At 49.6% G+C, this 71866-nt stretch overlaps 1 protein-coding gene and 1 long non-coding RNA gene across 2 annotated transcripts; one reads left to right on the top strand and one right to left on the bottom strand.

Moving 5' to 3' along the window:
- Positions 1–31587: 31587 nt before the first annotated feature.
- LOC112892552 lies at positions 31588–31959 on the bottom strand. Its single transcript, XM_025959692.1, has one exon. The coding sequence runs from the start codon at positions 31957–31959 to the stop codon at positions 31588–31590; it is 372 nt and encodes a 123-aa protein (XP_025815477.1).
- Positions 31960–70068: 38109 nt separating this feature from the next.
- LOC112895340 lies at positions 70069–71747 on the top strand. Its single transcript, XR_003229179.1, has 4 exons — positions 70069–70403; positions 70572–70598; positions 70681–70752; positions 71493–71747. It is a non-coding gene; the product is annotated as an uncharacterized LOC112895340 (long non-coding RNA).
- Positions 71748–71866: the final 119 nt, after the last annotated feature.

Genomic DNA, 71866 nt, shown 5'->3' with positions numbered 1-71866 from the left:
TCAGTCATTCCTTTCCTTTCTCAGTCATTCTTTTCCTTTCTCAGTCGTTCCCTTCCTTTCTCAGTCATTCCCTCAGCCTGACCCCACGGGTCAGACCCCTCCCCTTCCTCGCGCCCTCCCCTGTTTCTCCCCGCCGGTTCTGCCGCCGTCTCTGGGCGTGGTCCCGCTCCGCTGTTTCCCCCTGGGCCCACTCCCCCGCTCTACACCCCGCCTAGAACCCTGTGGAAGTCACCCGAGCTCGGATGAGGCTCGAGCGGCAACTGCCCGCGGGATGCGCGGCACCCGTTGGATCGGTGTACGCACGCCGAGGTTGCCGGCCCTCTCCTTCTTATCTGTAGCCGCGCTCCCGAGCTGCCCTAAGCCGCCGCCAAGATCCCCAGTACAACCGAGCCCGCACCACCCTCCATCGCCTCTGCGTACCAGCCGCCCGAGCCCCCTTGCGCTGCCCCGTTCCGCCGCTCAATTTCCGGACCTCCACGCAACGATCCCCGGTGACCAGTACTCCGGAGAACCTCGGCAACACCTCTCCCCGCGGGAGCCCGAGCCCTTCCGCCGCCGGTCGTCGTCGTCGTCCTTCCTCCGTCGTATTCCCGGCCTCCACAGCCCCTCGGTGAGCTTCGCTCCCTCTCCCTGGACCTCTTGCACCGGTTGCCGTAGCTCTTAGCCACCCGTAGCGCCGGAACCCGCGCGCCGTCGTCACGCCAGCGTGGTTTGTCGTGCCGAGCCGCTCTCGCCGTCGTTCCACCCTAACCGAGCTCGAATCCACCTCCACAAGTGCCCAGCTAGGTTCCCCGCTGTTATCGCCATATTCTAGACGGGCCAGAAGTGGGCCGTGGAGCAAGATGGGCTTGAGAGACGGTTATGATAAGCTTGCAGATCGGGTCCCGTACGGGCGTTTGGGGGCAGCAAGGCCATGGAAACTTAGGTTTAGGAAGTTAGGATTTGTGTCGTGTTTGATTAGGGTTAGTTAAGGAGAGCAAGTCTACAGACTATAAATATGTACCATGAATAAACAAGAGACGAGATTCAATTCTTCAACAACTCACGGCGCATCGCCTCCCCTGTTCCAGGGTCTTTTTCATCGGGTAAGTGCCATGTAGCCCCCTGATCACGCTTCGCGTGATCGGGGGCGCATTGCTCTTGCTTGTTTACTTCATGTGTTGCTCGTTCTGAAGCCTTGTAGATGGCGAGTAGCACTAGTTATCATAGCGTGCGTAGAGCAATGTTATTTTCGTATTATGATCTTGCCCTGTCCATTGTTCTCGCGTGCTCCGCGATTATTATGCCTAACCATGGATGTGATGATCGCGCCTTGCTTTGTCTATGTAGGTAGATCCAATCTGTTATGGCTAGTTTCTAGTAATTAGGGATCTAGCTCAATATATGCATGATTAGGCCCTGCAAACGAGTTGAAAGTTCCGGCAGTATGTTAGTATCGGATCTTAGCCTGCGTAGAGGGTTCCTTAGGAATCGGCACTTTAGCTGTTTTTAGGGTCTCTGTTCGGGTTGTTCGTTCTGATGCTTTGCGTATTCGTTAGGCTCAGTCACGTGTAGGACGTTCCGATCGTGCAGTGAGGGCTTAGCTGTCGTGGTTTGGATTAGATTTATATCTTTAAAGCAAGTTTTATTTCATCATTATATGCATGTATTATCTGATCTGAAGATCCGATCCGGTATTGCTGCAATCGGCTCTCTACAGCCGATGCCGGGGAGGAGTGATGAGCCGATCACGGCTCGGACTAATCTTTACGAGTGTCTGTGCTTGCAGGAATTTCACAAATCACACCTTCCTGATCAGGTACAGGATCAGGTGGCACGCCTAGCAATTCCAAGCCAGGGTGTGCGCCAGATCGCTGGGCCGTTGACCGAGGGACCGGGGCCCACCAGCCGTCCCGGAAGCCTCCCGGCTCCTCGTGTTGCCTGTCGCTGCTCGCCGGTGGGTTTCGATCGACAACACATTCTGGCACGCCCAGTGGGACCTTCTTCATCGACTTCGTCATCGGCGTTTGCATCTTCTTCATCGACTTCGTCATCGGCGTTGGGACCTTCTTTATCGACTTCGTCATCGGCGTTTGCATCTTCTGCATCGACTTCGTCATCACCGTCGACTCTGTCAGTAGTGGTCGGCAAGATGTCAAGGGACGATCCAATCACTTACGAGGAGCTCTCTGCCGAGCACAAGCAGAGGTACGATGAAATCAAGGCCCAATTCGAAGCCGATCTAATCGGCTCTTTTGAGAGGACTCGCAGCCATGGTATCAGATGGAAAGGATTTTCACCTAAAGGAGCTCTTGATGGAGTTGATTTATCTGTTTCATCTGAAGACCGTACTAGAGCGCTGCGTCAGGAAGTGAATTATGCAGTGGCTCATTCTTTGCACCGACATTCTGAAAGTTTGGTCAATGCTTTTGAGCGTGTGGCTCTGCGAGTGGTCCAGGAAATTATGAAACATCAACATTCTCCAACCGGGCCCACCTTGGGGAGTCATAAAGGAGAACTTCCGTTCCAAACTAGACCTCCATTACCTTACACACTTGCATCTGCAGAATCTCATGGCGCTCCAGCTTATGTAGTTTACAAAGAAGGTGGTGATCCCATCGACCACCAGTTTTTCAGCGAGCCACCCAAGGAGATTCCACATGGTTATGTATGTGCGTATATACCGGACAGTAGTAATCCGGTACATCCCGTACAGAAGACGATTGGAGGGGTTTCTGGAGTTGATGCAGACAAACAGGCGTGGCTAGCAACTTATGCTACCGGGCCGAGTCACGACAGTATGCACTCGACCCCTGGGTCACAGACGGCAGAACAAATCAGCGCTATCCTGCGAGATCAGTTCGGCATAATACCAAGGAGGAAAGCGATCGGCTATACTAAGCCGTATCCAGGAGATTATGATTTGATTCCATTGCCACCCAAATATCGGCTCCCCGAGTTCACCAAATTCAGTGGGGCAGAAGGATCCAGCTCCATCGAGCATGTGAGCCGATATTTAGCTCAGCTGGGTATGATTTCTGTATCAGATCCGTTGCGAGTAAGGTTTTTCTCGCAGTCGCTCACAGGACCGGCCTTTGGATGGTATACGTCATTGGGTCCTGACTCCATCCGCACCTGGAAGCAACTGGAAGAACAATTTCATATTCAATATCATTCAGAAGCCGCGGAAGCAGGAATTGCCGACCTGGCGCAGCTCCGACAGAAGCGTGGAGAGACTGTAGCGGAGTTCATTCGACGCTTCAGAGAGATGAAGAACAGGTGCTATTCAACGCGGATCTCGGAAAAAGAAGCTGTCGAATTAGCATCGGTGGGATTATTAAAGCCGATCAGGGACCTGGCTTTTCAACTGGAATTTACTTCTTTGGCGCATCTGGTCCAGAAGCTATCGACGTATGAGCAGCGTCATCCTGAGTTATACCAAGATAAATTTAAGCGTCAGGTGGTGGTAGCTGACACGGAGGAAGCCGATGACTCTGAAGAAGAGATGGAGGTATCGGTTGCTGAGTGGGCTCGTGGTGCAAATCCTGTGCCTTGTAAGTGGTTGAAGCAAACTGGTCCGGCAAAAGGGTTTGATTTTGATGTGAGTAAGGTCGAACAGATTTTCGACTTATTACTGAAAGAGAAACAGTTGAAATTTCCAGAGGGACACAAACTTCCCACGGCACAGGAGTTAAAGGGGAGATCGTACTGTAAATGGCATGACTCCTTTACCCACGGCACGAATGACTGCAAGGAACTTCGTCGGCAAATACAATCGGCTATCGAACAGGGCCGATTGATCTTGGGGAAGACCGCCATGAAGGTAGATACCCAGCCTTTTCCTGGTGTGAACATGGTAGAGCAAAATGACCGGTCTGCAAGACGACAACTGGACTTCGCACTCGGCATCAACATGGCAGGGATGGCATCGCGACGCCGGGCCGACAAAAATGAGGCTGATTCCAGCAATCGGCCCCAAAAAGAGGAAAAAAGAATACGTTACTGAGGAGCGAGTAAGGTATGTAAGGAATCAACGTCCAACCTCTTTCTGACCTTCTCAGGAAATATGAGTACCAGTACCGGCAGCGCCTCCAACGGGAATCTGAAGATGAGGAATATGAGCATCGCACTGGGAAGCGTTTGAAGAAGCATGAGGATGCTCGTAATCATTGGCACTGTCCGTTCTTCAGGTACTGTTGGGATTCCGGTATGAGCCGATTACCTACTATTAGGGATTGCCCAGAATGTGCACCTATGAAGATGGAGGCAAGGGAATCGGTTTTCGGGCGATTGGGATATAGGCCAGCTCATCAAGAGCAGGTCCGGTCACCACGAAGGGAAGAAGAAGAGGAGGATAGGTGTCATCGCCCACGTTGGTGCCCAGATGGATTGAACCGTTCACCAAAAACGTCGGGTTTCAGAGGCTACGAAGTCTGGAGGAGGCCGAGGCCAGGTACATTGAGACATGAGAAAAGCACGACCGGATCTGGCAGAGCAAGTTCATCGCGAGCAAGAAAAGAAGCCGCGCACCTCAAGGAAGGAGTGGCGGCCTAAGTCGACAAGAGCCGATAAGCAGGTATCGGCTGATACACACATGGTTTTTGTGCTTCCTACAGAATTCCATGCTCGGACCTACGAGGAGCCAGCCGTAGCCCAGCTTGATTTGGGACCGCGACCGGTAATATTCGAGAAGCCACAAGCCAAGAATTACAAGCACTTGAAGGCGTTATATCTCAAAGGGTATATCAATGGTCAGCCCATTAATAAAATGCTGGTGGATACGGGAGCGGCAGTCAACATTATGCCATATTCAGTTCTGCGCCGATTGGGGCGATCCACTGGAGATTTGATCAAGACTAATGTCACGTTAAGTGATTTCAACGGGCAAACTTCAGAAGCGCAGGGTGTCCTCAGTGTGGATCTCACCATCGGGAGTAAGACCGTCCCGACTTCCTTCTTCGTCGTTAATAGCAAAAGCACCTACAATATCTTACTCGGTAGGGATTGGATCCACACCAACTGTTGTATCCCTTCAACAATGCATCAATGCTTGATCCAGTGGGATGGAGACGAAGTGGAAGTAGTCCAGGCAGATGACTCAATCGAGATTTCGCACGCTGCCATGAGCATCTGGGATGCGGAAGACCAAGAGCCAATTTTAGGGATAAGCTTAGAAGGGTGCGACCGCATCGAGGCTACAAAAAACGGAGTAAGGCTGGTCTTATCCACTGGCCTTACAGAGTAAAAAGGTTGCATGAGGGAAGTCGCAGTGATGTACCCATTGAGGCCGATTCGCGCAATCGGCCCCCAAAAAATGAGCTTTTGGTGACAATTGTTTTACGTAGCTATTTTGAGATGGCCAGCTTGGACGGCCGGCCTGTTTCTTTTCTTAAAGACTTGGAAAGCAATAAACTATGTGTATCGGCCGATATTAATGATCGGCTGGAGATCGCTTTGTTATCTTCTTCTCCTGTCTGCAGCATCGATCTAACGGAGGACGGGAAGTTAGGATATGGCTTCACATCGGCTGATGAACTTGAAGAAATCGATATTGGCCCCGGGGATAAGCCGCGGCCAACGTTCATTAGTAAGAAACTGCATCCGTCATTGCGAGAGCCGATGATAACTCTGTTGAAGGAATATGCCGATTGCTTTGCCTGGGATTATACAGAGATGCCTGGGCTCGATAGGAGCATAGTGGAACATCGGCTCCCTCTCAAAAGTGGATTTCGGCCGTTCCAACAGCGGATACGCCAGATGAAAGCCGATGTCTTGGTTGAAGTCAAAAAGGAAATAGAGAAAATGTTAGAAGCCGGATTTATCAGGGCTTGCAGGTATGCGGAGTGGATTTCAAGTGTCGTACCCGTGCAGAAGAAAGATGGCCGGTGGCGGGTTTGCGTGGATTTCAGAGATCTTAATAGGGCCACTCCGAAGGATGAATATCCGATGCCTGTGGCGGAAATATTAATCAATGCGGCTGCCGGCCACAAGATTTTGAGCTTTATGGATGGTAATGCTGGGTACAATCAGATTTTCGTGGCTCCCGAAGATATACACAAAACGGCGTTCAGGGTACCCGGAGCGGTGGGACTGTTCGAGTACGTGGTTATGACCTTCGGATTGAAAAATGCTGGTGCAACGTATCAGCGTGCCATGAACCACATCTTCCATGACCTAATCGGCAATCTGGTAGAAATCTACATCGATGATGTCGTGGTCAAGTCAGCATCGGTCGAAGGGCACCTAGATGATCTGCGGCAAGTTTTGGAACGAACCAGAAGATTCGGGCTCAGGATGAATCCAAAAAAATGTACTTTTGGCGTCACAGCTGGACAGTTTTTTGGGTTTCCTGGTTCATGAAAGAGGGATAGAGATCGGCCTGAAAAGTCAGGAGGCCGTGCGTACTATGGTACCACCCACTAACAAGAAGGAACTCCAGCAGCTGATCGGCAAGATTAACTTCGTCAGGAGGTTTATTTCTAATTTATCCGGGCGAATCGAACCCTTTATGGAATTGGTAAAAATCAAAACCAATGAAGAATTCCGCTGGGGGGCAGAACAACAGCGGGCATTCGAAGAGATCAAAGAATATTTGTCAAGACCACCCGTGTTGATGCCGCCACAGCAAGACAGGCCATTTTACATATATTTATCAGTCGGCGACACCTCAATTGCTTCGGTGGTAGTGCAATTATACGAGGGCAAAGAGAGGGTGGTGTTTTATCTCAGTAGAAGGATGCTGGACGCCGAAACAAGGTACTCCGATATGGAAAAACTTTGCCTTTGTTTATTTTTTACATGCGCCAAACTGCGTCACATCCTGTTATCGGCTGAGGTAATCATCATCTGCAAATCGGATGTTATAAAGCATATGCTATCGGCTCCTGTGTTGAAAGGCCGATTAGGAAAATGGATGTTTGCGTTATCCGAATTCGATATCCGATATCAACCTGCGAAGGCAGTTAAAGGGCAAGCATTGGCAGACCTCATTGCTGAGAGGGTTAATACCAACATAGCAGCACTTTCCGTACGAGCCTGGGCCATGTACTTCGATGGATCCGTTTGTGGAGATGGATGTGGAATCGGCATCTTGCTCGTATCGCCCCGGGGGGCAACATATTCTTTCTCAATTAGGTTACCGGCCACTTGTACTAACAACCTTGCAGAGTATGAGGCAGTGCGTAAAGGCATGGAATTGCTTCTGGAAGCCGGAGCCGAAGCTGTAGAGGTCTTCGGAGACTCCAAATTGGTAATTTCCCAACTCACCGAGGACTACAGGTGTGAAAGTGAGTTATTATTTCCATTGTGGGTGCAATGCCAGGAACTGATGGCCCAGTTCAGGTATATAAATTTTTATTGGATACCCAGAGCTCAGAATGCAGAGGCCAATGATCTCGCGCAGCTGGCTTCAGGATACAAAGCCGATGGGCCCAGACATCAGGTGTACTTCCTGGACCAGGGGGATTGGAGAGCCGATATCTTCAACTACTTGAAGGATTCGGCTCGGGGGGCACCCAGGAAGATACGGTATAAAGCCATGAGGTACGTCCTGATAGGAGATGATATGTTTTACAGGACCTTGGAGGGGCTGTTGCTTAAATGCCTAGGGCCGATCGAGTCTAATCGGCTCCTGCATGAAGTCCATGAAGGAACGTGCGGAACTCATCAGTCAGCCCATAAGATGAAGTGGCTAATCAGGCGATCAGGATACTACTGGCCCACCATGCTCGAAGATTGTTTTAAGTATTATAAAGGATGTCAAGCATGCCAGAGATTCGGAAAAATCCAGATGGTGCCAGCGTCCGTAATGAATCCCATTGTTAAACCGTGGCCGTTTAGAGGCTGGGGCATGGATATGATCGGCAAAATTAATCCCCCATCTAGTAAGGGTCATCAGTTCATTTTAGCTATCACAGATTATTTTACCAAATGGGTGGAAGCTGTCCCGATGAAGTCAGTAGCATCCAAAGATGTGATCCATTTCGTCAAGGAACATGTTATTCACAGATTTGGGATCCCACAGACTATAACAACAGACGGTGGCTCGGTTTTCATTTCAGAAGAATTCAAGAAGTTTGCTACCGATATGGGCATCAAGCTGATTAGGTCATCTCCTTATTACGCCCAGGCGAATGGGCAAGCTGAAGCATCCAATCAGAGCCTTATCAAATTGATTAAGAGGAAGATCGATGAATACCCCAGGCGCTGGCACGAAGTCTTATCAGAAGCATTATGGGCATATCGTATATCTTGTCATGGGGCAACAAAAACTTCCCCTTATCATTTGGTCTATGGACAGGAAGCCGTGTTACCGTGGGAAGTTACAGCCGGGTCCAGGCGCATAGAGTTCCAGAATGATTTATCCGCTGAAGAGTATGCTACTCTGATGAGTGATAATGTGGAGGACCTCACGGAACTCAGGTTATGGTCACTAGAAAAGATTAAGGAGAATAAGGCTAAAGTAGCCCGTGCATATAATAAAAAGGTCAAGCCAAAAGAATTCCAGGTAGGAGATTTGGTTTGGGAAGCAGTATTACCGTTGGGAACCAAGGACGCAACATATGGCAAGTGGTCCCCAAACTGGCACGGACCGTACAAAGTCGATCAGGTCCTACCCGGGAACGCGTACATGCTCGAAGAGTTGGACGGCGTCAAGTTTCCGGTGGCAGTCAATGGCCAACATTTAAAGAAATATTTCCCAAGTATGTGGGCTGACGAACAGTAAAGTGATGGCACCCATCAGGCAAGAAGCCGATGCAACCAGCAGGATAAGAAGGGAGGCGAAGGTTGAGTCGACGACCTTAGCATTAGTAGGATAGGAAATGGGAAAAGGGCCGATGAACGATGATCGGCCCGTACAATAATAGAAAGGATCAGAACAGCCGATGCGTTGCCATCGACTTTAGAAATTTTTGCTGATGGCAATCGAAACATCACAAATTATCAAACAGCTGATACACCACCATCGACTTTAGGTTCATTACATGGAAACACAGTGGGTCTACTACATACAGATACAAAGGTTATCCTAAACAGGGCTACTGAAGGAAGGCGTCTATAGCAGCGATAGCATCAAGACGGATGCGGTCGACCTCAGCGAGTACTGCCTCATCATCTTCGTCCGCCCCCGGCACCACTTGTTTGCTCAAGTTGCTCAGCTCGGTCAAGTCCGCCTTCAGCTCGGAAGTCAAAACTTCTGCTTCCTGCTTGGAACCTGCAATGAGATCTTTCTCCTCCTGGATGCGCTGCTTTGTGGCCCGGACCTTGGCTTCAAGATCTTCCAGTTCTTTCTCCAAGAGGCAGAGCCGATGGGCAGAGGCAGACGTGTCAACCTTCGCGTCAAGTGCAGCCTTCTTCTTGTTGATCGACTGACACATCTCAGCGATGATGGTCCTTAAGAGTGATTGGGAACGCCGAGTCTCGATTCTACGGCGAGCTTCCGCCACCTTCGCTTGGAAGGAAGAAAGGTGTCCGGCCGGCAGGAGCTTGGCCTGGAGACTCACCGGGAGCTGGGAACTGATCTCGTCAAGGATCTGTTTAACTGCACTGGAGTCTTGAATCAGCGCGGAGATTGGACCCAACAGAAGCTCCCTCACGCGGAGGAGCCGATCAACAGTGCTGGTCAGGCCCGAGGAAGAGTCAGCGGCTTCCAGTATGGTCGATCCAATCGTGGCAGGATCAAACGCAAGGAGTTCTGAAAGGTCTAGGTTCTGGAAGAAAAGATGGTAAGCAAGGCATTGCAGGAGAAGACCGAAGCAATTGCAAAGGAAAAGGGAGAGACATACCTGCCCTGAAAAGGAAGTGGCGATGGCCAACGAAGGGGCGATCGGCTCCCGGGGGTGCACCCATTCCGAAGGACGAACAGTAGCAGCAGAGGCCGCCTGAACCGCGCCCTCGGGAGGAAGGGCAACAGCCGACCGGGCAACAGTCGGCTCTGCGAAAGGGACGGCCGATGAGATAGCAATCGGCTTCGCGGGACGTACCTCTCGTGCAGGGGAATCGGCGGTGGCCGAAGCAGAAGAGGGCCCTTCCAAACAGGGGCCAGCAGGGGATGAAGACCCGATCGGCGCCTGCGGGCTCGGGGAGGTAACCGGGACAACGGCCGACGCAGAAGGATCCTCCAAGGTTGTTGCGCCTGGATCACGGAGAGTAATTAGGGCCATAATAGGCGCATTCACGTCCTCTGGCGCCCCTGAAGATGAACCTTTCTGGCATGGGAGCTCCTCCTCACTGGAGACTTCTACAACGGCAGGCTGCAAGAGAAGAGAGCGCCGTTAAAAGAAACATGAACAAAGACCCGATTGCAAAGCGAGGGGGGGAGCCAAACCTGGGCGACGACTGGAGATGGCGGAACAGGAGAAGACGGTGTAACTTCCTTCCGGACCTTTTTGACAAGAGTCTTCCTCGTCTTAGCGCAGGCTCGGGGGGCAACGGCCTCCGGGAGTCGTTTCCGCTTGGGAATCAGTTTAACAGCGCTCGGCTGAATCTGCATCACGCTTTTGGATGGAGGAGGCGCATTCTTGCCGAAAAGGACCACAGGAGCAATCGCCAGAAAGCAAAAAGGCGATCCGTCGTCGTTCATCGGCTCTGGGCCGTCTTCTCGCTGCAGAAACAGAAAAAGGATTCAAGAGGAGTCCAGTAAGAGTTAAGTTAAGAAATGTCAATTAAAGACAATACCTCTCCGGCAGGGATATCGTACTCAGGATGGATCTGCCGCAGCATTGGGCCCAGAGCTCTCCGGAAGACGTGAGTTTTCCACATCGACCACCATCCCTCGAAGCCAACGACCGAAGAAGTGAAGGAAAGATTGGCAGGAACAGACAAGGGGAGGTCGGTGAACAGGCTGTAGCACCTTTGGGTGGTCAAGGCGTCAGGAAGGTCCACCCTGCTTGATGTCAATGAATGGAGAAGGAAGTGGGGAGGCACCTGCGCAAGGCCAAACTGCCGGGCTGCTACGACCGGCTGATAAAACTCATAACCAGGCTTGAGAATCCGGTTAGAGGTACTCATGCCGACTGGGAGAAGACAGGGTCGGACCATGATGGAGTAAAGGCGCCTAGTGTCTGCATCATAGGCAATATCGGCTAACCGGAAGGTAGCCGGGTTCTCAAAAAGCTCAGAATCGGTATAGGGAAAGAAGTTTGGGTTGTCAAGGCCTTTATAAAAGATCTTGAACCAACGGGAAGCATCTAAAGGATCCAGTTTTCCACCAGGAAGACTGTACAAGGCTTGCCCAAAGCTAGTGCACCTAATCTGTCTCCCACTCAGATCAGGGAAGGAGTTGCCGACTAAGGAAGGAAAATGAGGGTCGGAACTCTGAAAGTAAAGACGGGCCCACAACTGGATGAACCACCATGGTCCACCGGTTCTGATTTTCTTCTGAGAAAGAAGGCTGGAGGTCATCAAATGGAGGTATCTGTAAAGTTCCCCGAGAAAGAGTTTACCAAGGCCAACAGAATGACCCCTGGCCAGCTCATAAGCCAAGGAGAGGTAGTTCCTGGTTGGGGCAAGAGAAGGGCCACAGAAGAGGAAATGTTCAAGCCACAAGTTTAGAAAAGCTGTGTGCTCCTTCTCCGATACAGGGCCCTTGTTCTTCTGGTGCTGACTTAGGTATGTGCTCCAGTTAGTGCACTCGGTTTTGGAAGACAGTTTATAAGGGACAACGGGAAGGCTGTAAGCAGAAGGGCAGGCTGATGATATGTCCAAACCGGTGATCATCATAACGTCCAGCAGCGTTGGTGCTAATGGGCTGTGCCCGAAGAGAAAGCAATTCAGGGCATCAGACCAGAAATAGCCGATGGTCTTCAAAAGGTTCTCATCTTTCTCAAGGGGAGAGAGGGACAGAGACAGGGCATCGGCTATCCCGATGGACTCCCATAAGGGCTGGTAAGCGCTCGCTACTCTGTTGTACCAAACCATCCAGTTTTCAGGGGGATTCGGCCAAGCACGAAGGCTGTCCGACCAAGATTCTAGGTCTATATCCTGACTTACAAAGGGGATTCGATTGGCTTCACAAGAAATCAAATCTATGGGTTTCTCGTAGGAACGAGGCCCAAGGCAGAAAGAATTGGGGGAAGAAGGGTGCGGCAAGAAAATATCGGAAGCCTCAAAAAATCCCAAGAAAAACGAGATTGCCGAAAGGGGAATTAATCAACCGCGCAGTAAAACTTACAGACGCTGGGTTAAAATTAATAAGGGGTCGGAGTTCACCTTCAGACCAAAGGCATCGGCGGCGGTGCGCGAGGACTCCGCCATCGGGAGTCTTGGATCGAGATCCTGGAGGGCGGATCTAGGTTTGGCGGCGCAAGATCGGATGTGTGTTTCAAGGACCGGGGAGGATCTTGCGGTTAGGGTTTGTGAGCAAAGGGGGATCGGAGTTGATCTGAAATCCAGAATCCGTGGAGATTTGTGTCAGGTGAAAGGCCAGCGGAAGGGCAAAGTAAATTGAAGGGTCATTTCAGATCCGGACCGGTATATTCTGAAGCCAATGCGTTGCCATCGGCTCTTGAAACAGATCATTGTGCGTAAGAAGAATTGCCAATAAAAAAAAGAAAGTTCCATTCACAACGAGACGGTGATTACAAAAGAGGAGCTAACCGCTCCTAAAGATGGCCTAATGGGGATACTGCAGTCTACCACCAGTACACGCCGGAGGTCTTGCGGCGCTTGGGCGACGGAACAATGCTTGGGCCACTGTCGCCGGTGTCACTGCTGCTGCTGTCATCGCTGTCCCCGCTGTCGTCGCTGGTGAAGCTATCGTCGCCTTTGGCTCCTGCACCGCTGTCGGAAGTGTCGTCCGATGACCTGCCAAGAAGGAAAGTACCTGCTATCGGGTCTTCTTCGGAGGAGAAGGAATCGGCTCTTTCCTCCGAGGAAGAAAGGTCCTCCCCCCAAGACGCGTCGTCTTCATCCTCCTCCAGCTCGGCCCCGAGGAGGGGTGCGAGATCCTCGCCATCAGTCAGGGGTTCATCATCCTCCGACTGGTAACGGAAGTCCCACTCTTCTTCGTCCCAATGCAGGGGAGCATGGGCTTCGTAGGCGGCAATCGGATCATACTCCGGAGTTGGTTCTCGGGAGGATTCGGATTCATAAGAAATAACGGAGGAGGCAGAAGAGGAAGAAGCCATGGTAAAAGAAGAGGAAGGGAGTAACTGGTGATGGCTGCGAAAGGAAGATGATTGGGGAAGTTGCCGTGGGAGAGTTTATAAAGATAAATCAAGAGGTGGAGTGAATCGGCATTGTGATGGTTCCCGAGGGGTATGGTACAGAGCGGTCATATCAGTTGGAAGTCGGAAAGGTACGGATCGGAAGCCGAAGGGTCAAGGTGATTTTAAATGATTTCGGAATTACCATTGCCGAAACCAGGGGGGCATGTGTTATCGCCATATTCTAGACGGGCCAGAAGTGGGCCGTGGAGCAAGATGGGCTTGAGAGACGGTTATGATAAGCTTGCAGATCGGGTCCCGTACGGGCGTTTGGGGGCAGCAAGGCCATGGAAACTTAGGTTTAGGAAGTTAGGATTTGTGTCGTGTTTGATTAGGGTTAGTTAAGGAGAGCAAGTCTACAGACTATAAATATATACCATGAATAAACAAGAGACGAGATTCAATTCTTCAACAACTCACGGCGCATCGCCTCCCCTGTTCCAGGGTCTTTTTCATCGGGTAAGTGCCATGTAGCCCCCTGATCACGCTTCGCGTGATCGGGGGCGCATTGCTCTTGCTTGTTTACTTCATGTGTTGCTCGTTCTGAAGCCTTGTAGATGGCGAGTAGCACTAGTTATCATAGCGTGCGTAGAGCAATGTTATTTTCGTATTATGATCTTGCCCTGTCCATTGTTCTCGCGTGCTCCGCGATTATTATGCCTAACCATGGATGTGATGATCGCGCCTTGCTTTGTCTATGTAGGTAGATCCAATCTGTTATGGCTAGTTTCTAGTAATTAGGGATCTAGCTCAATATATGCATGATTAGGCCCTGCAAACGAGTTGAAAGTTCCGGCAGTATGTTAGTATCGGATCTTAGCCTGCGTAGAGGGTTCCTTAGGAATCGGCTCTTTAGCTGTTTTTAGGGTCTCTGTTCGGGTTGTTCGTTCTGATGCTTTGCGTATTCGTTAGGCTCAGTCACGTGTAGGACGTTCCGATCGTGCGGTGAGGGCTTAGCTGTCGTGGTTTGGATTAGATTTATATCTTTAAAGCAAGTTTTATTTCATCATTATATGCATGTATTATCTGATCTGAAGATCCGATCCGGTATTGCTGCAATCGGCTCTCTACAGCCGATGCCGGGGAGGAGTGATGAGCCGATCACGGCTCGGACTAATCTTTACGAGTGTCTGTGCTTGCAGGAATTTCACAAATCACACCTTCCTGATCAGGTACAGGATCAGGTGGCACGCCTAGCAATTCCAAGCCAGGGTGTGCGCCAGATCGCTGGGCCGTTGACCGAGGGACCGGGGCCCACCAGCCGTCCCGGAAGCCTCCCGGCTCCTCGTGTTGCCTGTCGCTGCTCGCCGGTGGGTTTCGATCGACAACACCCGCGTTGTGCTCTACCTCCTGGGTTTGATCTCGTCGTGAAACGTCCCCGGGAACTCGTGATCGCATGTCTCCGGCGAGCTCCCGAGCCGCGCCGCCGCGGGCTGGATCGCCGGCGTCTCCTGCCGCCGCCTGTGCTCCCCGACCCCAACCCGAGCCGTCCGATCCGAAGTCAGCAGTCGGGATTAGATCCTGCGTACCTCTTCCATCCCAGCCCTCCGATCAGGATCCAGTGGACCGGACCCCCTCGGACAGATCGGACCGTCCGTAAACGGCAGTCAGATCGGACCGTCCGTAAACGGCAGTTAGATCGGACCGTCCGAACCGAATCGCGTGTAAACCGTTGGATCTAGATCCGGCGGCCACGATGCGCACATACCCCTTCGCGAAATAGATCTGATCTGGGCCGAAGAAGTTAGATCCAGTGGTCCAGATTAGCGCGTACCGCTTCAGCCTGGCCATTTTGTTAAAGAGCCCCTGCGCTTTTCAAGAATCAACCCGCAGTCCACTACAGTTCAATAACAATTGCAGTTTAGCCCTATTTCTTGCACCGAAGCCCTTGATCTTTATAGAATTTGAACCCGCAGTCCAAGCCCTGTATTTTCACGTGTTAGCCCCTGCGTTTAGCCTTTAATTACGTTTAGGTTCCTGGTTTTTGTCCAGAACCCCTTGGAAGTTCTGTTTTTCTTACAGTTTAGTCCCTGGACCTTGTTTTAACCCTAGATTTTGCGTTTTAGCTCTGTTTTAAGCGCTCTTTATGTCCATGCAATCGTTGTAACGCGTAGAATCGTTCTAGGCCGGTTTTATGTGCTGTTCCATTGTGTTGATGTACTGTTTCTTATGTTTTGCTATTGTTTGCATGTGTGTGCATGTGTGGCCCATGTATTGCTGTTACGATCGTGAGTAGACGTCGAGCCACCGGAGCAGTACCAGGAGCAGCCATCTTCCGAGCAGTTCGAGCAGCAGCCGGGAGAGTACGAGGAAGGCAAGTATAACATGAACCTCCTATCACTTTTAAATACAATTTCATACTGCATTTTAATTCTGTATGCCTATAAGGATTTCCTAGCCACCTTTATATCCTTTATATATATCCTTTGGGTTGCATTTTGGTTAGTTGTGCTAGGTTGCTGCGCTATAACATATCTGAGTCCTTTTTAATTAATTTGATTAATGGTCTTACGCAACTTAATTCTGGAGCCGACCCTCTGTGCTGTGTGCTTGAGTGGTTTGTGCGTCCTTAAAAATATGTTTTTGTAGAAACATGGTTTAGGGGGCCAGCACGGTGCTTAGTGCTTGGTTGGCCACTCTCCATAAGGACCGGTTCATAGAGCGACAACCTGGGACAACCGCGCAACCACAAGACTGGAATGGGACGGTCTTGACTTACTAATTAGGTCATTTTGGTTCGGGAGTAACTTACCTGCGTGGGCAAGAGGGGTGGTAAGCTTCAATGGTCCCTGCTCCTCCGGCTTGGTCTGTGCTGTGTGTCTTGTACCCCCGGAGGTGGGCCCCATCGTCGCTGATCCAGAATCCTTAGCGGTTACACCTTACCAACGTGGTCCTTTGTAACGGTCTCGTAGTGTGCTTGCTAGCCATCTCACCTAAGGAAGTGTGATGAACAACTAGCGTAGCTCACGACTTGTGGGTAAAGTTGTGCAACCTCTCGAGAGTGTAAAACTGATATATCAGCTGTGCTCACAGTCATGAGCGGCCCAGAACCTCCGTCTGATTAGTGGGGTTATCAACCTTTGACGAGGGAGATTCCCCGGGTGGTTTTGGTTTGGATGGTTCTCAGTAGTTCTTAATTAATATTGATTAATTTCTTATGCAATTGGGTTATGGTAATTCATCCACTTGTAGTAACTAGCTTTAATAAAATTTGCCAAGACTAAAAGCTAATGCAGTTGAGTCAGCTAACCTTAGAGCCTCATAGTCTGTGTTATACTTGTTGAGTACTAGTTTGTACTCACACTTGCCTCTCTACTCTTCTGTTCTATTTCGGATATCTTCGACTGCTGCTCAGTGCCCGGCAACGTGGAGGATTACGTCAGTGGCTTCGACGACTTCTAGGCGTTTGTCTCCCAGTCGACGTCCCTGTGGCGCCCAGCTCTTCATGTATTCACTTTACGCTTCCGCATTCCTTGAACTGATTCTTGATTCAGTTGTAATAAAGATATTCATTTATTAATTTATACGCTTTTATTCGTGACATGTGTTGTGATATCTTGATAATCTGTTGTATATATGCGTGACTTGATCCTGGCGCATATATGATTGCTCGATTTATGTTCTTATAAATCGGGTGTGACAGATGGCCGGGAAGCTGCACGAGGATGAGGTGTAGCTGAAGACGGGGTCAGCGCAGGCGGCGCTGCCGTGGGGAAGTGGGGCGACGGGGAGCTCGAGCTCGCCGGCGTTCGGGTGGAAGTGGTGGTGGCGTTCCGAGGCGTCGGAGTGGAGAAGGAAGGAAAGAATGCGAGCATTAGCTCTGCGGGTAGTTGTAGTGCTCAAGTGTGCGCAAACACGAGGACCGGGCGCTTGATTTGGGGCTTGCCACGACGACGGCTCGGTGGCGGCCGAGCGGCGGTGGCGCGCGCATGGCGAGCGCAGGAGATGCCAGGGAGGGAGGGGAGCAGAGGTGGGGGAGGCAGAGGGCGACGCGTGGGCACGTGCAGGAGCTGGAGGTGGAGCTCGGGTGCGGCACCGGCGGTGAGCGGCGGTGGCAGGAGCGAAGCAGAGGGGGAAGCAGAGCGCCAGAGGAAGAAGAAGCAGGGAGGTGTCAGAAGGACTCGTTTGCAAATTTAGAAAATTCCAGGGACTCCTCTATAAAGAAAGAACTCCTGTTGATACAAAATCCTAGTGAGAAAAATGTCTAAAGCAAAGTTGTAAAGCATTTCAAACCCTACAACAATGCTTTAGGGTTCAAGTTCAAAATCTCAAAGGATATAGTTTTATTTTAAATTTTTGAACCCAACTCAATTTATAAAGCTTTTTGTTATAATTCAAACAAAATGCTCTAATGTTTAGGGCCCTTTTGCAAGATTGCATGCAGTGTAATCATGACTAACCTTTTTACACTTCAGCCCTTAAGTAAATCTGAACTTTACTTTTATATTTCAATCATTTCACATGTAAACCCTTATATCTTTGTGTTAATCACCCATAGGTCCTTAGTTTCAAACAAAAGTCTATTTTTCTTAGGTTTTACTTAACTTTTGCACTTTTCTTCTCTATAGTCATTTAGGTTTGACACTTAATAATATATTCACCCAATTACACTCAAGGACTTATATAATTCATAATTTACTAATATACCCCTAGCTATCTTGTACAACTCACCTACATCATAACAAGCATAGATATAAGATATCCAAACTTAGTGTCTAGGTTTCTAACTACCTGGATGTTACAACCATGATTCATTGCCACACCCGGGGAACTTCCTTTTCAAGAGGGCAGACCCCTCCCCCCATTTGACAATGAAGATGAGGGCCAAGTGGTGCGGCATGCCAAACGCTCGCCCCCAATCGAGAAGTACTCATGATCCATGTTGATGAGGATTGTGAAGGCCTAGAGCGGGTCCAGCTAGACGACTACAACGACTACCTCCTTGATCCACTTGACGAAGACGTGGACGTAACAATGGATAGTGAACCCTCATCCAACATCAAGGTTGCAGACACAGATAATATCAAGGAGCGGTTACTTCCATGACTCCTCCATGGGCAACCTTCGTACCATCATCAATGCTGGCAGGGACGCCTGCAATGTCATCACTGTTAGGCGGCAGGAGTGCAAAGAAGTCCCTACCCGCTATCAACACCCTCTCGACTACTTGGAGACTAGTCGGAAGCGCAAGCCAGAAGCTGGGGAACAATCCACCCGCAGAAAAAAGACTCCCAGTTCAAAGAAATGACTCGAGGAAGCCTTCCACGGGCAATGCCTGTGCCACCCGAAGAGCAAGCATTCTACGTTTCAATGTCAAGCCATTCGGAGGGCCCTTGGAGCTCCACCAAGTCTATGAAGAAAGGTGTGGGACTACCCGACTAATGATTTACTCATAAATTTCATACCCGATTCAAGGAGGTTTTCGGAGGGTCTTTTTGGTGTTTTGTTTGTTTAAACCATTGTTTTGGGACCATATCTCGAAACAAGAGGTTCTGTACACCTAAAAGCACCCCTTTTTACCACTTCATCAGGGTTGCTATTTATGTTCATTTACTCGGGTTAATCACGACTCCCTCGCTAAACTCAGGGAACTCTGTCACAGCTGAACTATGCGACTGCCAAGAGTGGTTGCCTCGTTTGGCAATGACTAGTGGAACCCGTTAAATTAGTCAAATAAAGCACCTACGCGATTGTCTATCAAATACTTCCAGTAACCCCTAGAATACTAGTTCATGACTAGTTTCCTATGTTATTGAAGGGGCCTTACTCCCAAACTTCCAGTAACTCTATGTTTACTAGTTCCCGACTAGTATTACGCGTAGTTTACTGAAGGGGCCTTTCTCCTGTACTAGAAGCAGCTTGAAGCACTCGTACCACCCGCACGGAAATCAACTATGCAATCGACGACTCGATCGATGACTCGGAACCCCTCGAACTGAATCCCCTCGGTTGAAGGTCCTCTACCACAAGTCAGAGAAGGATTTGGATCATCTACAACAAGTCGAAGGAGCATTTGGATCGTCTACGACAAGTCGGAGGAGGATGTGGATTGTCTACTACAAGTCGGAGGAGGATTTGGATCGTCTATTTCAAGTCGGAGAAGGACCAGTCAGCATCTATCGAATGGCTCCCGTCCCCGCCAACTACTTGGACTTCATCAACAACGCCATACCTTTACCAAACGGCCACCATGGCCTGATGGCGCCTCAATCTTGGTAGGGGGGCCAGGGCATCGAAAGGGCATGAGTCCTCCAAGCTACCTTGATCAGCGCACCCTTTTTGCGCCTCCACCTTGGTAGGGCGGGCCAGGGCATTGGAAGGACACAAGTCCTCCAAGCTACCTAGTTCAGCCCACTCCTTTTGCGCCTCCATCTTGGTAGGGTGGGCTAGGGCATTGGAATGGCACGAGTCCTCCAAGCTACCCAGCTCAGTCCACCTTTCTGCGTTTTCAGCCTGGTCGGGCAGGCCCGGGTATCGGAAGGGCTCGGAGTCCTCCAAGCTACCCGGCTTAGCCAACCTTTTTGCGCCATCAACCTCGACAACATGTCAGGCCTAGTACCGTTCCACAAAGGCAGGACCATTGACTCCTTGACAACTACTTCGCCATTGCCAGGGCACTCGGCGACCCGCCGCCGACTACTTCGACTACACAACTAGCCGGGAGAAGGACTCACACCACCAATGACTAGTTGAAATTGATTCCAACTAGTTGGGATCATCAACAAACCGGAATAGCTTCATCAACAAGCAACATGACTTCATCGGCAATCACCAACGAATCAAGATCGCCAATCACTCATGAGAAGACTGAGACCCTATTCAAGGAGGTTTTACGGAGGTCTTTAGGGAATTTGTTTAACCAAGTTTTATCTCTACTCAAGGGGTCTTTTCCAAAGAATTCATTCAACCACTCGATCAGGGGATCAAGGAGTTTACCCAAAATAGAGCATCTTCGTTCCTTCCTACTTTAGCGTCGTACAAACTGTCTTGGTCTGCCCAAGGTACTCCTTCGGGCCAATCGAGACATCTTGGCATGGTAACATGCGACTTGTTTTGGCCCGCCCAAGGTATTCTTTTGGGCTAACCGAGAGATCTTCGTATGGCAACATGCGACTTGTTTTGGCCCGCCCAAGGTATTTCTTCAAGCTAACCGAGACATCTACGCACGGTAACATACGACTTGTCTTGGCCCGCCCAAGGAGTTCCTTTGGGCTAGCCGAGTCATCCTTGCTCAACGACTACTTCTGTAACAACGGTAACAACGCACATATAGGATTGCGTTGTCCCTTCCTTTGGGCCAACCGAGACATCTTTGCATGGCAACACAAGGTTTGTCTTGGCCCACCCAAGGAATTGATCAAAATCAAGTGCAGGGCCTCGTCATCAACCCCTTCGAGCCAATCGTGATGTTTTCACAGGTAACCATGTGAATTTTTATGGTCTACCCAAGGATACGACTAAAGCTACCAGCAAGATTCATCTCTCCCTTGCTAATTGACTTCCAATCACCTTTACATATTTCCAGTATAACTCCGTTTTACTAGTTCTCGACTAGTACTATGCGTAGTTTACTAAAGGGGCTTTGCTCCCGTACTTCCAGTATAACTCCGTTTTACTAGTTCTCGACTAGTACTATGCGTAGTTTACTGAAGGGGTCTTGCTCCCATACTTCCAGTATAACTCCATTTACTAGTTCTCGACTAGTATTACGCATAGTTTACTGATGGGGCCTCGCTCCCATACTTCTAGTAATACTCCGTTTTACTAGTTCTCGACTAGTACTACGCGTAGTCTACTGAAGGGGCTTTACTCCCATACCTCCAGTATAACTCCATTTTACTAGTTCTCGACTAGTACTACGTGTAGTTTACTAAAGGGGCCTCACTCCCATACTTCCGGTATAACTCCGTTTACTAGTTCTCGACTAGTTCTACGCGTAGTTTACTGAAGTGGCCTCGCTCTCATACTTCCAGTATAACTCCGTTTACTAGTTCTCAACTAGTACTACACGTAGTTTACTAAAGGGGCCTCACTCCCATACTTCCAGTAATACTCCGTTTTACTAGTTCTCGACTAGTACTACACGTAGTCTACTGAAGGGGCCTCGCTCGCATATTTCTAGTATAACTCCGTTTTACTAATTTTTTATTAGTACTACGCGTAGTTTACTGAAGGGGCCTTGCTCTCATATTTCCAATAACACTCCGTTTACTAGTTACGGACTAGTACTACGCATAGTGTACTGAATGGGCATCGCTCCCAGACTTCCACTAATACTCCATTTTACTAGTTCTCGGCTAGTACAACGCGTAGTCTACTGAAAGAGCCTCGCTCTCATATTTCCAGTATAACCTTGTTTTACTATAGTACTCCGTGTACTTTACTGAAGGGGCCTCGCTCCCATACCTCCAGTAATGCTCTGATTACTAGTTACCGACTAGTATTCTATGTTACTGAAGAGGTTTTTCCCATACTTCCAGTAACGTTCAAACTACTAATCTCTGACTAGTGCTCTATGTTACTGATAGGGCCTCGCTCCCATACTTTTAATATTTCTCCATTTACTAGCTTTCAACTAGATATACATGGAGTTTATTGCAAGGGCAATGCTCCCAAAAACAGTTTCATGTCTATCAATTACAACATACTTTTATGTTTACCTTGCAGGGGACCCGATCTGGACCGTGCTACTGGGTGAGTTGGATTCAACTCCGATCAGTTGGCTTCATCAACATTTGCCAACGACTACTCCAATTTCATGAGAACGCTCAACTACATGTTGGTGACTACAATGACTACTCGTCGGATTCGACTCCGACTAGTTGGGTTCATCAACAACCATCAGCGACTACTGGACTTCGTGAAGAATGCACGGTGACACGCTGGCGACTACTTCAACTACTTGTTTCGCCTACAAGACTAGTTGGAGATGACTATGCTTGGTGACACGTTGGCGACTAATTCGACTACTCGTCTCGCCTACAAAACTAATCGGAATCGACTCCGACTAGTCACCTTGATCGACAGTTCAAGTTTCAGTAGCGACTTGGTCAATACCTGGCTCTAGGGTTGATGCCACTGACTCCTAGGCATATCCTATGTGACTCATCTAGCTCCCAGGCTTGAGGGCTGGATACGACATGGCTCTCAGCAATGAAGATTGCATGCCACGATTCTTTGGACCCTTTATTCCAAAACTTGGGGTTTTGGATTCAAGGTTCGGGGGCTGCGGCACACATGTCATCATCGACTTATTTTTCAAATCTGCTGGAAGATAAGGATAGAAGAGTTAAGATTGAATTGACCCTCAGCATGATTTTACAAGTCAACCTAAGGCTCGGAGGCTACTCCATATGGAGTGCGAGTTTAATCACACCCCATACAAAAGAAGACAACTACTCGGGGCATGAGCACCTCACAGCCTCGATGCAGTCAAGGATGTAATCGGAGGACATCTTCAAGATGAAGTTCAGGAGAACTTGAAGACACCTTCAGAAGTACTCGGACGCCTGCAGTACTAGGCTACGAAGAGCTCGGGGGCTTTTCAGACCTGGGTACACGGGACTATACACGTGGCTTACTTTTCCTAGGATAAGAATTGGGACATGGCCCAAGCCCTACATCTGTTGTAACTACTCGTAGCCTAATAGAACTACTCCTACATTAGTAAAACTAGTCGGATACAGTAGGGAACTACCAGAAAAGTACTCGGGTAGGAATCTAGGGCATATATCCGACAAGGACTTCCATGTAAACCTGTCCTTCCAGACTATATAAGGATGGACAGGACCCCCTCTAAAGGGAATCATCCAGGAGATCACCCGATCAGCATCAAAGGCAATACAAACCACACAGGACATAGGGTATTATGCTCTTGGCGGCCCAAACCTGTCTAAACCTTGTGTTCCTTGCACTTTCGAGGATATCCCTCGGTGGGTGTGGCGGCAAAACACCGACACTGACCCTGGGCGCTCCACAGTCCAGGTCGGTCAGGAGCACCACCTCGAAAACATAGACCATGAAGAAAGGGGTGAAATCGATCACCTGACTGGGGGATGTCCTGAGGCTCCAGGGAACCGTGGGGAGCTCGGCAACCCACCACCCGACGAACTTCTTCAATCGATTGAACATTCTAGGCTTGAGAATCTGTAAGACCATGCCGTTCGGGCATTCAACCTGCCCTTCGTGTAGGGATACCCCCGAGGTAGTGAGTATGTAGGTAGGGTGTCGCCGAGATCAGGAACTCGAAGGTGCAAAGGAACGCAAGGTTTTAGACAGGTTTGGGCCGCTAAGAGCTTAATACCCTATGTCCTGTGTGGTTTGTATTGCCTTTAATGATGATTGTCCCTGAGGGGGTCCCTGTCCGCCCTTATATAGTCTGGGGGGATAGATTTACATGGAAGTCCTAGTCAGGTACAAGCCCAGGAGTCCTACCCGAGTACCTATCGGATAGTTTCCTACCGTGTCCGACTAGTTTCACTACTGTACGAGCAATCCTACTGCATTACGAGTAGTTAAAATAACGTATCCTAAGAGAAGTGTGCCACGTGGACAGTCCCGTGTGCCCGGGTCTGACAAGCCCCCGAGCTTTTCATAGCCGAGTACTACAAGCATCCGAGTACTTCTGAAGGCATCTTCGAGTTCTCCCGGACTTCACCTTGAAGGTGTCCTTCGAGTACTTCCTTGGCTGCATCGAGGCTGTGAGGTGCTCATACCCCAAGTAGTTGTCAATCTTCTTTATATGGGGTGCGATTAAACTCGCACTCCATATGAAGTAGCCCCCGAGTCTTAGGTGGACTCGTAGAATCAGGCTAAGTGTCAATTTAATCCAGAGTCTTCTATTCTTATCTTCCAGCAGATTTGAAAAATAAGTCGGTGATGACACGTGTCCTGCAGCCCCGAGCCTTGAATCCAAATCCTTAAGGTTGTGGAATAAAGGATCCAAAGAACTGTGGCATGTAGTAAATAACGGCAAAGATTTGATGGTGAACATGGGCAAATTGGTGTAGTAAATTTGAAAACCTCTTTTTTTGGGATAAATTCTCTGAAAAATGGTGAAACAAATAACATGCCCAACAAACACCCAAAATTACCTCTCAAATCAATCTTTGTGCCCTGAGCCAATGACTAAATAAGACCTCTAGGTAATAATTTGAACAAACCCCTTATTTTGGAATAAAGTCCCTGAAATAATGGTTAACAAATATCTACCCAAGACAAATCTTAAAAAACCTCTTGGATCGGGTATTGTCAAGTAAGTTTACAGTATCCAGCATGTAAGCATGAGAGCTGTCCCTTGGGGCACGCTGAGTGCCTTGTCACATCAAGCCCCCGAGCCAGTAGCCAGATGATAAGCATAAGGTAGTCGTAGCAGAAAGATAGCGCTAGCCCCCGAGTCCAGGCCTTGAGCAAGTAGCCGCTGGTGCTTGAACAGTTGATGAAGGCATCTAGTCGGAGTCGATCCCTACTAGGATTGTAGTCAAGATAGGTAGTCAAAGTAGTCGAACATGTGCAGAGCTTAGTCGTAAACTAGTAAACTTCTTGTCATGGGAGCGAGACCCCTTCAATAACACAGTGTACAAGTCGAAAATAAGTAATATGTTACTGGAAATAAGGGAGCGAGGCCCCTTCAGCAAACTTGCGCGTAGTACCAGTCGTAAACCAGTAAAACAGAGTTGTACTGGAAGTATGAGCACAAAGGCCCTTCAGAAACCCAAGAGACTAGTCGAAAACTAGTAATTAGGTACTCAAAATATGGGAACGAGGCCCCTTCAACAAACTTACGCGTAATACCAGTCGTGAATGGGTAAAATGGAGTTGTACTGGAAATATCTATCTTCAAGCATCAATAAAAGATGTCCCCAGTTGATCAAGGATGAGAACAACATAGATGCTCAATATTCCAAGAATTTGGTACCTCCTGGCCGTCAGGGTGCTGTAGGCGATAAGATCCAGGGCCCGTAACCTTGTGCACCAGGAAAGGTCCTTCCCATTGTGAGTTAAGCTTGTGTAGCCCGGTATCATCCTGGATTTGTCAAAGAACCATATCTCCAACATTGAAAGGGTGTCGTTGAACATTCCTGTCGTGGTAAGGACAAACTCCTTGTAAGTAGCGTAGTTGGATGGCCCGTTGATAGGTGGGTCCTGCGTTCTTCAACCCGAATGACATTGTAGTGTAAGCGTATGCTCCAAAGGTGGTGATGAATGCCGTTTTGATCTGATCTTCCTCTTTGAGAGCTATCTGATGGTAGCCCGAATAGCAGTCGAGGAAGGGGAGCAAGACGCAACCAGCCGTAGAGTCGATGAATTGGTCGATGTGTGGGAGTACGAAGGGGTCCTTCGGGCAGTGTTTATTGAGATCATTATAAACCACACACATCCTCCATTCATTATTATTCTTTTTCAAGACTAGTACAGGGTTAGCTAACCACTCGGGGTGGTACACTTCTTTAATAAAACCAGCCGCGACTAATTTTGCTACCTCTTTCTTGATGGCCTCCCTCTTGTCGGGGGCGAAGCGTCATAGTCGTTGCTTCTTTGGAGTGGCTTTTGGGTCGAATTTTAGGCAATACTCAATCAACTCCTTGGGCACCCCTGGCATATCCGCTGGTTTCCACACGAATATGTCCCGGTTAGCCCTAAGGATGTTGATGAGAGTGCTTTTCTATTTGTCGCCTAAGCCACCCCCAATCAATGCAGTCTTAGATGGGTCACCCTCTTGCAGCTAGATGGCCTTGACGCCGACGTCGCTGGGGTTGGGTTTAACCCTCAACTGGCTGGGCCGCTGGTTGGAGATCTCCATCTCTGTGTTGGTCAGCTTCAGCACTACCATGAGTACTTCTACAGACGGCTCTGGCACGCGCGATGTCGTGGTGTACTCGATCGCCTCTTGGTCGCAGTCGTACAACTTCTTTAGGTCGCCACGGAGTGTGAGTATGCGTTACCCGGGACAATGTTGTAGAAGGGAGCTTTGCTAGGGGTGGGCATCTTGGAGATATCTAGGCCCATCTTCTTCAGAGTACTCGCGAAAAGCAGGTTGAGGCCGCTCCCACTGTTGATGAGTACTCTCGGGTTAGCTGTGAGCTTGCCACGATAGGGTCTAGGACAAGCGGGAATTTTCCCGGCTCGGAGAAGCTGGTCCATTTATCGTCCCTGAAAAATGAGATCGGGACCTCGCTATATCTTAGAGGCCTTGCTGTGGCCAGCTTCACAGAGAGTATTTTGCATAGGGTCAACTTCTACGCACGCTTGGAGGGGAATCCGCCATCTCCACTGAAGATAACGTTGACAACGTTCTTCGGATCCTTGAAGTCATGAGCCCCTGACTTGTCACCTCCTTCATCATCCTTCTTGTCTTTTTGCTTTCCTGCTTGAGGGAGGGGTGGTGCATTGACTGATTTGCGGATGGTGACGCACTCGAAGAGCGTGTGCCATGACTTCAGGTGTATCAGACATTGTTTGTGCATGAGTTTCTCATATTTCGAGTCGTTATTCCTCGACTTCTTGCCACGCGAGTTGCGGTCGACAGCCGCGACTACATGGTCTGGCTTGCGCTTTCGGGTATTCCCCGAGTGGTTCCGCTGGCTTTTGTCCAGGTGGCTGTTGCCATTGCCTTGCTTGTCGTGGTTGCACTTGGGGAAGCGATTATTCTCCTCGTCCTCCTGGTCAGCCCACCATGCCATCATGTCACACAGCTCCACGGCAGTAGTCGGGCGGTTGCGCCTGAAGTTGTGGTACGTGTTCTTCGAGAAGAGGCCATTTTGGAAGCAACCAATGGCGTCTTCGTCGGTGATGTTGGCAATGGTGGCGCGCGTCTCGAAGAAACACCGTTTGTAGGACCTCAGGGTCTTGTTCATCTCTTGCTTCACCTGGGACAAGTCGTGGCGAGTGCCCGCCCTGATCATGGTTCCCTGGAAGTTGTCGATGAAGGCCCGCTTGAGGTCTTCCCACGAGTCGATGGAGTTTGGCTTGAGGTTTTCAAGCCACGTGAGTGGTGCGGACTCGAGAGCCACCAGGAAGTAGAGAGCTTTGGTGGAGTTGGATCCCCCTGAAACTTCAATGGCAACGGAGTAGCATCGAATCCACTAGCACGGGTCCAGCTTATCATCGTACTTGGGGATTCCGACTAGTTTGAAGTCCTTTGGGTAGAACTTGTTGGTGATGCTGGTGGTGACGGCGGGGAAGCGGCCGCTGTCGTCGTCATCGTGGTGCCTGGTGGTATGGTCCCTTCTCCTCGCTTCAATAACAAGCCGCGCGTCATGGCCTTCGTTGATATTCTGCCTGAGGTCGACCGTGGGAGCATCATGGAGGTTGGCCTCAAATGGATCTTGGCCATGATGCCTTGCCCCATGCTGGTTGCGAGTGGATTGTTCAACTTCTTGTTCATTGTTGCCACGCGCGGACAGGTGGCCCTCATTGCGCTGGCAGTTGTCGTTCCTCCGGTTCTTGGGGCCTCCTCCAAGGGTGCGACTGACTAGCGCGGTATCACCATGGCACTCAGACCTCGAGAGCTGATTCTGAATGGAAGACACTGGATGTTGCCCATCGAGTTGCACGAGCGCACACTGGGTCAAGTATTGTAGCCTTTGTATCTGAGGATTGGGTGGGAGTGGTTGAGCTACGAGTGCTGCTTCTGCAATGGCACCAATTGGCGTACGGTACTCACGATCGGCGACTACTGCAAAAGCGTTGTTACGATCCCTTGGTTCGCGGGCACGATTCTGCGTGTTGCGCTTGTGGTGGGCACGCTTGGCGTTCTTTGCCCGCCGGATCCTTCGGTGCTCCTCGTCTTCATCTTGGGGATGAGTTGTTCGTTGTCGTACTGGGGGTCCAGCTCATCGTCCTCCGCATTGCGAAGGGAGGCCATGCAGACTTGACGATATGGCGAGTGGTTAGCCCTAAGGCTGTACTCGAGTAGCTCTGTGCTACTTTCTCCTTCTTAAGCAATAGGAGAGAGGGGTCTACCTTCCTGGAAGGGTAGTTCCTGCATGAAGGTCACAAGGCGGGATTCGTAATCGAGTAGTTCGGAGGGCTCAAAGCCCTTCCAGTACACGAAACGTCCTTGCGGTGTTGATGTGACGGTGAAACCCAGAAGGCTGCCCAAAAATGTTTCGGTGTGGCCGTCGGGTTGCGAGTGGTTTTCAAGGGTGGGGGCCGCCCGACAAGCGGTGGCTCCCTCGTCTTCGAGTCCTTTTCGGAACTAGCTTGAAGGTGTAGTACTACGCGGGGAGTACTCTTCGTTGAAGTTCGAGTAGGTGTAAAAAACGGGGGCTCTCCAGCAAGCGGTGGCACCCACATCCTTGATCTTGAGGAGCAGATCCAAATCCTCCTCCAAGTCGGGGAGGAATTTAGATCGTGAGGTCTTTTCAGATCGGCTTGAATCCGACATGAATAGATCTAGTGCGTCACGAGTGGAAGTCGCATTGAAAATGGACATCTTTTCGATCTGCTGGGCCACATCGTGAAGCAGCATATCGTCGAGGTTGTCGATGAAGTCGTTGAGATCGCTGCTTGGAGTTGGCTAGGTGGCTGTTGAAGCCACCCGAACCGTTGGCGACGCAGATCTAGGAGCCATAGATGAAGGTTGTGCCCTCGTCGAGCACAGCGCTGGTGAAGTTGAAGGATGCCATCGAATTCTCCGATGGATGCTCGATGAACACCCCTACCTGGCGCGCCAGCTGTCGGTGTCTTAACGCCACACACACCGAGGGATCTTCCTAAGGTGGTGAGTTTGTAGGTAGGGTGTCGCCGAGATCAGAAACTTGAAGGTGCAAAGGAACGCAAGGTTTTAGACAGGTTCAGGCCGCTGAGAGCTTAATACCCTATGTCTTGTGTGATTTGTATTGCCATTGATGAAGATTGTCCCTGAGGGGGACCCTATCCACCCTTATATTGTCTGGGGGGATAGGTTTACGTGGAAGTCCTAGTCAGGTACAAGCTCAGGAGTTCTACCCAAGTACTTCTCGAGTAGTTTCCTACCGTGTCCAACTAGTTTCACTATTGTACGAGCAATCCTGCTGCATTACGAGTAGTTACAACAGATGTAGGGTGTGGGCCATGTCCCATCCCGTATCCTAAGAGAAGTGTGCCATGTGGACAGTCCCATGTGCCCGGGTCTGACACGGCGTGCGAGCCATCGAGCCTCCGTTTGGTCGGTAGGGAGCACCTCGCGGAGGAGGTAATCGAGGTAAGGCTGTCTATAGTTGACCAGAGTGTCGGGCTCCGCCTTTGGTTCCTCGTCAAGCTTCATGACCTCATGGTCGGGCGGGGTCAGCAGTTGACCAGCCCCCAAGCCTAAGGCGGGCGGCTCACCCTTGGCCCGCCCCAGCTCCTCGTAGTGGTGTACTCGTCGCTGGCGAAGATGCCAGGCAGCACGGGCTGGCGGCTCGACACTATTTTTGCCAACGTGTCGGCTGCCTCATTGAGTCATCACAGGATGTGGTTGAGCTTGAGGCCATCGTGCTTATCCTCCAATTTTCTGACCTCTTGGTAGTACGCGGCCATCTTGGGGTTGAGGCAGCACGACTCTTTTGACCTGGTTGACGACAAGCCAAGAGTCGCCCCGAATGTCGAGTCGTTGAATGCCCAGCTTGATGGCGATGCGTAGGCCGTTATGAGTTCCTTGTACTCAACCACATTATTTGAAGTGGGGAAATGGATACGGATTACATACCTCATGCGCACGCCAAGAGGGGAGATGAAGACTAGGCCCAGGCTGGCTCCTTGCTTCATTAGTGATCCGTCGAAGTACATCATCCAGTACTCCTCATCAACGGCTGCCAGGGGCATTTGGGTTTCAGTGCACTCCGTGATGAAATCGGTGAGTGCCTGGGATTTGATAGCTGTTCGAGGGGCGTATGAGATCCCCTGACCCATAAGCTCGAGGGCCCATTTTGCTACCCTCCCGGTGGCGCCTGGGTTACGCACGACTTCACCGAGAGGGAAAGACGTGACCACTGTCATGGGGTGCGACTCGAAGTAGTGGTGCAGTTTCCGTTTGGCGTTCAGAACAACTTACATAAGCTTTTGTATCTAGGGGTAGGGAGTCTTGGCATCGGCCACGATTTGGCTTACGAAATTCATGGGGTGTTGCACCTTGAGGGCATGCCCCTCCTCTTCCCGTTCCATGACAAGGGCCGCGCTGACCACTTGAGTCGTTGCTGTGATGTAGAGTCGGAGCGGCTCTCCATAGTACGCTAGGACCAAGATCAAGGCCTGTGAGAGGAGCACTTTAAGCCTGTCAAGCACCTCCTAAGCCTCAGGGGTCCATGCGAAGTGATTGTGCTTCCTCAGAAGCCGATAGAGGGGGCGACAACATTCACCGAGGCGGGAAATGAAGTGGCTAAGGGCTAGGAGGCACCCCATGACTTGTTGAAGCCCCCTTGAGGTTGTGAATCGGGCCTATTTTGCTGATGGCCATGATTTTGTCTAGGTTGGCTTCGATGCCATGCCCGAAAATGATGAAATCTAGCAGCATGCCCCTCGGAACCCCAAAAACGCATTTCTCGGGGTTGAGCCTAACGCCATTCGCTCGAAGTCTAGCGAAGGTTTGCTCTAGGTCGGCCACCATCTGGTCGGCCTGTTTGGACTTAACTACAATGTCGTCCACATAAGCCTCGAAGGTTTGCCCGATGAGGTCCCCAAAACATCGGAGCATGCACCTTTGGTACATGGCCCCTACGTTCTTCAGACCGAATGGCATTGTGTCCTTGCAATACGATCCGAAGGAAGTGATGAAGGAAGTTGCGTGCTGGTTGGACTCCTTCATCGCGATCTGATGGTACCTAGAGTACGCATCAAGGAAGCAAAGGGTTTCACTCCCTGAGGTTGAGTCGACTACATAGTCTATGCGAGGCAAAGGAAACCGATCCTTTGGGCATGCCTTGTTGAGACTCATGTAGTCAACACACATTCTCCATTTCCCACTCTTTTTTCGTACGAGAACAGGATTGGCTAACAACTCGGGGTGATACACTTCCTTGATGAATCCAGCTGCAAAAAGTCTTGCGATCTCCTCGCTGATGGCCCTATGCTTCTACTTATCGAAGCAGCGCAGGCGTTGCTTGACCGGTCTGGAGCCTGACCTAATCTTCAAGGCATGCTCAGCGACTTCTCTCGGTATGCCTGGCATATCCGAGGCTATCCATGCAAAGATATCCTTATTGGTGTGGAGGAAGTCGATGAGTGCACTTTCCTATTTGGAGGAGAGCGCAGTGCCGACCCGCGCCTTCTTGTCCGTGGAGTTCTCAGGGTCGATGAGGACCTTCTTCACACCCTCCGTGGGATCAAAGGATCTGGAAGCCTGATTGGAGTCAAGCGGTACCTCCGCGGTTTCGTCCCTAATGGCCGCAAGTTCCTCGGAGGCGATGATTGCTGAGGTGAGCTCGTAGCTCTCCATGTTGCACTAATAGGCGTGGTTGAAGGAGGAGCTGACGGTGATGACCCCATGCAGGCTCGGTATCTTGAGCTTCAGATAAGTATAATTAGGGACGGCCATGAACTTCACGTAGCATGGTCGCCCCAATATGGCGTGGTAGGATCCGTGAAACCCGACCACCAATAGGGTCTCCATCCTATAGTTTGTCGGATCCCCGAACGTTAGGGGCAGGTCGATCTGCCCGAGCAGGATCGCTTGCTTTCCCGGCACGATGCCGTGGAATGGCACCCCTAACGGCTGAATGCGCGACCGATCGATGCCCATGGCATCCAGGGTCTTCACGTATATGATGTTGAGGCTGCTGCCCCTATCCATCAGTACCTTGGTGAGGCGCTTCATGCTGATGATCAGGTCGACCACGAGTGGGCACCTCCCTGGTTGCGGGACGCTGCTCGGATGGTCGGATCGATCAAAGGTGATGGCCGACTCCGACCACTAGAGAAACGCAGGCATCGCTGGTTCAGCCGCGTAGACCTCCCGTCGTGTGAGCTTCCGGCGGCGCTTGGATTCGTAGGCAGCTAGGCCTCCGAATAGTATGAGGCTGCCGTTGGGTTCGGGGAAGCTGTTATCTTTCCCCTCGGTGTCACCATCTGCCGGCTCGGGCCTCTTCTTTTGATCCCCCTTCCTAGTACCTCCTGACAGATAATTCTTCATGAGGGCGCAGTCCTTATACAGATGCTTGACGGTGAAGGCGTGGTTCGGGCACGGCTTCTACAACATCTTTTTGAAATGATCGGGAGTCTCCCCAGCGGCTGCTCTGCCTCCCTTTTGGTTGGCCGCAGCTACAATGGAACCCCCGTTGTTCCTCTTGTTTGTCTTGTTCCCCGGGCTGTTCGAGTCGCCCTCGCCAGCGCTTTCATCGCGCTTCACCTTGCCCTTGGCACGATCGAAGATCATCTCGACCACCTCCTCGTTCGTGGCGTGGTTCATCGCGATATCAAGGAGCTCCTTGGTGGTCCGCGGGCTCTTGCGCCCTAGTTTGTGAACTAGGGACTCCCAGGTGGTTCTAGTTAGGAACGCCGCAATTACATCAGTGTTAGAGACGTTGGGAAACATGTTGCACTCCTTGGAGAAGAGCAAGATGTACTCACGGAGAGTTTCCCCCAGCCTCTGCCGGCAGTCATTGAGATCCCATAGGTTCCCGGGGTACTCGTAAGTGCCCTGGAACTTTCCCATGAAGATTTCCCTCACGTCCGACCAGCTGTGAATCCGGTCGGCTAGCAAATGTTCAAGCCATGTTCGTGCCAAGTTGGCCAAGGACAAGGGCAAATTGCGGATGATGAAGTCATCATCGACCGCTCCTCCCCGACAAGCGAACCGGTAGTCCTCGAGCCACAAGGCGGGATTCGTATACCCGGCGTACCTCGTGATGTTTGTCGGAGGGTGGTACCGTGGCGGGAACAAAGTGCTGCGGATGCGCGTGTAGAAAACCCTAGGACCCACGGGTCGGGGCTCGGGCTTCTATTCTTGCTGCTGTCATGGCGTCCATCGCAGCGAGGGTGATATCCTCAGCTCGCCGCCGCTTGCTCGTCCTCGTGTCCGCGCCTCCAGGTGTTGATGGTCTGGCGTGTGTCACGGTCGGTGCCAAGGCGTCCTCGAAAGGGGGCATTCACAGGACCTTCTCCTTCTCATGGGGCTTTGTCGTCAGACACGTCCTTGACACCCTGCCTCGCAGGATGGGTGCTGGCCTGCATTTTGCCTGCGTCGCCAAGATATCAAGCTCTCGGCCTGTTGTTGCACCACGCGCTCGTTGAGCGTGCACAACTTTTGGTGAGAGTGGTGCCCCTCGGGCGTTGCTTGCTCCGGGAGCCCTTCCAGCAAAGCCGCCGCAGTGATAATGTTCTAGTTTGCCCAGGCAAAGTGTGGGGGATCCTCATCATCTTTGAGGATCCTTCGGTTTATGTCGCGAGCACAGGCGCACGCGCCCTCCGTCCCCGCGGCGTCCAATCTCTTGCTCGAGTTTAGCGCGCTCCGGCTCTATCTAGAGGCGCGCCTCCTCGAGATCCTTCTACTGCTCTCGCAGCAGCTCCAGCCACGTGGTTCCTCTTCCTGGCCCCGTCATTGGGGCTTGGTTCCTCTCCCTGGCCCTGTCGTTGGGGCTGCTCGGAGGAGTTTCCCCGCCGTGGGCATCTTTGGCACACCCTTCGGGGACACCCACCTTGAAGCACTCCAATTCCCCCGCAAAGAGATCATGGAAGGATTCTGAGACGTAGTCCGTCATCTTCGCGAATTCGCCATCTGTGGGGCATGAACCAAAAGGCTTCGTGGCAAGGCGTTGCACATCCTCCGCCGTGTTGCGTAGGTGTAACACCCTGAGGTAAATTCTTTAATTTTTAATGAATTTATTTTGGCTTAAATAGATTTTCCAAGGTCTTCTCTAAATTATCTCGTATTTAAAGTAATTTTATAATGCAAGTAATTAAAATATATCATAGGGTTAAAGTGTTTGTGCATTCATGCCGCAGCATTATTTTTATTTGTGTTGAAATTATAAGGTTTGAGTTCAAAGTCATTTGAATTCAAATAGATTGTTTGAATAGTTTAGGAGTAGGAAAAGAAAAGAAAAGAAGAGAAAGAGCCAGCCCAAACCCTCTTTCTCCCAGCCCAGCCCGGCCCACTTCCCTCTCTCTCTCGGGCCCTTCCTCTCCTCACTCCCGCATGGGCCCCGTCGGCCCAACTCCCCTTCTCCCCTCAGCCAGCGCCTCTCTTCTCTCTTTTTCCCCTGGGCCGCAGCGTCTCCCCAAGGCCCACCTCCTCCGCTCTCCCTTCCTCCCCCGCGTGGGCCGCGCCCCGGCCCACTCTCTCCCAGCTGAGCCGGCCGCTCGCGCGCTTGCCCTCCCTCCTCTTTCCCTCTCTCGCTGACCGCCCGACCCCACCCGTCATCCCCCTCCTTCCCTTCTTCCTCCCCGGCGCAACGGCCTCCGAGGTTCCCGGCGAGCTCTTCCACCTCGGGCCCGCGCGCCAGGACGCCGCAGCTGCCCTACAAAGCCCTGCCGCGCCTAGGGTTTCCCTAGCTGCCGCCGCCGTACCCCGCATCCCCTCCAACCCTAGCTTTTGGACGCGCCGCCGCCGAGCCACGGGCCGCCGCCGCGCCGTCTCCTCGCCGCCTTCCGCCGTCGCCCAAGCACCGTGGGTTCACCCCGGTGGGGTAAGGATCCTCCCCCGCCCCTCTTTCCCCTCGGCCTCGCTCCTCCGCGGCCGCGCGCACCCGCCGGCGTTCCCGAGCCGCTCGCCGCCGTCGGTCGGCCGCTACGGCCGATTTGGCCGCCTCCTCTTCCCCCCAAACGAGTTCCCTGTGTCCTTCTCTCTCTCCCCGACCGGATCCCGTCGTCTATCGCCCACGGAGTCGCCCCATCGCGTAGCGCCGGCGAGCTTCTCCGCCGCGCCCGCAGTCCCGCCGCCGCCGGAGCCGCCGGAGTTGCCCCACCGTTCGATCCGAGGGTAACGGTCTGGATTAGATCCAGACCGGTACTCAACCCGCGCCGCACGATTTCAAACCAACGGATCGGATTCGATCCCGATGAGCATTAGATCTCATCCACTCATTTTGAATCCGGTGGACCTCGTGAGTTTCAGCCGTAGATCTTACCTTGACCATCCGATCGAGATCCAAGCGTCCAGATCCGCGCGTACCCCTTCGCGTAGCAGATCTAATCCGAGCCACCCGATCAGGATCCAACGCTCCGGATTAAAACGTACCCTTTCAGCCGTGCCGTTTTGCTAAAGAGTCCTCGGGTTTTCCGGGAATCAACCCGCGCTCCGGTGTAGTTCAAAGATAATAGCGGATAAGTCCTGTTTTATTCGTTTAGACCCCTAGCCTCTCTGGAAATCTAACCCGCAGTCCGTGCCGCGTGTTTTCACATGCTAGCCCCCAATTCTATGCTTTATTTACGTTTTAGTCCTCGGTTGTTGTCCAGAAGCCCCTGGAAGTTCTGTTTTTCTCGCAAATAAGTCCCTGGATCTTGTTTCGAGCGCAGTTTTCGCGTTTTAGCTCCGTTTTAAGCGTTCTTTATATCCACGCGATCGTTGTAACGCGTAGATTAGTTCTAGGCTAGTTTCATGCGCTGTTCTATTGTATTAGTGTACTGTTTTCTTATAGTTTTCTATGGTTTGTACATGTGTGTATGTCTGGACTATGCTTGATGATCGTGAGTAGACACGGAACCTTTGGACCAGTACCAGGAGCCGCCATCTTCTGAGCAGTTTGAGCAGCAGCCAGGAGAGTATGAGGAAGGCAAGTATAACATGAACCTCCTATCACTTTTTAATACAATTTCATACTGCATTTAAATTCTGTATGCCTATAAGGATTTCCTAGCCACTTTATATCCTTTATATATATCCTTTGGGTTGCATTGTGGTTAGTTGTGCTAGGTTGCTGCGCTATAACACACTTGGTCTTTTTTAATTAAATTGATTAATGGTCTTATGCAACTTAATTCTGAGAGTGGCCCTCTGTGCTGTGTGCTTGAGCGGCTCACGTCTCCTTAAAAGATGTTTTGGTAGAAACCTGGTTTAGGGGGCCAGCACGGTGCTTAGTGCTTGGTTGGCCACTCTCCATAAGGACCGGTTCATAGAGCGACAACCTGGGACAACCGCGCAACCACAAGACTGGAATGGGACGGTCTTGACTTACTAATTAGGTTGTGTTGGTTCGGGAGTAACTTACCTGCGTGGGCAAGAGGGGTGGTAAGCTTCAATGGTCCCTGCTCCTCCGGCTTGGTCTGTGCTGTGTGTCTTGTACCCCCGGAGGTGGGGCCCATCGTCGCTGATCCAGAATCCTTAGCGGTTACACCTTACCAACGTGATTCTTTGTAACGGTCTCGTAGTGTGCTTACTAGCCATCTCACCTAAGGAAGTGTGATGAATAACTAGCGTAGCTCACGACTTGTGGGTAAAGTTGTGCAACCTCTCGAGAGTGTAAAACTGATATATCAGCTGTGCTCACAGTCATGAGCGGCCCAGATCCTCCTTTTGATTAGTGGGGTTATCAACCTTTGACGAGGGCGATTCCCCGGGTGGTTTTGGTTTGGATGGTTCTCAGTAGTTCTTAATTAATGCTGATTAATTTATTATGCAATTTGGGTTGTGGTAATACATCTACTTGTAGTAATTAGCTTTAATAAAATTTGCCAAGATTAAAAGCTAATGCAGTTGAGTCAGCTAACCTTAGAGCCTCATGCTCGTGTTATACTTGTTGAGTACGAGTTTGTACTCACACTTGCCTCTCTACTCTTCTGTTCTATTTTGGACATCTTCGACTGCTGCTCAGTGCCCGGCAACGTGGAGGATTACGTCAGCGGCTTCGACGACTTCTAGGCGTTTGTCTCCCAGTCGACGTCCCTGCGGCGCCCAGCTCTTCATGTATCTCTTTTACGCTTCCGCAACTCTTGAACCGATTCTTGATTCGGTTGTAATAAAATAATTCACTTATGATTCGTTTACGATTTATATTACTGTTATACCTGACATGTGTTGTGATATCTTGATAATCTGTTGTATATATGCGTGACTTGATCCTGGCGCATATATGATTGCTCGATTTATGTTCTTATAAATCGGGTGTGACAGATTGGTATCAGAGCCGTGTCGACTGTAGGACGAAGCCTAGGTAGAGTCGGTCGAGTTTAGGACTTCCCTTCCTTTGCCTTGTCTCCGCAAATCTTCAATCATCATGGTTTCTGCTTCTATTCCTTGAGTCTTAAGCCCTAGATTTGCTATCTCCCCGTCTTTTCTGAGAAATAGCTTGAGCTTTCCGTAGATGTTGGCCTGAGTCACCTAATCCGGTAATTTATAAGTTTAGGTTGTCCCTATGAAAATACGCTAGAACGAGTGTGTTAGTCGAGTAGTGTGGAAAACTCGACTAAGTTTTGAATATTGAATGTTTGTTATTGTGCAAATGTTTGATTTGGATTTTTGGCTGATTGCATAGGCTAGTGGTGTTAAACTTGTTCATGCAAATCGACCTAACCCAACTCGAACTAAATAATAAAATTGAGTTAGAATGTTGGGGGTAAAACCTATATTCTTTTTCTTTCTGTCATATCCTTCCGAAGTTTCATTTCCGCAGTGGCACGATATCTTTTTCTCATAAATTTCGTTTGTTGCAATCAGATGGTGAACACCAGGCGCACCGGTTCCGGTTCTGACCAGCAGGAGCAGAACAACCAGGGTACTGGTCAGCCGTTACCGATGCCGCCACCACTGACCCCGGAGCAGTTCTTCCAGCTCCAGATGCAGATGATGGCTACCCTGAACAACACCGTTCAGGCTCTGCAGCAGATCCATGCTCAGCCACTGCCTCCTCCGCCGCCTCAGCCTCGTGACAGGCGTGCGGATTTCCTGAGAGGTCACCCTCCGACCTTCTCTCACGCCACGGACCCACTCCAGGCGGATGACTGGCTTCGTTCGGTGGAGCGCCAGTTGGTTGTTGCGCAGTGCGACGACCGGGAGCGAGTCCTTTACGCGCAGGGCAGCTGCGAGGTTCCGCTCTTGACTGGTGGGAGTCCTACCCAGCTCGGGATCGTGAGGCTCTCACGTGGGACCAGTTCCGCGAGCGTTTCAGGAACCATCACATTCCTGAGGGCATTATGAAGATGAAGCAGAAGGAGTTCCGTGCCCTTAAGCAGGTAAATTTGAATGGAATTCTCAGCAATTTCTTTTGAGCTTGATCTATCCTTGGTTTCTTTCGTAAACCTGACCAATTGAGCGATTTCCATCCTTGTTATCTGTGTTCGTTATTTCAGGGATCGATGACGGTGACGGAGTACCGTGACCGTTTCCTTCAGCTTGCCCGCTACGCCCCTGCTGACGTCGCTCGTGATGGCGACAAGCAGGAGTACTTCAAGGAGGGACTGGACGATCACATCCAGTATGCGCTGCTGAACCACCGCTTCGACAACTTCAACCAGCTGGTTGATGCGGCCCTCAACACCGAGCGCAAGCGCCGGGAGATTGAGGATAAGAAGAGGAAGATGGCTCCATCCTCTTCGGGCAGCAACACTCGTCCCCGCTATCAGCATCCACCACAGCAGCAGCAGAGGCCACCTCAGCAGTACCAGCAACGGCAGCAGTTTCCGCCTCGTCCTCAGCAGCAGCAGCAGGCGGGACAGGGTCAGAGGCTTCCAGCGCCTCCGGCTCCACCAGCTCAGAGGCAGGGAGCGCCCACTCCTCCTCCTGGGTAGCAGGCCGCTGCACTTCCTCGAGTGTGCTTCCACTGCGGCGAGCCAGGGCACTACGCCAACGTCTGCCCTCGGAAGGCGCAGGCAGGACAGCAGGGACGTGCAGCTCAGCCCAAGGCCCCAGCTCAGGGCAGGGTGAACCACGTGACGGCCGAGTCAGCGGCCGAGGCTCCTAACGTGGTTATTGGTACGTTCATGGTTAATGCCCATCCTGCTACAGTGCTTTTTGATACTGGTGCTACACATTCTTTCATCACCCAGTCTTTTGTTGAGCATCATGGCATTCCTACTAGCACATTAAAGAGGTGCATGTTAGTATCTTCACCGGGAGGGCAGTTGAGGTCTCATATCTTCTGTCCAGAGTCAGTGTGGCCATAAGGGGGGTAGATTTCAGTGCAAATCTGATGGTGCTAGATTCGAAGGGCATTGATGTGATCCTCGGGATGGAGACTCTTGCTAAGTGGGGAGTCCGGATAGATTGTGCTCAGAGGACGGTTCTTCTGTCAGCACCGGATGGTCAGGAGGTTACTGTTGGAGCTACGGAGCCTTCTGGATTCCTTCATCAGATGGAGGCTAGACCCACGGATGGTATTCGCGTGGTGTCTGAATTCCCGGATGTCTTTCCGGATGATTTGCCAGGTATGCCGCCTGATCGCGACATTGAGTTTTCTATTGATCTCTTGCCTGGCACAGCTCCTATTGCTAAGAGGCCTTATCGTATGGCTCCTGTCGAGCATGAGGAGGTTAAGAAGACTGTCGACGAGCTGCTAGCTAAGGGTTATATACGTCGCAGTTTCTCTCCTTGGGCTTTTCCTGTATTGCTTGTGGAGAAGAAGGATGGCGCGAAGAGGATGTGCGTCGATTATCGGGATCTGAATGCAGTCACCATCAAGAACAAGCATCCATTGCCCCGTATTGAGGATCTTTTCGATCAGCTTCAGGGTGCTTGTGTATTCTCGAAGATCGATCTTCGTTCGGGTTATCATCAGCTGAGGATTCGTTCTGGGGATATTCCGAAGACGGCATTCACTTGCAAGTATGGGCTATACGAGTATACGGTCATGTCCTTTGGCTTGACCAATGCTCCGGCTTTCTTCATGCATCTGATGAACAAGGTTTTCATGGATTATCTGGACACCTTCGTGGTGATATTTATTGATGATATCCTGATATATTCCAAGTCAGAAGCAGAGCATGAGAAGCATCTGAGGCTTGTGTTGCAGAGGCTCAGAGAGCACAAGCTGTATGCCAAGCTCAGCAAGTGCGAGTTCTGGATTGACGAGGTTCCGTTCCTCGGTCATGTTATCTCCAAGGGAGGTATTGCTGTGGACCCCGGAAAGGTGAAGGATGTGCTTGACTGGGTTGTTCCGCAGACAGTGAAGGAAGTCCGCTCTTTTCTGGGCTTAGCAGGTTACTATCGGAGGTTCATTGAGAATTTCTCCAAGATTGCGAAGCCTTTGACTTCCTTACTGGAGAAGGACGTGGGTTTCTCTTGGACTGATGAGCGTCAGAAGGCATTCGAGGAGCTGAAGAAGAGGTTGACTACGGCGCCAGTCCTTACTCTGCCCGACCAGAGCAAGAGGTTCACAGTGTATTGTGATGCTTCGAGGGATGGTCTTGGTTGCGTCCGGATGCAGGAAGGCAGAGTGATAGCTTATGCCTCACGGCAGTTGCGCCGGCACGAGCTGAATTATCCCACTCATGATCTGGAGTTAGCCGCAGTTGTGCATGCTCTGAAGATATGGAGGCATTACTTGTTTGGGCAGAGGTGTGATATTTACACCGATCACAAGAGCCTCAAGTATATTTTACTCAGAGTGAGCTGAACATGCGACAGAGAAGATGGCTAGAGTTGGTCAAGGATTATGACCTGGAGATTCACTATCATCCGGGCAAGGCTAATGTTGTAGAGATGCTCTGAGCAGGAAGAGCTATGTTAACATGACCGTGGCTTTTCAGATGCCTCAGGAGTTATGTGAGGAGTTTGAGCAGCTGAGTCTGGGTTTCTTACATCATACCTCGAGTACATCATTCGAGGCAGAACCCACTCTAGAGGCAGAGATCAGCAGCATCAGAAGGAAGATAAGAAGCTGCAGGAGATTCGTGAGTTGCTCAAGATTGGCAGGGCCCCTCATTTTAGAGTGGATGATCAGGGTACCTTGTGGTACAAGGGTCGTATATGTGTGCCAGATGTAGCAGATCTCAGGAAGTTGATTCTGAGTGAGGCTCATGATACAGCATATTCTATCCACCCAGGCAGCACGAAGATGTATTACGATCTGAAGGAACGATTCTGGTGGTATGGAATGAAGCGTTCCGTTGCGGAGTACGTGGCTATCTGTGACACTTGTCAGCGTGTCAAGGCAGAGCATCAGAGGCCAGCAGGGTTATTGCAGCCGCTGAAGATTCCATAGTGGAAATGGGAAGAAATCACTATGGATTTCATTGTTGGCTTGCCTCGTACTCAGAAAGGGTACAACTCCATATGGGTAGTAGTGGACCGGTTGACGAAGGTTGCTCATTTTATTCCGGTGAACACTACTTACTCCGGTGCTAGACTCGCAGAGTTGTACATCTCCAGAATTGTCTGTCTCATGGTGTTCCTAAGAAGATTATATCTGATCAGGATCTCAGTTCACTTCACGGTTCTGGGAGCAGTTGCATGATTCGTTGGATACGAAGCTGTGTTTCAGTACCGCTTATCATCCTCAGACAGATGGGCAGACAGAGAGAACCAACCAAGTGTTGGAGGATATGCTTCGGGCCTGCGCTATTCAGTATGGTACCAGCTGGGATAAATGCCTGCCGTATGCAGAATTTTCGTATAACAACAGTTATCAGGCCAGTCTGAAGAAGTCTCCTTTCGAGGCCTTGTATGGTCGAAAGTGCAGGACTCCGCTGTATTGGGATCAGATTGGTGAGAGGCAGGTGTTTGGTCCGGATATTGTTGAGGAGGCCGAACAGTTGGTACAGCAGGTGCGAGAGAATCTGAGGGTCGCTCAGACTCGTCGGAAAAGCTATGCAGATGTGCGTCGTCGAGATTTGACCTTTGCAGTGGGTGATCATGTATACCTGAAGGTCTCGCCGATGAGAGGAATCCGCAGGTTTAATGTACGAGGGAAGCTAGCTCCTCGATACATTGGTCCATTCAAGGTGCTGGAATGGAAAGGTGAGGTGGCATATCGTCTGGAGTTGCCACTCAGTCTCTCAGGAGTGCACGATGTGTTTCACGTGTCTCAGCTGAAGAAGTGCTTGAGAGTGCCAGAAGAGCAAGCACCGATAGAAGGGTTGGATGTGCAGGAAGATCTGACCTACATCGAGCATCCGGTGAAGATTCTGGAGACATCTGAGAGAGTTACTAGAAACAAGAAGATCAAGATGTGCCGTATTCAGTGGAGTCATCACACGGAGGATGAGGCTACTTGGGAGCAAGAAGATGAGCTGAGGAAGACATATCCCGATCTCTTTGCTAGCTAGCCTATCCGAATCTCGGGACGAGATTCTTGTAAGGGGGGTAGGTTTGTAACACCCTGAGGTAAATTCTTTAATTTTTAATGAATTTATTTGGGCTTAAATAGATTTTCCAGGGTCTTCTCTAAATTATCTCGTATTTAAAGTAATTTTATAACGCAAGTAATTAAAATATATCATAGGGTTAAAGTGTTTGTGCATTCATGCCGCAGCATTATTTTTATTTGTGTTGAAATTATAAGGTTTGAGTTCAAACTCATTTGAATTCAAATAGATTGTTTGAATAGTTTAGGAGTAGGAAAAGAAAAGAAAAGAAGAGAAAGAGCCAGCCCAAACCCTCTTTCTCCCAGCCCAGCCCGGCCCACTTCCCTCTCTCTCTCGGGCCCTTCCTCTCCTCACTCCCGCATGGGCCCCGTCGGCCCAACTCCCCTTCTCCCCTCAGCCAGCGCCTCTCTTCTCTCTTTTTCCCCTGGGCCGCAACGTCTCCCCGAGGCCCAGCTCCTCCGATCTCCCTTCCTCCCCCGCGTGGGCCGCGCCCCGGCCCACTCTCTCCCAGCTGAGCCGGCCGCTCGCGCGCTTGCCCTCCCTCCTCTTTCCCTCTCTCGCTGACCGCCCGACCCCACCCGTCATCCCCCTCCTTCCCTTCTTCCTCCCCGGCGCAACGGCCTCCGAGGTTCCCGGCGAGCCCTTCCACCTCGGGCCCGCGCGCCAGGACGCCGCAGCTGCCCTACAAAGCCCCGCCGCGCCTAGGGTTTCCCTAGCTGCCGCCGCCGTACCCCGCATCCCCTCCAACCCTAGCTTTTGGACGCGCCGCCGCCGAGCCACGGGCCGCCGCCGCGCCGTCTCCTCGCCGCCTTCCGCCGTCGCCCAAGCACCGTGGGTTCACCCCGGTGGGGTAAGGATCCTCCCCCGCCCCTCTTTCCCCTCGGCCTCGCTCCTCCGCGGCCGCGCGCACCCGCCGGCGTTCCCGAGCCGCTCGCCGCCGTTGCTCGGCCGCTACGCCTGATTTGGCCGCCTCCTCTTCCCCCAAACGAGTTCCCTGTGTCCTTCTCTCTCTCCCCGACCGGATCCCGTCGCCTATCGCCCACGGAGTCGCCCCATCGCGTAGCGCCGGCGAGCTTCTCCGCCGCGCCCGCAGTCCCGCCGCCGCCGGAGCCGCCGGAGTTGCCCCACCGTTCGATCCGAGGGTAACGGTCTGGATTAGATCCAGACCGGTACTCAACCCGCGCCGCACGATTTCAAACCAACGGATCGGATTCGATCCCGATGAGCATTAGATCTCATCCACTCATTTTGAATCCGGTGGACCTCGTGAGTTTCAGCCGTAGATCTTACCTTGACCATCCGATCGAGATCCAAGCGTCCAGATCCGCGCGTACCCCTTCGCGTAGCAGATCTAATCCGAGCCACCCGATCAGGATCCAACGCTCCGGATTAAAACGTACCCTTTCAGCCGTGCCGTTTTGCTAAAGAGTCCTCGGGTTTTCCGGGAATCAACCCGCGCTCCGGTGTAGTTCAAAGATAATAGCGGATAAGTCCTGTTTTATTCGTTTAGACCCCTAGCCTCTCTGGAAATCTAACCCGCAGTCCGTGCCGCGTGTTTTCACGTGCTAGCCCCCGAGTCTATGCTTTATTTACGTTTTAGTCCTCGGTTGTTGTCCAGAAGCCCCTGGAAGTTCTGTTTTTCTCGCAAATAAGTCCCTGGATCTTGTTTCGAGCGCAGTTTTCGCGTTTTAGCTCCGTTTTAAGCGTTCTTTATATCCACGCGATCGTTGTAACGCGTAGATTAGTTCTAGGCTAGTTTCATGCGCTGTTCTATTGTATTGGTGTACTGTTTTCTTATAGTTTGCTATGGTTTGTGCATGTGTGTATGTCTGGACTATGCTTGATGATCGTGAGTAGACGCGGAACCTTTGGACCAGTACCAGGAGCCGCCATCTTCTGAGCAGTTTGAGCAGCAGCCAGGAGAGTACGAGGAAGGCAAGTATAACATGAACCTCCTATCACTTTTTAATACAATTTCATACTGCATTTAAATTCTGTATGCCTATAAGGATTTCCTAGCCACTTTATATCCTTTATATATATCCTTTGGGTTGCATTGTGGTTAGTTGTGCTAGGTTGCTGCGCTATAACACACTTGGTCCTTTTTAATTAAATTGATTAATGGTCTTATGCAACTTAATTCTGAGAGTGGCCCTCTGTGCTGTGTGCTTGAGCGGCTCACGTCTCCTTAAAAGATGTTTTGGTAGAAACCTGGTTTAGGGGGCCAGCACGGTGCTTAGTGCTTGGTTGGCCACTCTCCATAAGGACCGGTTCATAGAGCGACAACCTGGGACAACCGCGCAACCACAAGACTGGAATGGGACGGTCTTGACTTACTAATTAGGTTGTGTTGGTTCGGGAGTAACTTACCTGCGTGGGCAAGAGGGTTGGTAAGCTTCAATGGTCCCTGCTCCTCCGGCTTGGTCTGTGCTGTGTGTCTTGTACCCCGGAGGTGGGCCCCATCGTCGCTGATCCAGAATCCTTAGCGGTTACACCTTACCAACGTGATTCTTTGTAACGGTCTCGTAGTGTGCTTGCTAGCCATCTCACCTAAGGAAGTGTGATGAAAAACTAGCGTAGCTCACGACTTGTGGGTAAAGTTGTGCAACCTCTCGAGAGTGTAAAACTGATATATCAGCTGTGCTCACAGTCATGAGCGGCCCAGATCCTCCTTTTGATTAGTGGGGTTATCAACCTTTGACGAGGGCGATTCCCCGGGTGGTTTTGGTTTGGATGGTTCTCAGTAGTTCTTAATTAATGCTGATTAATTTATTATGCAATTTGGGTTATGGTAATTCATCTACTTGTAGTAATTAGCTTTAATAAAATTTACCAAGATTAAAAGCTAATGCAGTTGAGTCAGCTAACCTTAGAGCCTCATGCTCGTGTTATACTTGTTGAGTACGAGTTTGTACTCACACTTGCCTCTCTACTCTTCTGTTCTATTTTGGACATCTTCGACTGCTGCTCAGTGCCCGGCAACGTGGAGGATTACGTCAGCGGCTTCGACGACTTCTAGGCGTTTGTCTCCCAGTCGACGTCCCTGTGGCGCCCAGCTCTTCATGTATCTCTTTTACGCTTCCGCAACTCTTGAACCGATTCTTGATTCGGTTGTAATAAAATAATTCACTTATGATTCGTTTATGATTTATATTACTGTTATACCTGACATGTGTTGTGATATCTTGATAATCTGTTGTATATATGCGTGACTTGATCCTGGCGCATATATGATTGCTCGATTTATGTTCTTATAAATCGGGTGTGACAGTAGGCCAAAAGGAAACCTTGTCAGGACGCCCCTGGCCGGGATCTCTAGGGATAGTGGTTCTCCGCCTGAGAGCTGCGTCGTGATGTTGGCGAGCAAGAAGAGAACTTGGTGCAAGTCCTCTTGGGTTGGTCGGGGACCCAAGAAGACACAGAGCTGATGCCCCAAACTCTCGTAGTCGAAGTAGAGGGGCCCACTAACCCTAGGGACGCGATCCTCTAGGGCGCGAAGCTGCATTCCTTGAACGCCTCGACAATGGGGTCGCGGTTCGTGGTGCAGGCGGAGCGGACCGGAACACGAATCTGCTCTAGTCCCCCTCCTGTGGTGACGATGAAGTCTTGGCTCCCGAAGTGCACGAGAGCGCCCGGGGCCCATCCTCCGGTGTGGTTGGCCATCCGCAACCTGCAGAGGTCGACGAGACGTGCAAAGGCCCCGACCTGGTACACCAACTGTCGGTGATTGCGCATCTGGCTCAGATGGTGAGCAAGAAAGACACGAGGGTTTATATTGGTTCGGGCAGAATGTCCTACGTCCAGTTCGAGCCGCTTGTGTTGTTGCACTAGGTTTGCAGTAGGGGTTACAAATGGGCGATAGAGGGAAGGGGCTCCCAAGTCTCTGATGGAGTGTGTGTGTGAGGATGTGAATATGAACCTTTGGTAGCCTTGGCAGGGGGTCTCCCTTCCCCTTTTATAAGTCAAAGGGAAGAGAGTGGATACAGGGGGGGGAGAGATCCCCGGGATCGTGCCGCCTCTCCTCTTCTTTGCATGGGCCCTGCTGGCCCTGTAGATGACGAAGGAGGCGCTCCTATGCCGCTTCCTGGTGCAACGTGCGGCATGCGCCCCAGCGGAACAGGCGGCGCGGGTCTACATGGCCGCAGGACGGGCGACGTGTGCCCTGCCGAGACGGGTGGCGGGAGCCCCTCGGCGCATTTTACAGCTTGACCCCCAGCGCGGTTGTGACACCCTGAAAATTTACCGAATTAAATCGCGCGCTAGAGTGTTTCAATTAAAAACCACTCGTCGTCGAAACCCTAGCCCTAACCTCTTCTGACCGACACTAAACCTTATCGCCGTCCCATCCCGCGCCGCTCGGAGGCCTGCCGGCCGCGCGCGAGCATCCGCCGCGATTAGCGCCGGCGCAATTCCTCTCACGCGCAGCGCGAGAATCTCGCGCGCGTGGCCACGGCCGCCGCCGCGATCGTCGCCGACGCGCCTCTCTTTCTCTCTCTCCCCTTTTCCCTTTTTCTCCCTCCCATTTCTTTCTTTTCTTTTTCCCAATCTCTCTCTTTCTTTCCTTTCTTTTCTTCCCTTTTTCCTTTTTCCTTCCTTCTTTCTTTTCCCTCCTCCCTTCTCCTCCCTTCTCCTGGACGCCACCCGGCCCCTGGCTTCCCGAGCCACGCCGCCCTTCCCCCCCCCCGCGCGCGCGCACGCCCCCAGGCACGCGCAACGCGTGACCGCACGACGCGTCGTGCCCCTGGCCCGCGCTTCACCGCGCCATGCGCGCACGCGCGTGCTCGCCCCTGAACGCGGCCACGCCGCCCGTCGTCCGCCGCGCCGCCCGCCGCTGTTCCCTGCTGCACCCCGCGCACGCGCCCGCCCTGTGCTCGCACAGCTCCTTCCCCACGTGCCCTACGACGCCTCCCCTGGGCTATAAATAGGGCCCCCGCGTAGCCCCGACGACCACCAACGCCCTAGCCACCGCGCGCCTCCCTCCCCAAGCTTGCAGCACCGCCGCCGCCCGCAGCTCCACCGCCGCCCGCTGCCCTCCGTCGCCCCGCCCCCTCGTCGCGTCCCGAGCCAAAGTGAGTAGGGGAATCAAGTCCCCTTGCCTCCCTCTCCCTTTTCCCCTCAACCCCGGGCCGCCCCCGGGCCCTGGCCGGCCGGCGAGAGACCGCCGCCGCCGCCCCTGTCCCCTCCTCTGTTCGGTCATGGGAGAGAGGAGGAAGAACAGGGCAAATTGCCCAATAACCCCCTCCTTTTTCCTATGTTCCCCAAGAGACCCCCCCCTTCACTCTAATACCCATAAAACACCCCTATTCACTCCCTTTCGCAAAAGAAACCTCGTTCTTTTTGATATTTCAAAACGAACCCTCCATTACATAAACTTAGATACGCTCGACACCCTTTTGCATACCCTGAATATTTCTAGGGTTCGCAAATAAGCCCCTACCCTCTTTAGATAATCACGAACAAGCCCCTAAACCCCTGTTTAACCCCCCGAACCCATTTCAACTCGTCATTTTATGCACCAAACGATCTCCGATTGACCCGAAACTTTACCACGCCCTTTCTAGTATAGTTCTAACCACGCCATTAAGAAACCACCCGAAAATATTACCCCTACCTCCGTAACTAAATTATTTCCGATTCAAGCTCAACGATAAAAGCTTTTAGTTCTCTCGTTTGATTGTATGCCTGTTTGTTTGCGTCGTAGGACGCGGAGTGAACGAAGAAGTTCCCGACTGCGACCAAGCAACCGAGGACCAGTTCTGCGACCCCGAACCCGAGGGACAGTGCTTCGATCAGGACCTCCCGCAAGGGTTTGACGATGGCAAGTTCAATCCCGCCCTTTGATGCATGTTTCTGTCCTAGTTTTTATAAACACAACCCAGTGGCCTATTTTATAAAATTGCATGGTTTTGCTTGCTGAAAACATGGTAGGATAGCCACCCTTGTTTGTGATAACCATACCTTGACCACCTAGTTTTATAAAGAAATGTGTGCGTGTGGGAAGGGATAAAATGTGGTTTTGAAAGACGAGTCAGACGGGATGGATGGCATTTCTGTGTGAATTGCCGTTGGTGTGCTCGTACCTGTGTGGTTGAGCGTGGAAGGGAGATATCCATCTTGTCACCCCTAAGGACCGAGTTGATGTGTCGTCTCACCTAGCTTCCTGTCGTGCAAACCACTTGACCGTTGTATGGGCAACGGCTTAGCCTAACCCCACTAGTTAGTCTGATAGCCATCAGGAGAGCTGGGAGCAACGGGTGATCAAGGAGACAGGATAAGCTCGGTGTGACTTACGCCCCGGTTAAACCTCGGTGTTAGGTCGAATGACCCCTTGATAGATCCCGTGGTGGCTAGCCAGGTCTAGCTAAGGTGGGTAAGGGCTTTGATGGGATCTGCACCGGCACTAAGGTGTTCGTGTTGTGGTACCCCACCTGTGGGTAAAGTTGCACACCTCTGCAGAGTTAAAATCTATTCGAATAGCCGTGCCCATGGTATTGGACAAGTTACGGTTAGTATTTCTCTCTGGAACAGTTGGGCTGGCGTGAGTTGTTTGGAAAGTATCCGACAGTTGAGTCATGTGAGCTACGACGGACGGGGAGTCCGGTAGCGGTTTAAAACTTGGATCCTGGGTGGATCAATAGCACGTACTCCTTGGCACTTGAAAACTTGTTTTGAAAATGTTTTAAACAAACTTTTGCATAAAACCGAGTTTTTCCGCAAACGAACCATAACCTCATCCTTGGATTATCCTGTGCATTTGATTCTGTTATACCCCCTCCGCGGGTGTGATTGGACTTGCTGAGTACGTTCGTACTCACCCCATTCTTACTTTTACAGTGGAAGATCCCGACTACGTTTCCGAAGACGTCGAGTAGGGTTCCGTCCTGCACCCAGTCTTGCCTGTGGGCGAGGTCGCCGTTGGAACTCCGCATGGCGCAAGACTCCGATGACTCTCTTTTCGTAGCTAGTGTAGTAGTATGGGTTTTAGTTGTAATCCTCGCGATAGTGGCGCTTCACTGCCCATTACCGCGAAGAGTTGTACGGTGATGTACCATCTGATGTAATAAAGGTGTTATCAGCCTCCTGGGACTGATAAAGTAACACTTTTAAGTCTTCCCTGATGGGGGGACGCTTCAGGTGGTATCAGAGCCGTAGGCTGGCCGTAGGACGCAACCCTAGAAACGAGACCCTCTTTCGGACCCTAGGACTTGCTCTAACTCAGCTCTTTTTTTTCATGAACACTTACCACTGGTCTTTGCCTTGTTCCAGATGGCTGGCAATGGATGGGTTAACGGAATCTGCCACGCAGAGACCGGCCTTCCCAAGTTACTATTGCTCAGCCTGGAACGCGTTGGGATTATGGAACCACCGGAGTATGCCTACCGTGAATACATTGCTGGAGGCACCCTTCGGTGCGACATGATGGTTTTTGTGGAGAGAAGCACCCGCTACCCTGATGTGGACCCTTGGTTCGTCTCCACCGCTGGCTTCCGCTTCCCCGACACCTACCGAAAGGCCGCCCGTAAAGCTCTGCGACGGCTGCGTGTGCTCTACAGGCACCACCTTCAGCGGACTCCTATGGGATTTTTCCCACCCGCTGAGGGAAGAGGACGCACTTGGATTGCCCGAATGAGGGGACTTGGACAAGAAGAAGAAGACCTAGAAGACACGGTCTCCCACCTGTCCATCTACCTTATTGGCTTGGATGCACTCTACCGCGAATAGGCGGCACAACTGAAGCAGCTAATCCATGGAATTGAAAAGATAACCCAGGAGCTGGAGGAACAACAGACAAGAGCCGCAAGCGCCGAGTATTCCTTAGCCACCCTCCAAACCCAGATGCAAGAATATGAGAACCACAACGGAATGGGTGGATGGATAGAGGTAGAAGAAGAAGAAGAACCCATGGAAACCCATTGGGATAAGGGCACTCAGACCGAAAATGAGATGGATCGGTTCCTTCCAATAAAGAAGCGCCCTATCAGGACCGAGGAAGAATCCCCGTAATAGGATTAGCACTCCAAGCTAGAACCCGACCCTAATAACCCCGTGCCCATGAAAACTGTATCCCCGTGTTGCAATAATAAATGCTATCCACTCCCTTTTGTGTCTGTGCTAGACTGTTTACCTTGTTCATGTTTCAGATGGCTGAGGAAGGATGGACCCAGGGCGATTGCCAAGCTGCACCTGGCTTTCCCGGCCTCTTAATCAACACCCTGGAAGGCCTTGCCGTTACAGAACGCCCAAGGTACTACAGCCGAGAGTACGAGCACCATGGTACCCTCCGCTGCAGGGTGATCCTGGTCATCGCCAGGAGCAACCGCTACCCCGACATCCAGCCTTGGCGAGCGACTGCCACAGGGTTTAGACACCAGGACACCTACCCCCTGGCCATCAGAAAAGCACTCCGTTATTTGTGCCGGATTTTTGAAGAACACCTCGCCCCCACACCAGCGAAGTTCTTTCCGCCGGCCATCAGAACCCCAGTCTAGGAAGCACGCATGAGAAACCTGGAACGACGTCGCCACGAAGAAAACCCCCTGTACCAAGTGGCTACTTACCTAGCCGCCCTGGACCAACTCTTTGACGAGCAAGCCAACCTTCTAAGGGAGCAGACCCATCGAGCCGAGCAAGCAGAGCTCGCAGTGAGGTTACAGCAGATCCGAGCCGCCCACGCCGAGGCGAGAGCCGCAGCCGCGGTTAGTAGCGAAGCAGTCGCCCAAGAGAGCCTCAGGCAGGCCCGAGACCGACATATGCAAGATTGGACCCAAAGTGGAACACCAGTCCCGGCAATTGGGGAAGACCATATTTTACTCGGGACACTCGTCATAGGGTGGGGATCACTCTTTGGGAGCACACGAGCCCCACCCGAGGACCCTGAAAGCTCTGCTGCCGCCGACGAAGGGGATGCTGCAACGCAACCCCTGACCGAAGGGAACCCTGAGGACGGCGAGCGAGGACCTCTCACCCTTCCCACCCCGGGAGAAGGCACACCGCGCAAGTAGAGTGACCGACACCGTCCCCGTGATGCCCCTTTCCCCAGCCTTTCTGTTTACAACGTGCCCTTAAGACAAGACCCTGGCCGAGTAGCACGGGACCTAGTCGTACCCCCAAGTTGTACCCCCCCCTTGCAGTAATAAAAGGGTTTGTGCTTGTTGTTTGATTGTGTTGTGTGCTGCTTGTTTATATGGGTACCGGCAGAAGGTAGATTCTGCCTTATATATACAAAGTAAACAACTTAAACATCACATAATCGTAACCCCAATTTACCCAATCAACAGGTGACCCCCCGGAACGTCGCGAGGGCCTCCCGTGGCCGGAACCCCGTAGCCACTAGTGCCGGAGCACAGCCCGTTGAACAAGATCTTCCCCAAGGAGAACAAGAAGTAAGCCAGAACCGTGGAGGAAGTCAAGAAGGGGAACAACTACCACCACCCCCACCCCTCGGAGACTTGGCGCAGATAATCCATAACCAGACCCTCATTCTGGAAACACTAGCCAATGCCCTCATTAACCGGCAGCCACGAGGGCAGAATATGAACGACAAGCTGACGGCCTTCCTAAGGACCAAGCCCCCCACCTTTGCTGGATCCTGCAACCCGTTGGATGCTGATGACTGGTTGCGAGTGATTCAGAGGAAGCTCGAACCATTCGAATGCTAGAACCGGGACAAAGTCCTTTTGGCAGCCCACCAGCTCACCGGAACAGTATTATAATGGTGGGAAAACTATTGTGCCGTAGCCGAAGATGCCTCTACCATCACCTGGGGAGAATTCGTAAGGGAGTTCCGCCGCTATCACATTCCTTCGGCCACCATGAAGCGCAAGGCGGATGAATTCCGCGCACTACAACAAGGAAGCATGTCGGTGGAAGAATACACCCACCAGTTCATAGAATTGGCCCGGTACGCGCCGGAAGAAGTGAACGACGACGATAAGAAGCAAGACATGTTCAAGAAGGGATTAAGCCCAGAACTCCAGACCTTGCTTACCCCCCAGATCTATCCGGACTTCAACACCCTGATGAACAAGGCTATCCTCACAGAGAGGGCCAAAGCCGAAGAGAGAAAGGATAATAAACGCAAATTCCTGGAAAGTAAGGCCCGCCAACAGGACCGCTTCCAAAAGCCGAGGAACTCCAACTACACTGTACCAAGATCTCAGGCCCCAATGCAGTATAGGACTCAGTCCCAAGTGACAGGGTCACGGGCCCCTGAAGCACAGCCTAAGAGTCAGAATACCATGAGGGCCCCGCAGAGCAACACAAGCCTGGTCGCCTCCGACAACAACAATGTTAGGGCCTGTTTCAACTGCCGTGAGACAGGGCATTTCATCGCCAATTGCCCTTAGGCCAAAAACAGGCCGGCTACATCGACCTTCTCCAACACGGTGAATGGGCCCAGACCAGCCCTGACCGGTGCCAACCGAGTGCCCATCCGCAACAACGACAACAGCCAGCAGATGAAGCAGCAATCATTTGGACGAGCCTGCGTCAATCACATCGACGCGCAGGAGGCTCAAGAGGCTCAAGGCGTAGTGCTCGGTGAGTACCTAGTCAACTTAGCTCTGGCAACAGTACTATTCGATTCTGGAGCGTCACACTCGTTCATATCCTTGAGTTTTGTGGAAAAACACAGAATACCTACAGTGCTACTAAAAACACCCCTATTAACCCGGACGCCTGGAGGCGACATTAATTGTCAGTTAGGTTGCCCACGGGTAAGGATCAATTTAAGTGGGGTAGACTTTCTAGCAAATTTGGTAGTACTTAAGTCTGGAGGAATTGACGTGATCCTTGGAATGGACTGGTTAAGCCGACACAATGGTCTCATAGGCTGTACCGACAAAGTGGTACACCTAACAAACCCCGAAGGAGTCCAAGTGATCTGCCATACCCGGGACAGTAAGTTCGACCCAATGGTGTTTAGCGTGGAAGCCAAGCCCTTAGAAGGAGTAGTAAGCGAATACCCAGATGTGTTCCCCGAAGAGCTTCCCGGTATGCCGCCGGACAGGGATATAGAGTTCGTCATAGACCTTATCCCCGGAACCTCTCCGATAGCCAAGAGACCCTATAGGATGGCAGCCTCTGAGTTGACAGAATTAAAGAAGCAACTAGAAGAACTGCAACGAATTGGCTTCATTAGACCAAGCTCGTCGCCGTGGGGAGCCCCAGTGCTATTTGAAGAAAGATGGGAGTATGAGGTTGTGTGTAGATTACCGAGCACTGAACGAGGTTACCATTAAGAATAAGTACCCCCTCCCCAGGATTGATGACCTGTTCGATCAGCTAAAAGGAGCCAAGTACTTTTCCAAGATCGATTTAAGGTCAGGATATTTTCAGCTCAAGATTAGGGAAAATGATATCCCCAAGACAGCTTTTGTCACCCGCTACGGGCAGTTTGAGTTCACCGTAATGTCCTTCGGACTAACCAATGCCCCTGCCTATTTTATGAACCTCATGAATAAGGTATTCATGGACGAGCTAGATAAGTTTGTCGTAGTCTTTATCGACAACATACTTATCTACTCCAAGAGTGTTCAGGAACATGAGCAACATCTGCGGGTAGTGCTGAAAAAGCTAAGGATACATAAGCTATATGCCAAATTTAGCAAGTGTGAATTCTGGCTGGAGAAAGTAGCTTTCCTTGGTCACATTCTGACTGCAGAAGGCGTAGCAGTGGACCCAGAGAAGGTCGAAGCCGTATCCAATTGGCAGCAACCGACTAACGTTAGTGAAGTCAGAAGTTTTCTAGGATTAGCCGGGTACTATCGAAGATTTATTGAGGGATTCTCTAAGATAGCCCGACCCATGATGGAACTTCTTAAGAAGGAGAAAAAGTTCGCTTGGACGGAATCCTGTGAGAGAAGTTTTCAAGAACTGAAGCAAAGGTTGACAACCAACCCAGTGCTAACCGTGCCGGACATTCATCGAGACTTTGTCATTTATTGTGACGCATCCCGACAAGGATTAGGATGTGTACTGATGCAAGACGGGAAAGTCGTTGCATATGCTTCCCGCCAACTCAGGACTCATGAGCAGAATTATCCGACCCATGATTTGGAATTGGCAGCCGTGGTGCACGCCCTTAAGATTTGGAGACACTACCTAATTGGAAATAAGTGCGAGGTTTACACCGACCACAAGAGTCTGAAGTATATCTTCACCCACACTAGTCTCCCTGACACCTCCCTGCTTCGTCTTCCTCTGGCACGCCGCTTCCGCTCTGCTCGCTGCGCCTGCCACCGCCGCTCACCGCCGGCGCAGACCTCCCGAGCTCCACCTCCAGCTGCTACACCCTCCACGCGTCATCTTCCCTCCGTTCCGGCCGCTTCCCTCTCCCTTCCTGGCTGCACGCGCGCGCGCCACGACATCCCCGAGCTTCCTCCGGTCGCCACCTCCTCGCTGCCGTGGAACGCTCACCACAGAGCCTTAACCTTCTCCCTTTCGCGCGCAACAGCACCACTTCAACACACACGGCCTATTCTGTTACTTCCAGAGCCCAATTTCGAGCGCCCGAGCTGCATTCCGCCGCCGCCGTCTTCCTCCGCTCCGGCCGCGCACTGCACGCCCGTGGGCAGCCCACACCGGGCACTCTCACGCCACCACGACTCTCTGGCCAGCACCACATCATCGTCCTGAAGCTGTTCGACCCATCCATTGGTTCCCTAGTGCACTACAGAGCCTCCCCGACGCTCGCCGGCGTTCTTCCTCGCCGCCGCATCGGTCTCCGTCGATTCCCCTCGATCCAGCATGTTTTCATCCAATTGATGGCACCTACACATTCCCCGTGTCTCACTGAAGCTTTTGCACAGGTCGGTTGCCAACGTTCGCCACCGGAGTTCCGCCGTCGACGGTGACCCCTCCGCCGTCACCTCGGGCTCGAGTCGAACTCCACTGTTCCGGCCATTCCCGCCTACGACAAGTAGTGCAACTAGACCACAGTAAGACCCTGAGCTTTTCCCTGCCCTTGGACCTCACCGCCGGTGATCACCGTCGCCGGAACATGACCGTCCCCGCCTTACTCTGTTCTGGTTCACAGTCAAGGACCTCGGGTTAGAAGGAAAAGAAAACCAGGGGGTTAAGTGCATAGCCTAAGACTCAGAGAAATAGTAACCAAGGACCTCTTTGTGTAAATTAGGCTGTCAACTTAGAAATTCTGTATCTATTCGAGGAAAAATCATAAAAATGCAAACTAAATTTTGTTGGAATCCTTAAGTCAAATTCGACTACTTTTGTTTAGGAAGTTTGAGCAGTAGGTGTATATTTTCTGATGTAGATTAAATATTAGAAAATAAGTGTTTTAATTGTATTTCATGTTGTAGGCATGTGTTAAAGCTGAAATTTGGATCACAGATTGTAGGTGCTATGTATAGCACTGTGTAAAAAGTTCGAGTACTTTACTGTTCATTTCCTTAGGTTTCGAGTACTTTTTGTTATATGTTGATAAAAGTTACTTAATTTAATTCCAAATGTGTCCCTTCATATTTAGGGCTGAAAAATTTATCTTAGCTTTGTTACAACAGGAGTAATTGAAGATAAAAATTTGAGAAACAGAAACCTAATATAACTTGAGTTATAAATTTCAAACTTAAATTCAAAGGTAATTCATAAATAAAATTGTTATACATGAAAAATTATGAAACTTTTCTGGACTATTAATCTTGAGTAATTCATGATGTTCTTAAATTCTGAACTCTAGTTTTAGTGTAAAACTCCAATTATAATTATATCTTGAAATTCTAATTATAATCCTGTTTAATTTTGTGGCTTAGTTTCTTTAGAGTAAAATTTCAATAGAACCCACCTATGATAATTTTCATAAGTACTAATTATTTTTCTTAATTCAAGATTTGGTTAATTAATTCAAGGTTAACCATAATTAAATAATAACCAAAAATTAATTACAATGTTTAGCTAATAAATGGAGATTACTAAGTGTATGTAGTGTTACTTGAGATAATCAGATATGCTAACTAATGTAGTTAGTTGGATGTTGAGGGTAACCCACCCGGTTGCCTAACGGGACTAGTTAGTTTAGTTAGTACTCGATAAATGACTGCCCAGTGCAGGGTAGTTAAGTTGATTGTCAATATGTAATGCCCTTTATTTAGATTGCAACTTTATCGTGAACTGAACTACAAATATATGCATCCATTAAACTTCATTTTGCATATCATGTAGAATCGACCACTCTCGCCGACGGGGATTATCAGCTGATCCCGGAACAAGAAGAAGTTTATTCTGAAGACCCCGGGAATCTCGTCGCGGATTTCTCTGAAGCCCCGAACCAAGGTTCGGAAGAAAATAGTTTGACTAACCCCAACCCTACCAACGAATGCAAGCCCCGGACATAACCCCTACTTTATTACACTGCAACCTATACTATTTACGTATATCTCTATGCATTAAGTTCTTAGGAATTGTTTGGAAACTTTAGTTGCATAACTCCAGGTACCTATGTATTGAACACTAGAACTTGAGTCCAATTAGCTGCTCTGCTTGTAGGACCGGTAGAAGTCGAGTGATTTCCTGTCACTCGCGCGATATAGGAATTGAAATGTTTACATTCCTGTTATCACTATAAGGATACCGGACGGGTATTTATGAGGTATCATGGTCAAGATGATACCCGTCTGTGTTGATAAATTTGATAAGGTCGCAGTGTGTGGTAGCGGTGGTTAAGCGTTTGAAAGTACTAGCCACATACCGTGAAATATGGTAAGCGGTAAGCCTAGTAACCGATCGGCCCGAGGAGTGGACATACCCCCACCACATGTATTTGCTTCTTTTGGTTACTTTGTTCGATGTGTAGGCATATGTGTTGCTGGGCAACCAGGAGTACGGGTTTTGTAGTCGCGCTACAGACGTACTTCCTGCACTTTGGAAGTGCGTATGACCTGCAGTCGCTTGTGGTGGCCCTGATCCACGAGTCGGAATGAAAGGCAAACGGTTGCTTCGGAATAACCCTGTGGTATTCCAAGCGTGTGTGTTAGGTTTACCTTGCAAGGGTTGAATCTCGATTCAGAATCGTCCGCCTCTCACGATGTATGAGACTGCTTATCCCCTTTATCACATAGAGTAACAAGAGTAATTATGTGATTATCTAAGATGATGTTTGAGTAAAGATTCTACCATGTTTGACTAGTTATAGGTGCTTACCTAGAATGGTTAATCAACTAGAATCTGAAAGTTAAAAGTTGACATTAAGGATCTACTCTTTGTTGCTTTTCAGCTGAAAGCTTTACCCAAAGCTAAAAGCCATCATGAGTCTAGTTATGGGCTAAGGTATACCCAATTCCGGGTAAGTCTTGCTGAGTATTAGTATACTCAGCCTTGCTTTCGTTGATTTGCTTCAGGTAATCCTTCTGATGAGCCAGCATTCATTACACCGTGGCCCTACCCTTTGCCTGATGGTTGGTCCGTGGAATGGGACCCGTCCCCGGCCAACACAGATTCCGCCGAGTGATATTATGCCAGGGCTAGCATAATATCTGTAATGACGACGTGTATAAAGACTATGCTTTTCAAATTCCGCTGCTTTGACTGAAAACTAAAACCTGTCTTGTAATAATCTCTCCTCTGTGGGAGCTAATGATGATTTGTATATTTTTGTAATGTAACTGCCTGTGGTGTAAGATATTTTGGCATTGTATCTCTGGACTCACCTTCGTGTGAGGTACCTTGTTGGATCCTGAGTTCGGTGGTTTATCGGGACGTTACCCAACAGACCAATGGTTTTATACCGTTTGAAGTACGAGGTAGCCCTTCGGTAAGGACTCGCGTACTTGAGCCGGTGTAATTCAGGTTGGTTCTGCCACAGCCGTTGCCCACACAACAGGTGAGTGGTTGTATGATAAGTGGGTTAGGCAAGATGACATCTCAGTTCATCCTTACATTGACAAGACGGACATCTCCCAACCATGCTCAACCACAAAGGTACAAGCTCACCAGTGGCACTTCACATAGGAAACACCGTCCATCTCGTCAAGTTATATCTTTCTTTTATTTTCCCGAAATCCCATTTTATCTTTTAAAACACTCACACCTTTATTTTCGATAAAGCGCGTTGTGGTCATGGTTAAAATATAATAAAGGGAATAAAAGTTCCTAAGCATCTCTAGCTGTAGTTAATATCCAACAGAGCAAATCCTATATAGACATTAACCTAGGTCATCATGGAATAGTCATAGCAATCATGGGGTGGCTATCCAACCATGGCTTGCAATAAAACAATGAATTTTTTAAAAAAGGCCAATAGGTTGTGTTTATAAAACTGGGATAAATATACATCAAAGGATGGGATTGGACTTGCCGTCCTCAAAGCCTTCCGGAAGCTCCTCCTCGAGGTACGGGTCTTCGGGCTCCGGCTCGCGGTCCTGCTCCTCCTCGGTCACACCGTCGGCTATGACACACAAACAATCACACAATAAAAACAGTGTACGCCGACGAGCTTAAAAAAAGAGAGGGAAATAGGGAGCTTCAATTAAAAAAAATAGAGAAGACTATTATATTTGTCGGATGTGAATCCTGAGACTTGGAGAAAATATTTGGAGATGATGCGTGGTGGAGTTTGGAATCGATTCGGAACAAAATGTCGCATGAACTGATGAGTTAAAGGTCATTTAGGGAGTAGTTTAAAAGGATGAGGACCTATTTGTAATGAAATAAAGAGATAGAAGGAGCTCTGATTAAATTTTTGAGAGAGGGAGGTGGAGGGCTGCAGACTGCATAAGAAGGAAAAGTGGAGGGGTTATGCACAAGTCTGCCTTTCTTCTTCCTCGAGACAAAACAGGAGGGGGAGGGGAATGGTAGGATGGGGGCGCGGCCAGGCCATGGGCGCCGGTCCCCTAGTGCATGGCAACGCCTGGGGAGGAGGGGAAAACAGAGAGGAGGCCGAGGGGGTCCGATTCCGGCCATCACCTCGTGCGGAGACGGTCTACGGAGGGCTGTCCATGGGGATAGGTGGTGGCTAGCAATGGTGAGCGGGGGCGGCGAGCTGCAGCGCAAGGTAGAGGAGGGGAGGTGCTGGGGCGGTGTGGGCGGAGTGAGGGGCGGCTTGGGGTCTGATTTATAGGCCGAGAGGAAGAGGGGAGATGGCCGGCATGGGAGGGTCACGAGCAGTACAGGAACCTCGCCATTAATGGCGGCCGAGATACTCGGGGACAAGGCGCAAGGTGCGAGGGTGAGGGGATGGGACGGAGATGGGCCGGTGCAGCAGCGGACCGTACGCCGGCTTGGCGTGCACGGGCAGCAAGCACGCAGCGGCACAACGAGTAGCAGCGGCCGCGACGGCCGTGGCGTGACGGGGGCGGAGTGATGCGATTGCGCGTGCACAGCCAGCAACGGGGGCAGCGGCGGGTCGTGCGCTGGCCCGCGCGTGCGCGCAAGGAGCGGGCTACAGTTCGAGCAGGCAGCAGGCAGCACAGGAGAGAAAAGGAAAGAGGAAGCCAGCGCAAAAAAAAGAGTCTGGGAAAAAAGTTAGAAGAGAGAAATAAAATGGATTTGAACAAAATATGAGAAAAAAAGAGGGGACACGCGCGCGACATCGATGATCGCGGCCGGGTAGGCGCACGCGACCGTGACATGATGGTGATGCAACGGGATGGCGGGGCCAGTGGAAAAGGAAAAGGGAGGGGCAGCTTCGTGGAAAAAGAGGAAGAGACTGCGCGATGTCGGAACGGCGGAAAATCGGGAGGTGGGCTTCGGGAGCTCAAGCTGTCAGACCCGGGGCCACGGGACTGTGTACATAACGTAGTTTAAAGAGGTTTAAGAGATTAAGCCCTTCTTATCTCTTATTTATCTCATTTATCTCTTATTTATCCCGTTTAAGTAGGAGATAGAGCTAACCGATACAGAGGAAATCTACCCGAGGCATGTTCTGGTACGATTCCTTAGCTGGTGTTGGTTAGTATCCTTGTAACCCTGGCTTCTCGGATATATAAGGGAGGACAGGGACCCCTCTCAAAATAAGATCTCCAGATCATTCTACACCAAAGGCAATACAAATCACCATACAGGACGTAGGGTATTACGCATCTTGCGGCCTGAACCTGTCTAAGATTTGTGTTCCTTGCATCTTCGAGTTCCTGATCTAGGCGTCTCCTCACCCAAAACTTACCACCTTGGGTATATCCCTCGGTGGGCAGCCGGTTAAATACCGACAGCTGGCGCGCCAGGTAGGGGAGCGCGTCGAAGATCCACCGGTGAGCTCGATGGCATCTTTCCGATTCCCCAGGTCAGTTCCCTCTCAGGGCACGACATTTGTTTTTGGCTCGTGGGTCTGCATCGCAGATGGTGTGGGCAATTTTCGGTGATTCCTCATCAACATGAAGCCAAAGACTCCCTCGGCGGATCCTCGTAGCGACCTCGACAAGTTCGTTGATGATCTCAACGACCTCTCGATCCATGCATCCGCTGCAAAGATCAAGATGGAGTTAGCTCCCGGTTTGATTTCATCAAGCGCTGCGGCAACTTACCTTGGGTTGGAATCATTCCAATCTAAGGACTTGCGTAACCAATCTCAACTCGGTTTATGTAACCTGGCCACTGATCTTCAGGAGGCTAGTGTCTCTGGGTCCCTTTCCGCTCTAGAGAAGGACCTAGACTCTCTGCTCCAGGCCGGAGGGCCTGAAGCCACCGCATGCCGGGGGGCTTCGGGTTGTTTTGGCGCCAGTGATCTGATGATCACCTCCATGCCGGAGGGGTGCATTGTACATTGGAGGGGCATGGAGTTCTCCAATCTACTCAAGGCTGAGGGTCGACTTGTGGCTCACCTCGAGCCTTTGCCCTTTCAGGAGGGCAGGCCGCTGGCCACCGTGGCGGAGGAGTCGACTGAACTAGTCGATGCGAGCTCTAATGAGCTCACCTCCCGCCAGGTGTTAATGGTGGAGAAGGCGAGGACGATGGTGGCTTCCCCATCATTGACTTCGAAGCGGTCTCTGAAGATGAGGCCACAGCCAACGTCGGCGACGAGAATGACGCCGATCGTGAGGCACGGAGGGCTAGGAATAGAGCCCGCACAATCCGGTGGAGGAGGGTCAACGAGCGCAGGCGATCTATGCATCGCGAGCTTGACCCTGAATTTCTCGTCGTAAGTGAAAAGGTTTAAAAGATTTTTAAGCGAGTGATTGGTAATGCAATTTAAATAAGATAAAAATGCGGGTGTTACACTGAGGTCGATTGGTGCCCAACCTGGTTCGGCCGAACCAGGTGGTTGGGCCGAACCAGCCAGGGCACAACTGACTTAACCCCTGAATGTGGTGCTTCCTCATTGGCTCCTAATGGCGGTTCAAGGAGGCCTCTGCTGTTTTCCCGGCCGTAGACCCCTGGTGCTAAACCTATATATATGGGGGGTAGAATTAGAACACACTTCACACTTGCAACTTTTGCCTTCTCCTCTCCCATTCTGAGCTCTAGGCTCTCTCTAAAGGTGTAGCGCTGCCTAGGTGGTGTTAGAAGATAGGTAGAGAATGAGGGGAAGTAGGGAAAGTGTTGGGGTTGTCGGCACTCTCCTCCAGCTTGTACCTCGATGGATGCTTATAAATCAAAGTAAGTGTTCGTGACTTCCTTAGTGCTTTAGTTTCATAGTAAAGTAGTAGTTCTAGCTCTTTAGTTGTTTACTGGATCGATAGTTCAGTAGCTTAGTGGGTGCTCTAGTCTAAGACTCCTGATAGAGATGGATGTTCTTGGCCGAGGCTAGAGTTAGTAGACGATAGCATAGACGTGGTGTCTAGCCTAGACTTTACCTGTTGGTTGTGGTATATCCCATGGTTTGATGAGGTAGGTGGTAGGTGGTGAGAGCCCTGTTTACTTAGCGTAACCCTCCCTGTTCGGGTATATCCCAGTGCCGTATTACTAGGGCGTCTCGGTTTTTTCCAGGCAGAGTCAGTAGCCCGAAGTAAACAACTAGGATAGTTCAACCTTACCTTTGATTCTTAGCCTTAGGAATCCTCTCCACTCCTTGCCTCTAGCCAGTGTGGTGTCCTTAGACAAACCTAAACCTAAGAGAGTGTACACACATTCCTCAATGGATACGATACCCTGGAATACTATCGGGTGAAAGCTACAACGGTATTCCGTACGCTTGCGGATTTATCTTTGATGTTAAAAACACCCAACAAGCTTTGTGGCGCCGTTGCCGGGGAACGGTTGCTATATTCTCTTCGGACCCAATTCGTCCTTGTATCTTTACTTTTCCTTTGATTCTATCTTTACCACCGCTATCCATGGAGCAGCCATCCATTCAACAGCTCTCCGCACCTAAGGGCGAGTTTTGTGAGCCACCCTCTCTTGCTGATCCAATTCTTTCATCTGGCTACACAATCAGCCCCGGTTACATAGATAAGGTTCAGAAACATCCCTTCTTAGGATGGGACAAGGAAAATCCCTATCATCACTTGCACGAATTCGAGCAAGTGTGCTCGTGTCTGAAAATTTCAGGCATGACCAATGAAGCTCTCAAGTGGAAGTTGTTCCCCTTCTCTCTTATAGAGTCGGTGAAGCAATGGTACACAGCTAACATAAGAAAGTGCAAACAGGGATTGGAACAATCTTCGAGACCATTTCTATCTCGCATTCTTTCCACTCTCCCGTGTCTGTGCCTTACGAGCAAAGATTCTGACCTTCCGTCAGAACGAGAAGGAATCTATCGGTGCTGCTTGGGCCAGATTGTCCTCACTAGTCCAATCCGGTCCAGACTTGTCTCTCCTGATCACTTACTTCTTCAACATCTCTACATGGGGTTGAGCAAGGATGATGCACACACCTCGATGTCACCTTAGGAGGATCTTTTGCACACAAGGCTCCAGCCGAAGGAAGGAAAATCCTAAACAAAATCATGGAAAATACCTCCTTCATCTGCACATGCAACCCTCCTCAGGAAAATCCCGAGGTACACCACTGAATCCCGACCCATAGATACCCAATCTTTAGATTCGACTCCTGAATCCTTTCCTGAACCCGAAACAGCAAAGGAAGAGGAACCTCTACCTTTGGAATTCTCACATAGTTACGAGGAAGATCTTTTTGAAGACTTCGGGAACACCTCAAGCTATTCTTGTCAACAGAGACCACTAGTCCCCGTCGCTCCTCCTGAGCCATGCGAAAAGGAATTCCTGCGAGAAACTATTAAGGAGTTGACGACTTTAATGAGCAACGAATGGTTGAGGGAAGGAGAGTTATCTCTAGAATCACTTCAAATCAAACATCCTTTTTCTTCTATCCGATGCCACATAAGGGACCAACATGTGATAGCTCTTTATAACCCCACTATCAGAGCCAATATTATGTTGGATAATTTCGCACTAGCCTTCCTAGGAGGTGAAGCTTTAATTTAGCCCCGGCAGGTAGAACTCTCAACGAATCTTCAGGTTCCCTCTTGGGCAGTTATGGGGTGATCCAGAATGTGTCCGTTGGGCACAAAGATGTTAAGGCAAGCCTCGATTTCCACATGTTTGAAGTTTCCCACTTCAACATCTTGATAGGGCATCCCATCAAGAAGCTTCTAGTAAATTTACTAGAGTCAGGGATTCTTAGAATTAGTTTAGGGAATGAATCTCTCGCTATCCCAATCACTCGAACAATAAATATAGTAGCACATGAGCGGACCAAGATGCATAATTTGAACCATCAAGCAAGAGAAGTTATAGCAATACTTCACCTCCCGTAGACATCTTCTCTCAAAGCGATTAAGCTCAAAATTGAGAGCCCAATTGAAAGGACCTTTGATGTCGCCTCGGGGGGGGGGGGGGGGGGGAGGGGGTTGAATTAGGCAGTTCTGAAATTTTACACAAAAACTTGCAGTGGAATTAGTAACTTACAGAATCTCCGAAGGTTTCTCCGGAATCTCCGCAACTTCCGAAGTTTCCCAAAAATCTTCGGAGTCTTCGGAAATAATAAAAGTTTCATAATACACCTAAGGAAACTATAGCCAAATGTAAATCAACGAATTACCATACACTGGTGAGTTGTTTCCAAGGTATTTTACTAGAAGCTTGCAGCTCAAACCTTCTCAAGTGATAGATCGAGATAAACCTAGAAAGGAGCTAGCACAAGCAACAAGTAGTTAAATCAACAAATCAAGAACAAGTCACACAAGGATTTGTTTACCGAAGTTTAGATCCCTTCACAGGTTCCTACGTCTCCGTTGGGTGCTTCCAAAGAAGCCGGGTCGCGCTCAACCTTTCCGCACTTCACTTCTTGATTTCTTCCCTTGCGGAGGCCAAATCGAAGCCTTCACAAACTTCCTGTGGCACACCACAAGCTTGGGTGCTCACCAGGTGACGCCTAGCCATCTAGGAGGCTTGACCTCCAAGAGTAAAATGCTTTGAAGATTTCTCCACTATGAACTGGGGTGCTCAAGAATAGATTTGCTCACTTTCACTCAATCTTTCTTCTCAATCTCTCTCTCTCAACCCCAACTCACTTCTCTTCTCAAAACTCTTGCAAATCTAGAGTGGGGAGAGCTTCTTAGGGCTGTGAATATGTGTTTTTCGTGAAAGAACTCAGCAGCAACAAATGGGAGAGGGTGAGGGGTATAAATACCCATCCCCAAAAAACTAGCCTTTGGGTTGTTAAGTTCCAGAATCTCCGGAGACTCCAGACCCAAAAACTAGCCGTTAGGTCTAAAACAGGTCCGGAGACTTCACAAAAATGTCTGGAATCTCTGGACAAAGTTAGCATTTCCCTTTTCTCAGAAATCTTTGGTATCTCCGCAAAATTCTCCAAAATATCCAAAACCTTCGGAGTTTCCGCAAAAATCTTCAGAGTTTCTTTAGGTCTACCAGACAGCTTAGGTGACCTAAGAGAAAACGCCATAACTTATTACTTCGGACTCCAAATTTGATGATCTTGGACTCTATGGAAAGCTTATTCAGAGGACTACCTATTCCAACTGAAATTAATATCCAAGATCAATTGGTGCAAGTGTTGTGACAAGTGTTTCCCTTATGTTAGCACTTAAAATGTTAGGTTTGAGCACCGAGACATAAGCAAAGCTATCAACATCGCATCCCTCTTGATAGTACGGCATTACCTATACTCAAGATCAAATAATGAACATAATATCTCTTGAGCTTGAATATCTTTACCATGCCACTTTTCTTCAATATCATACTTTGAGGGTTTGCAAACATTTACTTTGCCTCTTTCTTGAGCATTATACTTCTTGAGCTAGTGCCTTGAGGTTCTTCACCATATATGATCAATAATCAACTTGATATCTTCAAGACACCTAAATCCATATGATTCGACAATGATTGATGCTTAGCAACTTGTGACTATCCATGGCCTTGATTGGTCCATAAATGCTAGCACTAACTTGCTTCTTCACCCTAGCATGGGTTCATCGGTGCAGAGCCCTTTGCTTGCCCTTCTCCCTCATTTAGTACCTCGTAGCCAAGTTCTTACTAACCCTTAACCATCTTGCAATCTTAAATCACATGTAGCCTTGCACCACAATATTTACTCATTGAATTCCATTTATTCAACAAATTGATCCATATACCAAATTTGTGATCAAGCAACCAAGAATCTTCACTTCTATTGAAATAGTAAGTTCTCGATCACATTTCTTCCTTCTTGATGGAAATATCAATGCATTATCAATCTTCACTCATTCATACAAGTAAGCCAACATTGAGATCATATAATAGCCTTGCAACTATGTCTCTTTTGCCTTTTCAATTTGCTTGCCCTTTATTCAATTTGAGATATTATAATTTTGGTACACTTATTTGCGTTGTGATCTATCCAAAGCTCATCAAACTCATTTGTTCTTTAATTGTGTTGTCATTCAACCACCAAAACCCACTAGAGGGCCTAGATGCACTTTCAATCTCCCCCTTTTTGTCCTCTCAACTTCAATGTGAATGTAATTTGAATATGAAAATGATTGTATTTTTTTCAAAAGTCTAGTTCTTGATTTATATGAGGAATATGAGTGTAATTAGTGAATTTCGTTGTTAGCAAATTTTCGAGATACTCTAGGGATGTATATAATGGACCCTTGCAAACTTGTGAACCTTCACTGTTCAAGGATAAGGGATTAATTTAGAATGAATTCATGTGCTTCACATTCTAAATTCGTCTCTTATCCTTTGACAGTCAAAGTTTTCTGGAAGTCCAAACAAACTAAAGATTGTCAAAATAGTAAGTTCTTGTTTTTCATTTGAATGATGAAGTGTTTGTTTGAATGGTCAAAATTAGTTTCATTTGAAAGTTTTCATTGTTAGCAAATTGCATATAATGTCCGAGACACTCTAATGATGTATATAAGGATCTATTTCTGAATCAAATTGCATGGCCTCCCCTGGACCCTTCTTAGAAAGAATAGAGGCACTAAATCTTAGAACTGATTTGGTGTTCTCCCTTCTTTCTGAGCGACGGTCCTAGGAAACTCAATTGGTTTCTAAGAACTGAAAATGAACTAAAGAGTGTCAAACTAATTTTGTTGACTTGTGCATTCAATTATGTTTCTATTTATAAATGTGCATTAAATTATTTTCATATATTAATCTTGTTGTTATGATTCTATTTAAAAGTGTATTCAAATATATTTCTATTCAATTTTTTATTGAAATATGATTCTATTGAAATTTTGTATTCTAATATGTTTCTATTGAAATATGTAGAACTCGTAAATGGATCAACCATCATCCTCATCCCCGCAAAGGGAGGGTGCGACACCGCAAATCGACGAAGTCGGGCGAATTGCATCCCAGATGTCGTGGGACGACCTGTCCGACATCAGTGTGCAATTCGGGGACGATAATGATGACGATGGTGTGCAATCTAGGGACGATGATGATGATGACTTGGCCGACGAAGGCCCTGGGATTGGACACGGGGCTTGGGTAGGTGGCGTGTGGCATGATCAGATAGACCCACATCATTTCGCTACAAGAGAAAGTCAGTCAAGGTTGGAGTTTGATCTGGATTACATTCCGAATCCAGTTCAGGTAATGACTATGTGCAATTAATTACCACCTAGATTTTAGTGTATGTTTTCATAGACTACGTGTAATGACTTGCCTAATCCTATGATCCATGTAGGCGGCTCAGACAGGAAGGAGTAAACGCCGATGCCGACCCCTAAGCCCCACAGAGGAAGTACCTGAAGGCAACGATAACTCCAGTCCCGAACCTCAAACTACGAGCTCTAGCAGCCAAAGCAAAGGGAATGGGGTCAACGAGGAAGAAACCAATACCCCGAAGGCCAATGGATGGTCAATGCAGTTAAAGCAACAGGCGAGCCCATAGAGCCTCCTAAGGTGCGTGCAAAGTTTTGGAATGCAATCGGTTCTATAATCAGAACAAAGATGGTTTTGGATCCAACGATACCCGATTGGCTAATGGTTTCTATGGGGAAGAAAGAAGCGATGTGGGCACTGTTGAGAAAAACATTTATTTTTCCACGAGGAACTCAGGAAAAAGTAAAGTATTATGCTAAGAAGATGTTGGGTGAAACTTTCCACTGGTGGAAGAGTGATCTGAATACTAAGAAAGTCCAGAAGGGCCGAGAGCCATTTGTAGATTGGGGAAATCACACGGGCACAATGGGAGGAGTCTGTTCGGCAAAAGACCTCTGAGGAAGCTCTAGCCCTAAACCAAAGAAATAGAGAACTTGCACTGAGAAACATACATAAATTCATCTTGGACCGGGTGGATACCAAAGGCAGGTTGAGAAGTGGCGGCTTGAAAGAAAGGCAGCAATAGCCGCCGGGCAATCCGACCCTTTTGAAAGCTTTGACGAACGGGCCTGGATGTGGCTTCAAGCAAGGAAGCCTAAGATAGTGGATGACAAACCTAAGTTTGACCAACCCGAGACCGAAACGGTGCCACAAAAAATGTATGAACTTAACAAGCTTCAGAAGCAAAGAAAGTTCAAAGCCAAGAGGGACAAGAATGTGCTCAGTACAGCCATTGGGTCCAAAGAGCATCGAGGCCGCGTCAGAGGCTTGTTCTCTAAGTTGACCAACAAGGATGGGTTCCAGCAGGACTGGGCTAGCTACTAGAAACATGACCGCTACAAGGAAGAAATGAAAGAGGGGTCAGCACTAGAGCATACTCCATCGACTCTGCCATCTCTACCGGCCCAGCCATCATCACCACCACGACGAGAGGGGGTAGCACTAGAGCGTACTCTACCGACTTTGCCATCTCTACCGGCCCCACTATCACCATCACGAGAGGCATCACCACCGTCCCCACTATCTCCACCGGCTCAGGTTGCCCAGTCATGAGAGCCATCATCACCGACCTCGCTATAACCATCGGCTCAGGTTTTGTGAGACCAGGTACGCCGGGCCAAGTAATTGGATAGACGATGATGACATGCTAGCTGGGTGTGAAACGCGCGAGGAGAAGAATGAGAAATGAATGTCATATCACAAAGATGCCATGAAGAGGGTTGCGGTCTACATAGAGGCGGTTATGATGCTAAAATAGCAAGATGAGGCCGATACCATATATGTGTCATACAACATCGGGTAAGTCTAATTTCAATCTTTTGTTACAATATACACTTGCTCCGATCTATGGCTAAAAATCGTATATAATATTTTTGTAGAAATCACTAGATTGCTTTTGTGATACAGCCAAAGCTTGGAAGAGTCCTCTTATTGGACTCCTTGGATTGGCTAAAGAGTAAATACACGGAATTCTTATTCATCCTCAAAATGTTAGCGAATTTCTTATCTTCCATATGTACATCATGTTAATTTTTCCATCAAAGTAAATATTTATAAACTATTTTCTCATTTCTTTCTTTTTAAAACAGAGCTTACGAGCACTACATTTAAAAAGGAGGTGCTCATCCCGCCAATAAAAATACAGAAATGACTTTAGGCACAACTTTGTGTGCCTCAAGCAACCTGCAAATTCTGTGTACTGCGGGTATTACATGTGCGAGCATATGAGGGTGCAATGGAGATACACCACTGATCCTGAACATGTAAGTGACTACTCTTTATTAAGAATAGATGTATATGTGTACATTATTTTTGCATATATCTAACATTTGCTTAATCTTTCTGTGGATTCATTAATTGCAAATTCATCCAAGAAGGAACGAGGGGCCACTCCATGAGAAACAACTCCTATAAGTAGTAGCTGATTTATATCGTTTCGTTATGCATCAAGTGATCCACCTAAGGGGCACATTTTTTAAAAAAGACCACGAATTAGCAACGGATTCTAAATACATTAGTCTTCGTGAGTGGGAGAACCAGCAGGACCGTGCCGCCTCAAGAAGCGCTGGAAAATAGGAGAAAAATATGTATTCAAGCAGCACTTTTAATGATGTACTCTAATGATGCGCTGTAATGATATATATATATATATATGTATATATATACATATACTGTCTATTTGGTACCCAGCGAGTTAAATAACATTCAACGGGCTGGCGGCACTGCCCTCCGCTCCAGCGAGCTAGCAAAAACTGTAAACCCACTCAACCCCCCATCGTGTGGCAGGACACGTACTACAGATGTAGTAAAAATTCCCATCAAGCATTAGATGAAGAACCTTTTATGGTCTACGTTGTACAGATTGACTAGACACACCAGAGACATAGTAAAAAATTCCATCTAGATGCGTAATTAGATGCAGAAATTTTTATGGTCCACGTTTTCCAAATTGTTCATTTTGGATAGAATGCGGGCATGGTTCGAAATTTAGGAATCACGTCATTAATGCCTCCTGCTGCAAAGGCAACCACGGCTTTATTTTCTTCCCCTAATTCCTTATCTCCCTCATTAATTGCTATCCCCTCTCTCCCTCATCATCACCTAGGGGTTCCGGCAAACTCGCAGGAGATGCTCATCCCCAGGGGCTCCGATGAACCCGCTGGAGACTCACGACGCCGGATCCCCCACTCCCCTGCCCCACCCGATGACACTAAATCAAGCTATGATTTGGGCTACCGCCAACCCGTCATCGGCTGGGCATAGCCACGATTTGGTTCTACTCCACCGGGTGGGGCTCGTCCACTGCCGCAGCCGCCCAGTTGGAGCCATTGGCTATCCGCTCAACCTTTGGCAGAAACCAGGCGGCGCAATCGGGGAAGACGCGGCCGCATGTGTATGCCAGGTGAGTTCAACCACACCTACATGCCCATTCGACCCACCGCGGTCATCTCCAGTTCTTGAGATGTAATCAACTGTTAATTGGAACAATCACACGGTATGCTCGCGTAGCAACCACCCGATTCACTTGATCCACGGTAGCAAGCTTATCCTTGTTTGCACTTGTATACAGGATCCTTGCACGGATGAAGATCCGCAGGTTAGGTTCCCCTTCTCTGTACGTTTATGAATCTACATAACTATAGGAGAAATTCATTGTTTCTCTCCCTCATTTTATGAAGAGATGGAGGATATCACATCAGCTAGGGAGGTGACCGCAATGCGCCTCTCTTGTAGATCAGGGGTGGTAACTGGTGAGTGATGACCTCCATGTGCCTCTCTTATGTGTTTTCTTTGATAATCCATTTACCACCATAGACCGCAAGCTAGAAGGATTCACGGGCAGTTGCATGCATGGGGGTGATTACTTCTTTGAATATTACTCCTCATAATTTTAAATAATTTTATGTTGTATTTTTTCATATTTAGAGTAGTTTTTTATTCATATTCGGGTAATAGTTTCATAATTTAGAGTAGTATGTGCTCCTATTAGATAAGCCACAAGCTAGAGGGATTCAGGGGCAGATGTATGTACGTGGTGATTACTTCTTTGATTATTACTCCTCTTAATTTTAAAGAATTTTATGTAGTATTTTTTTCATATTTAGAGTAGTATTTTTGTTCATATTCGGGTAGTAATTTCACAATTTAGTATGTGCTTCTGTTAGATAAGCCACAAGCTAGAGGGATTCAGGGGTAGATGCATGCACGGGGTGATTACTTCTTTGAATATTACTCCTTTTAGTTTTAAAATTTTGGTAATTACTTCTATGAACATTAATTACTCCTCTTAGTTTGAAACAATTCTATGTAGTATTTTTTCATAATTTAAAGTAGTATTTTTGTTCATATTAGGCAGTAATTTCATAATTTAGAGTAGTATGTGCTTCACGGGTTAGAGTAGTATGTGCTTCACGAGTTAGAGTAGTATTTTTTGTACAACTTTCATATTCGATAATTTAGACAGTACATTAAATATTTATTGGTAATGCAGGTGGACAGGAGAGGCATATGGCTGTCGCAGAGGTGCTCCTGAGAATAGTGCTACATTGGAACATGTCGAACAATGAGCTTATGCCACAGCATGACCACATGGTGGTGAATGTTGTGGCATTGCCTCTAAGATTTTTTTGTGATGCGTGATCAGCCTCATGTCACATGTTATTTTGAATGTTTTAAACATAAACACATCACATGTATTTTTTAGCATAAACACAAGTCTAATTCTTGGATTTTTTTAATTTATTTATTGCGGTTGTATTTCTGCAAGAGTTGTAGGTTCGCCCATATTAGAGCTACAACATCAACCGGCAAAATCATACCTGTATCGTTGATGTAAACATAACTAGAAGTTTTTGTTACTTTTGT

Source organism: Panicum hallii, chromosome 5, assembly GCF_002211085.1.
Source record: "Panicum hallii strain FIL2 chromosome 5, PHallii_v3.1, whole genome shotgun sequence".
Classification (NCBI taxonomy): domain Eukaryota; kingdom Viridiplantae; phylum Streptophyta; class Magnoliopsida; order Poales; family Poaceae; genus Panicum; species Panicum hallii.
The sequence above is the reverse complement of the archived record's forward strand: the minus strand, read 5'-3'. Positions and strand labels throughout refer to the sequence as shown.

What these genes read in the sequence shown, in the direction of transcription:
- LOC112892552 (XM_025959692.1), bottom strand. Translation starts at nt 31,959, where the DNA reads ATGAAGCGCCTCACCAAGGTACTGATGGATAGGGGCAGCAGCCTCAAC.